Source organism: Capsicum annuum, chromosome 2, assembly GCF_002878395.1.
Source record: "Capsicum annuum cultivar UCD-10X-F1 chromosome 2, UCD10Xv1.1, whole genome shotgun sequence".
Lineage (NCBI taxonomy): Eukaryota > Viridiplantae > Streptophyta > Magnoliopsida > Solanales > Solanaceae > Capsicum > Capsicum annuum.
In genome coordinates, this window is record NC_061112.1 from 27,731,432 (window position 1) to 27,803,520 (window position 72,089).

General features: G+C 37.3%; 1 protein-coding gene across 2 annotated transcripts; it reads left to right on the forward strand.

Annotated features, from left to right (window-relative positions):
* The first annotated feature begins 25,479 nt into the window (after positions 1-25,479).
* On the forward strand, positions 25,480-47,618 carry LOC107858465 (ribosome biogenesis protein NOP53). Of its 2 annotated transcripts, XM_047405404.1 has the most exons (12): positions 25,480-25,756; positions 26,324-26,493; positions 26,654-26,702; positions 26,791-26,816; positions 28,348-28,428; positions 28,520-28,630; positions 28,750-28,832; positions 45,881-46,000; positions 46,081-46,203; positions 46,454-46,520; positions 46,614-46,693; positions 47,301-47,618. In XM_047405404.1, the coding sequence occupies exons 1-12, from the start codon at positions 25,588-25,590 to the stop codon at positions 47,305-47,307; spliced, it is 1,086 nt and encodes a 361-aa protein (XP_047261360.1). In that variant the 5' UTR covers positions 25,480-25,587; the 3' UTR covers positions 47,308-47,618. The 2 variants fall into 2 exon arrangements, with proteins under 2 accessions (XP_047261360.1, XP_016558616.2); XM_016703130.2 differs by lacking the exon at positions 47,301-47,618 and having other exon boundaries at positions 46,614-46,883.
* Positions 47,619-72,089: the final 24,471 nt, after the last annotated feature.

A 72,089-nucleotide genomic window follows, 5' to 3' on the forward strand; every position in this document is an offset into this window, starting at 1 on the left:
TGTGGTGAAATTGATAACCTTGTTGGTTAATGGCTATTGAAAGAGTAAAGTCCCCAGATATAAAAATAAACTTAAATTGTATATTGAATCCAAGAGTGGTGGGAATGTGGTATAAGATTGTTATTGAATATGAATTGTTGTGAAGGTATTGATGACCTTAACTTGAGTTGTATGTTGAATTAAGTGAAGGCATTGGCCTATTGAAATGGTTGAGCAATGAAGGCTCCCACAAGGACCATGTGGTCATGTATAGTGTTGAATTGGCTAAAATGGTTAAAGTCATTAAATATTGTATTGAATATATGTTGACACATGGACAAAAGGTTAAAGTCCCAAATGCCAACTAATGATAATGATGGCTTGAGATCAATGTCCCTTGCCTTATGTGATGGCCTGAGGTTGAAGTCCTTTGCCTTATGAATAGCTTGAGGTTGAATTCCTTTGCTTAATGATATTGCTCAAGGTTAAAGTATCATTCTTAGAGAGTTCTCTTGAGGTCAAAGTACCTCGCTGAAGGAAACGACTTATGGTTAAAGTCCAAGTGAGACATAAGGTTAAAGTACCTTGTTTAATGAACGGGCATGAGGTTGGAGTCCCTTGTCTAGATTATTGTGGGTGTGGTTAGAGTCCCTTGTTTGAATGAATGTGTAAGTGGTTAAAGTCCTTGGCTAATGAATAAGTGTGTATGTTTAAAGTCCCATGTCCAATGATAATGTGAATGTGGTTAGAGTCCTTTTCCTATTGAGAATGTTTGAAGCTATAAGTGTGGGAGATTGTAGTCCTCCACTTCATGAATAATGAATGAGTGTTTGAAGCATGTTGATAAGACTGGTTCCTTGTTTTGAATATGATATACCTATACGTATAGATAAATGTGTTAATGAGATAAATGGTGATATATTGACTTGTTATTAATTAATGATGTTATTTTATCACTTATCCTTGAGTTACATGCTAGAGTTCCAACTGCTAACCGTCTCCAAGCGCTATGTCCCCATGTGACATAGGGGTCGAAGCATCTTTTTCTCTTCCCATACAGTGATTAGGCGATTGAAATAGTTTGTGCATTGATTTGAAGTGGTGAGCTTCCTTACTTTGGAAGACATGCACCTCTTGGTCTTTTATCTTTAGACTTGGTTTTTTTAAGACTTGGTTTGGCTACTGTTGGGGGCTTGTCCTAACATATAGATTTATTGACTTCATTTTGCATAGAGGTATTGTGAACAACTGTGAACTTGGATATGAGTTAGTTATTATAAATCTAATGTTGGCTTATGTTATTATTTCCGCAACCTTAACTTGTGAGCTGGAGTCCCTTGGACTCCTATTGTATGATGAGATACTTGAGTCTAATTATTAAGGTAAGCTCCGATTCATGTGATCTTGGGTTGACCATATGACACGGCTTAGGGTTCGAGTCGTATCAGTCATGAATCATAAGGTATGGGTATGATTCAAAGGATTGACTCGTAACAAAAGACGGTTTTTTCCAGCTTTTAAGTTGAGGGTATTTTGGACATTTCCCCTCTTGTCCAACTTAAAACCCACATCTTATAACTTCTTTTGGGCATCTTTAGCTATCATAAACACATCAAATAACCTCTCAAAATACTCTCGAATCCTCAAACTCAAGAACACTTAGGGTTTTCAAAAGATTGATCAATTAGGGCTCTCAAGAGTGATTTCTCTCCGTACATCGTACTATTTAGGGCATGTTACTCTTAACTCGTAATTAATTTAGCAAAAGCTTGTAATTTAAAGTATTGTTCATAGGATTATTATTTTGGTTTTGAAAACAAAGGTTGGGGGTTTGGAATGTTATGAATTGAACAATGTTTCTATGGTTTATAAATAGGATTTTGAACTCGTGGGTGAATAAGTCTGGTGAATAAACTAGGGAATTGTGATTTTCCCAAACTTATGGCTTTTGAAATGGTTATAACCCTAACCCCATAATGTAAAATTGGTTTTGGTTATGAGAATTGTAAGAATTCGTAGAATTGAACTAGTCTGGAACTATTGCATGATAAAAAAAAGTATTTGAGATACAATGGTGTAATTTAATGAACATAGGGATTCAATGTTCCCCAATGTGTTTTAATGAACAAAAGGAGTTGTTCTTTCTAAGTTAATGGAAATTATTTTGGCATGATGTGTTACCTTGCAAGTGTAATTGGTATGATAATACGAATAATGTATGCCTAAAAGTGTATTGTGGTTCATTGAATAAGAATATGTGACAATTACTTTAATTGGGATCTAATAAGGGTTGTGTAGCTGAGTCATGAAAGTAAAGGTCTGAGTGATCGATACTGGAAATCACATTTGTCGACGCGGTGTCCAAAGTGACTAGGGAGGTTCGATTCTTCGCAAATCATTATATGATCGGGTGCTAAAGTCACTTTGGTATATATTGGAAGGTTCGAGTCCCCCATATTCATATATATGAGATTATTCTCTGATTCATGCGGCTACATACACTGGGGCTCGACCAGGGATTAAAAGTTGGGGCCCATATTGCCCGTGGTTACCATTATATGATGATTGAGCGACACAATCAAGGATAAAGTTTTGAAAAGCATATTAATCCTTGTTCCCTATCCCGCCATATGATATATATATATATATATATATATTTATTTATATATATGCATTTGATTATGTGTATTGGCTTTTTATTGATATTAAACAATTGAACATATCATTATGTTATCCTTATGCCCAAGTTATATGCTAGTGTTCACCCCACTAACCATCTCCGGACGTTATATCACCATGCGATGCAGGAAATTGTCATACTTTTGCTCCTTCTGCTAGTGACTTGGTGATTCCGGGACAACTTTTGAATCAAACAAAAATGGTGAGATTTCATACTTTAGGGGACTCCATTTCATGTTATGGATTTCTTTATGACTTCACTATTCTTTTGGTCTTGGTTTGTCTATGGTCGGAGGTTTGTCCTGACTGAATATTCTTTGGTTTTTTATTAGAGGCTTTGTCGGACTACTGTACACATGGCGATGTCAGTATTGGTACTGGTATTAACATTGATATTGGTATTGATACCGTCATGGCTAGGACCTAGTTCGGGTTATGACAAAGGTGGTATCAAAGCCTAAATTTGGTGTCATTGGGTGTCCAACAAAGTCGTGTCGAGTAAAGTCTCTTTTATGCGTTTGTAGTGTGCCACACTTATAAAGAAGAGGCTACGAGACTGTAATGCCCCAAATCTGGTACTCGAAATGCTACACGGTACTCATGACACCGAAGGACCACAAGCTAACCAATGACTGATATCTGTACCTGTATACTGGATAATATACTGTATAATGCAGAAACATGAACTGAAAGACCATAAGGTTCAACACTGAGATATTATATCTGATAAAAATATAACATCTGGGTGGGGTATGAAATATCCAAAACAACTGAAATAAATAGTCTGAACATACTGAAGTTTGAAAAGCCTCTAAATCATGACTGAATTGTCTAAATAAGGAGTTGATGGGACATGTCTCCAACAAACTCCAAATAATAAATAAATTAATGAGGTAATAAAGTAATGATCATGTCCTCAAAAGATAAGGACTCACTGCTAACTCTGACTGCTAAGATTGGAATCTACTGATGCTCTGGAGCTCGTGTCTCTGAACCTATGGTATAAGACACGATAGCGTAAATGTGTCAGTACTTTGAATATACTGGTATGCATGTGACGTAGGCTGAATACATGGGGTTCATATGCATGAACAAGACTGACTAACTGACTAATATGAATGTGAGAATGCATGTATGAATGCATAGTAACTATAACTAAGATCGTGATAACAGGAATTTACTAATAACTAACATGACTGGTAACTGAGTTTTGATGACTGATATAACTGATAACATGACTGTATCTAACAGTCTTGAATCTGATGGAACTAGTTGAGTTCTGTACTGTTCTGAGTTAATTATATCTGACAGTCCTGAATTTTGTAGAACTATCTGAGTTCTATTACTGAGACTGAATGACTGTATCTGACAGTTCTGATTTTTGTAGCTGATATTGTGGGAATTAGTTATTTAACCGATATGCCCCAAATAACGCATTATAGCTGAGTTGGGGTCCAATTTGTAACCCCAATTAGAAGGGTATCACTATCGAGCCACTGGTAAGGACAAGCTGTGAGTGGCCCTCATCTGACAGTGTCCCCAAAGGAGAATGGTGGGACCCTCATCGATATTGCTTATCCACCTCATCAACCCTCATCTGACAATATTGATGTCTCAACCTATGCTAGCTACATAGTTCTAGAATACAAGGATGACTTCTAAGAATCACACCCTCATCTAACAGTGTGTGTTCCCAACCTTGGGTTCACTTGGTGCTAATTTCTACTCCCATCTGAATAGACACTATACATAAATTACTGAACTAAACTGGACTAAGTTAACTGAGTTCCATTGACTGAAGGAATATTACTGAGATTTCTGTATTACTTAACTTTCTAAGATTACTAGGATTTTTGAGTTTTACTGAGTTTTCCTGAGTCACATGACTAACTAAATTCTACTGAACATGGCTTGACTAAGGATATCATGAAAACATGACAATGGATCAAGGCACACAGCTAAATTATTGGGTACAAGTACCCCAGGACTCAAAGGAAAGAAACTGACAAAGCATGACATTCTTGAATACATGACCAATATCACAATCCATAATTCATTTATTGAGGCATTTCATCAAACATGTGATATTCATAAACTTGTACATACATAAGGACTGCATAATATCATACTAGTTGGGCACTTTTCCTTCACATAGGCATTTAATCAAACACATGGTAAGTGTAGTATATATAGACAACATTATACAACAAATAATCATCATGATTCAACTCTAATTTCATCATCCAAGGGTTTAATCATAGGTTCACATGAATCTACACCTATACTAATCAATTCTACATAAAATTGATCACCCAACATGGATTAGAATTCAATTGGTCATTATCAACATGAACAAAAGCAAACCCAACATAAAATTCATAAAGAAATCCATACACTTGAACTTTGAAAGGAGATTCTTGGGATTTATGGACGACAGAAGTCATGAATGAACACTATACATACCTGATAGTGAGTTTCTTAAAGTTATTGAACTTGAAGAATAATTCTTGAACTTGAAGAATTTTAATCTCTTAGTTCTTAAAGAAGATTTGGATTTTGTTGCTTAAGGATTTCTCTTAGGGAGAAAACCTTAATTTTTGATGTTGTGGAAGAATAATAAATTTTTTGGAGCCTTGGTCGGATATTAATAGATATAAAAAAGGGTAATAAAAGACCAAAAAAGCCCCTTTAAAATGACTTAAAAATTCACTGAACGAAACCTGCGACGGTCCGTCGCTGGATCGATGGTCCGTCGTTTTGACTGTCGTAGGTGGACCAGGATAGGGACTCACTGCCTAAGTAGCGACGGTCCATCACAAGTTCAATGGTCCGTCAACCTATCCATCACACTTTATCTATAAGGTTGCCTCACTGCCTTGGCTGAAACGGTCAAGGCGACGGTCCGTCGCTAGGTCGATGGTCCGTCAACCTGGCCGTCGCACTTGGGCGATTCTGGTAGCTCTGAGTAAAACATCCATAACTTTTACTCCGATACTAGATTTGGATGAAATTGGTATCGTTGGAAAGCTTATTCAATTTACCACGTGATAAAAAGTGAAAATCTTAAATTCCACAGGTACAAAAGTAGATTCATCTTTCAAAGAAAGTTTCTAACATTCTTAGGATAATTTCTAACTAGAAAAAAGTACGAGGTATTACAATATCTCCCCCTTGAGAACATTCATTGTCAAATGAGGCTGAGAATGAGAGAAAAAGATAAACTGACATACATACTAGACATAAATAACTGAAATATAATTTCATGAGCGACATAAATGATAACTGAATATATCATACTGAGCATGCATATATGATGCTTGTGTAACTGATTCATGAATGCATGGCTGAGAGTTCTGATAAACCAAGGTTCTCACGATGAGAATGCATGTCTGGTGCATGATTTTATAACTAAACTGATACATGAATGTATGACTGAATATGCAAAGGTATTTAATACCAAGTTTTTGATAAAATTCTGAACATGAACTGTATACCAAGCTTGTAACTGAAGTCTGAACATGAAACTAAAAAGCTTAAGGAGAACTGTTACCTTGAGCTTGATCTGAGCTGGCGGAGAAGAGGAAAGGATACTTGGTTCGCATATTTGCTTCTGCTTCCTAAGTAGCTCCCTCAACGGACTGATTTCGCCAAAGAACTTTGACTAGAGGGACTTATTTGTTCCTCAGTCTATGAATAGTTTAGGATTTCAACTGGAATCTCTTCATAAGAGAGGCTGTTCTGAACATCTATGCTCTGAATAAGGACTACAATTACTGGATCATCTATGCACTTCTTGAGCAAAGAGACATGGAAGACTAGATGAACTGAGGCTAGATATATCGGTCCCTTCAAAATATCGAGGACTGAGATTTCCCTTTTTGTCGAACCTCTTCACTCCCTTCATGGGAGAGATCTTTAGATAGACATAGTTACCAATATCAAACTCGAGATCCTTTCCATGAATATCTGCATAAGACTTTTGTCGGCTCTGGGCAGCCCGGAGTCTTTCTCTGATCAACTGAACTTTTTCTAAGGCATCGAATACTAAGTCAGGCCCTAAAGTGAGGCCTCACTAACTTCAAATCCACCAACTGGAGATCTGCATCTCCTACCATAGAGAGCTTCGAATGGAGCCATACGAATACTGGAATGATAGTTATTGTTGTATGCAAACTCAATCAAAGGCAAGTGGTCATCCCAACTACCCTTAAAATCAATTGCACACGCCCTTACCATATCTTCTAGGGTCTGAATGGTCCTTTCTGCTTGACCATCTGTCTAAGGATAAAAGGCTGTACTGAGTTGAACTTAGGTACCAAGACATTTTTGGAACACTTTCCAGAAATGAGAGGCAAACTGGGTACCTTTGTCTAAGATAATAGATAACGAAACACCATGCAATCTGACCAACTCTTTGATGTAGAGTTTGGTGTAATCCTCGACTGAATAGGAGGTATGGACTAGAAGAAAATAAGCTGATTTGGTCATCTTATCTACAATGTCCCAAACTAAATCATGCTGGCGACGAGTATGAGGTAAACCCATCACAAAGTCCATGTTTACTTCTTCCTACTTCCAAGTATGAATATTGAACTCCTGCATGGACCTACTAGGCTTCTGATGTTCTATCTTAACCTGCTGACATGTAGATCACTTAACTACAAACTCTGTAATATCTCTCTTCATCTCACTCCACCAATAGATCTCCCGCGAGTTGCGGTACATCTTTGTGGTCCCTGGATGAATAGAGTAGCGTGCACCATGCGCTTCAGCAAGAATTCACTGCCTTAAGTCATCTACATCTGGAACACAGAAAAGACCCTAATAATGCAGGATACTATCACCCCCTTGAGAGAAAACCTCTACCTTCTGATCTTTGACTGACTCTTTTAACTTGACTAGTCTGGGATCTCTATCTTGCTTTTCTTCCACCTTGAAAAGTAGAGATGATTCTGAACTACTCTAAACCCATACATTACCCTCTTCTGTATCGACTAAGCGAACACCTAGTCTGGCAAGCTGATGGACTCCCTGAGCTAACTTCCTCTTACTGTCCTCAACATGAGAAACACTACCCATGGACAGTCTACTAAGAGCGTCGGCCACTACATTGGCCTTGCTCGAATGATAAAAGACACTCATGTCATAATCTTTCAAGAGCTCAAACCACCTTCTCTAACGAAGATTGAAATCTTTATAAGAAAAGACATACTGAAGGATCTTATGATCTGTGAACACATCTACATGAACACCGTATAGATAATGCCTCCAAATCTTTAAGGCAAAAACTACGCCTGCTAACTCAAGATCATGAGTAGGATAATAATTCTTCTTATGGGGTTTAAGCTGTCTGGAGGCATAGGCTCTGACCTTACCATGCTGTATGAGGACACAACCCACACCTACTCTGGATGCATCACAATACACTACAAAACCATCTGGAAGAGTTAAGACTGGAGCTGAGGTGAGTCGAGTTTTTAACTCCTAAAAACTCTTCTCACAAGGATCTGACCACTAAAACTTGACTTTCTTCTGAGTCAATCTGGACATAGGGGATGCAATAAAAGAAAATCCCTCAACAAACCATCTGTAATAGCCAGCCAAACCCAAGAATCTCCTGATGTCTAATGGAGAGATAGGTCTGGGACAGTTTTTTACCACTTCGATATTTTGAGGATCTACTCTAATTCCATCACCGAAAATGATATGACCAAGGAATGCTACTGACCTTAGCCAAAATTTGCACTTTCTGAATTTAGCGAATAGCTTATGATCTATGAGAGTCTGAAGTACGATTCTGAGATGGTTTGCATGATCACGCTCACTGTGGGAATAGACCAGAATATCATCTATGAAGACTATGATGAACATGTCCAAGTAATGCTTGAACACACTGTTCATCAGGTCCATGAAAGCTGCTGGGGCATTAGTAAAACCAAAGGACATAACCGAAAACTTAAAGTGACCATACCGAGTATGAAAAGTTGTTTTCGGAATGTCACATTCTTTGACTCTGAGCTGATGATTGCTGGATCTGAAATCTATCTTAAGGAAATAACTAGCACCTTAAAGTTGGTTAAATAAGTCATCGATTCTAGGAAGAGGATGCTTTTTCTTGATCGTGACTTTATTAAGTGACGGTAATTAATACACATTCTGAGAGAATCATCTTTCTTGCGTACGAATAAAACTGGTGCACCCTACAGAGATACGCTAGGCCTGATGAATCCCTTATCTAAGAGATCCTTCAACTGCTCTTTTAATTCTATGAGTTCTGCTGGTGCCATTCTGTATGGTAGAATAGATATAGGTTGAGTATCTGTAAGAAGATCAATGTCGAAGTTTATTTCTCTTTCGGGAGAAATTCCTAAAAGATCTTCAAAAAAGACATTTGAATATTCATTCACTACTAGGACTGATTCAAGACTGGAAGTTTCAAAACTAGTATCCTTAACGTGAATAGGATGATATACACATCCTTTACATATCATTTTCTATGCCCGAAGAAAGGAAAAAAGCTGACCTCTGAAAGCAGATAGACTACCCTTCCACTTTAGGACGGGTTCATTTGGAAACTAAAACTGAACTATTCTGTTTCTGCAGTCGACTATGGCATAGCAGGAATAAAGCCAATCCATGCCAAGAATGACATCAAAATTAATCATCTCTAATTCGACTAAGTCTACTGAAGTGACTTTCTAAAATATCATAATCGGGCAGTTCCTGTATACCCACCGAGCTATGATGGTTTTACCCACTAGAGTAGAAATTGAGAAGGGCACTGCTAGAACTTTTGGACTGACTTCGAAATCAACTGCTATATAGGGAGTAACAAAAGAAAAAGAAGCTCCTGGATCTAGCAAAGCGTAAACATAAATATGAAAGATTTGTAACGTACCAATAACCATATCAGGAGAATTTTCCTAATCTTGTCGGGACTAGAGAGCATAAAGTCTGTTTGGGCGTTGCCCACTAGTAGCTTTGGAGGTGATACCCTACTAGTCTGGGCGACCAGACTGAGTTGAGAAACGGTTCTACTGACCTTGATAACCTAACTAGGGATAATCATTGACTCTGTGACCTGGCTTTCCACATCCAAAATAGACATCGCTACCAGCTCTGTAAGCACCCTTGTGGTTCTTACCACAAGTCTGACAAAGGGTATTAGTTTGGGCATTGCTGACACTGCCCTGAGACTTTGAGCCTAGGACCCTATCTCTATTACCATCCCTGAACTTCAAAGCTGGAGCACTAGCTGAAGAAGGAGCTGGAACTGATGACTTAGGATGAAACTGAGAATGGTTTCCTCCTTCTGATTTGGGCTGAGCAAAGTTGAAACTACCTGTCCTTGCTCTCTTATTCTGCTTCTTCTTCGTCTTAATCTTTTGCACCTCTATCTGATGAGCATGAGTTATAAGCCTAGCTAGAGTCTTGTCACTATTCAACATCGTCGAACTACACTTGTTGACCACACTATCATTCACCCTAAATATAAACTTACTCATCTTAGCCCTACTGTCTGCAACTACATGAGGGGTATATCTGGATAATTGAGTAAACTTAAGAGAACACACTTTCACCGTCATGTTGCCCTGCCTGAGATTGATGAATTCTAACATCTTAGCTTCTCTCAGCTCTAGGGGAAAAAACCTCTCTAAGAATGTGGTGACAAACTCCTCCCACTCAATAGGCTCTGCATCATCTGGCCTTTCTAACTTCCACTGCTTGTACCATATATGAGCAACATCCTGCAACTGATATTTAGCTAGATTATTACTTTCAACAGTTGACACCCCCATAATGTTAGTAACCTTCTGAACTTGATCGATGAATTCCTGAGGGTCCTCATCTGACTTAGACCCGAAAAAGGATAGAGGATTCATTCGGGTGAAGTCCCGAATCTTAGATGCAGCTAAATTGGCCACTGGGTTGACCGAAATGATAGTTGGTCATTTATTTTGAGCAGCAACTGACTGGGCAAAAGTAGTGAATGCAGTTCTAAACTCTACATGAGAAACATATTTGCCCAAAGTTACTTCGGGCTGAAGGGCTGATAGATTCCCGTTTCTTTTTTTTGGAGGCATCTTCTGTAGAAGAAAGGGAGAAATAGATTAGACTGAGATATTGACTTGAGACTATGCTCACTGGTATGAGATGAATACTGAAAGAAGGAAAAATATTCCTAAAACATCTTATAGCCTCCTGCACATAAATATGGCACACAACACACCTATGTACAAAACTCTACTATATGCGGCTTTCAGACTTCCTGGGATACAATTGAACCTTAGGCTCTGATACCAAGTTTGTAACATTCCGAATCTGGTACCCGGAATGCTACACGATGCTCATGACCCTGAAGGACCACAAACTAACCCATGATTGATATCTGTACCTATATACTCCATAATATATTATATAATATGGAAACATGAACTAAAAGGCCATAAGGTTCAACACTGAGATATAATATCTGATAAAAATATAACATCTGGGTAGGTTATGAAATACCCAAAACAACTTAAATAAACTGTATGAACATAATGTAGTCTGAAAAGCCTCTAAATCATGACTGAACTGTCTGAATAAGGAGTTGATTGGACAGATCCCAAATTAACTCCAACTAATAAATAAATTAATGAGGTAGTAAAGTAATGATTATGTCCTCAAAAGATGAGGACTCACTGCTAACTCTGACTGCTGAGATTAGAATCTACTAATGCTCTGGAGCTCGTGTCTTTGAACCTATGGCATAAGACACCATAGCGCAAATGTGTCAGTACTTTGAATGTACTGGTATGCATATGACGTAGGCTAAATGCATGGGGTCCATATACATGAATAATACTAACTAACTAACTAATATGAATGTGAGAATGCATACATGAATACATAGTAACTATAACTGAGATCGTGTAACATGAATTTACTGATAACTAACATGACTGGTAACTGAGTTCTGATGACTGATATAACTGATAACATGAGTGACTGTATCTAACAGTCCTGAATCTGATGGAACTAGCTGAGTTATATACTGTTCTGAGTTGATTGTATCTGATAGTCCTGAATTCTATAAAACTATCTGAGTTCTATTACTGAGACTGAATGATTGTACTAACAGTCGTAATTTTTATAGCTGAAACTGTAGGAAGTAGTTATCTAATCGACATACCCCAAATAACGCATTATAGCTGAGTTGGGGTTCAATCTATAACCCTAATTAGAAGGGTGTCAATACTGCACCACCGATAAGGACAAGTTCTGAGTGACCCTCATTTGACAGTGTCCTCAAAAGAGAATGGTGGGGCCCTCATTTGATAGTGCTTATCCACCTCATCAACCCTCATCTGACACTGTTGTTGTCTCAACCTGTGCTGGCTACATAGTTCTGGAATGGAAGGATAACTTTTAAGAATCATACCCTTATCTGACAGAGTGTGTTCCTATCCTTGGTTTGCTTGGTGTTAATTTCTACTCCCATCTAAATAGACACTATACATGAATTACTAAACTAAACTGGACTGAGTTAACTGAGTTTCGTTTACTAACGGAATATTACTGAGATTTCTGTATTACTGAGCTTTCTGAGATTGCTGGGAAGTCTGAGTTTTACTGAGTTTTCCTGAGTCACATGACTAACTGAATTCTACTGAACATGGCTTGACTGAGGATATCGTAAAAACATAACACTGGCTCTAGTCACACAGCTAAATTGTCGGGTACAAGTACCCCAGGACTCGAGGAAAGAAATTGACAAAGCATGACTTTCTTGAATACATAACCAACATCACAATCCATAATTCATTTATTGAGGCATTTCATCAAACATATGATATGCATAAACTTGTACATACATGAGGATTGCATAATATCATACTAGTTGGGCACTTTTTCTTTACATTCGCATTTAATCAAACACATGGTAAGCAAAGTATATGTAGACAACATTATACAACAAATAAATCTCATTATTCAACTCTAATTTCATCATCCAAGGGTTTAATCATAGGTTTACATGAATCAATACCTATACTAATTAATTCCACATAAAATTGTTAACCCAACATGGATTAGAATTCAATTGGTCATTATCAACATGAACAAAAATAAACCCAACATGAAATTCATAAAGAAATCCATACACTTGAACTTTGAAAAGAGATTCTTGGGCTTCATGGACGAAAGGAGTCCATGAATGAACACTATGCATACCTGGTAGTGAGTTTCTTGAAGTTCTTGAACATGAAGAATTTGAATCTCTTAGTTCTTGAAAAAGATTTGGATTTTGTTACTTAAGGATTGCTCTTAGGGAGAAAACCCTAATTTTTTATGTTAAAGAAGAATAATAAATTTTTTGAAGCCTTGGTTGGATATTACTAGATATATAAACGGGTGGTAAAAGACCAAAAAGCCCCATTAAAATGACTTAACAATTTGCTAAATGGAACCTGCGATGGCTCATGCAACGGTCTGTCGTTGGATCGATGGTCCTTCATTTCGACCATCATAGGTGGACCAGGATAGGGACTCACTGCCTAAGTAGTGACGGTCCATCGCAAGTTAGACAATCCATCAACCTGTCCGTCGAACCTTATCCAAAAGGTTGCCTCACTATCTTGGGTACATTGGTCAAGGCGATAGTCCTTCGCTAGGTCGACAGTCTGTCAACCTGCCGTCGCACCTGGGCGATTCTGGTAGCTCTGAGTAAAACATCCATAACTTTTTACTTCGATACTAGATTTGGATGAAATTGGTATCATTGAAAAGCTTATTTAATTTTCCACATAATAAAAAGTAAAAATCTTAATAATTCCATGTGCACAAAAGTGAATTCATCTTTCAAAAAAAGCTTCTAACATTCTTGAGATAATTTTAAGCTAAGAAAAAGTATAGGGTATTACAGAGACATTTAAGAATATTTCTCTTTCTTGTTGTTCTATTTTAATCCATAGAGTTTTGAGTCTCTCTAATTTTCATTTGTTTACTTTTTAGATCATGCCTTCCAAACGAACTGAAGCTCATGGAAACTCTTATGTCTCACTTGAGGACAATGCTGATGGAACATGCCCTACTTATGGGATACAAACCCCGTCTAGGGGTCTAGTTCCTGATTGCCCTCCTGGAGTTCCACCGGTCCCCTTTAGCCCACCTCGAGCTCCTTAAGCTGATGTATCGAAAACAAAATTTTGTTAGTCCATTCATATATTGGCTCAGTTTGTAGCTTTTTAGTTTGAGCATGTAACTTTTATTACTCCACCTTTTAAGGCCACAAGGGTTGGCCGATTTATGAGGTTGAGCCCTCATGTGTTCACTGGTGTTAAGGTTGATAAGGATCCTTATAGTTTCATTGATGAGATAGAAAAGATCTTCTGCGTTATGCATTTTATTAATGTGGAGGGTGTAGAATTCGCTGCCTATCAACTAAAGGATGTAGAATACCAATGGTATGAGGAATGGAAATAGCCTAGGAGAGATGACGTTGAATACACACTGTGGGATGATTTCTTTAGTACTTTTCTTGATCGCTTCTTTTCTTAGGAATTGAGTAAGGCGAAGTGAAAGAGTTTAATGTAAAGTAAGGCAGGATGACGATCAAGGAGTATGCCTTGAAATTTCATTATTTATCCCATTATGGTCTCGAGTTAGAGTCTAGCATGAGGGCTAGAATAAGGAAATTTGCTTCTGGGTTATCCCGTGATTTGATTTTTAAGAGTGAGGCTACCTTTTTAAACAAGGATATGGATATCTCTAGATTAATAATGTATATATAGCAAGTTGAGGAAGAGAAGAAGAAGCAAACTAAAATTGGGGAGAGGCAGAATAAGAAGTTTAGATTTTCTGATCAGGGTGAAGGTCATAGTAGAGTGGTAGAGATGGTAGAAAGTGGTCTAAGAAGAAGTGAGGGAGTTTTGGTTCCTACTCTACGACTAGTGCTCCTTATCCAAAATTGTTGGGTGATCGTCTTTCTCAGCATGATAGTGGATTTAAGGCGTAGAGCACCCAATCTCAAGCTGGTGGAGCTCAATTCGCTCCATCGTATCCTCCTTATATATTTTATAGGTAGTTACATCATGGCTTTTGTGAAGATGAGAGGAACAATTTTTTTAAATGTGGTCAAATTAGTCACTTGCAAAGGGATTGTCCTTTTAAGGCTGCTTCAGAGGTAAATAAGATTCCTGTTGCCACTTCATCTTCTCCTACACCAAAGGGTGTTTTTCTACTTCTAGTACCTATACTGGTCAAAATCACTCGTATACTTTTGCTACCTGCCAGAACTCTAAGGCATCTCCTAATGTTATCACTGGTATATTACAACTCTTTTCTTGTGATATGCATTGTTTGCTTGATCTGGGGTCTTCTCTTTCTTATATGACCCCATTTGTGATTATGCATTTTGGTTTTGATCTCGAGTGTATCCCTAATCTCTTTTCTATTTCTACCCCAGTGGGTGACGTGGTGGTTGCTCAAAAAGTCTATGGGGGTTGTGTGGTATTAGTTGGTGGTAGAAAAACTCTAGTAGATCTGATAAAATTAGACATAGTTGATTTTGATGCCATATTAGGGATAAATTGGTTGCATTCATGTTATGTCTCCTTATATTATCAAACTCGTAAGGTCATGTTTAAATTTAATGAGCCGGTCATTAAGTGGGAAGGGGGTTCTCTAGTGCCTAAGGAAAGGTTCATATCATATCTTACATGAAAGTTGATTTTTAAGGGATGTCTTTATTATTTGGTCTGGGTTAAAGATTCAAATTCGAAGGGTCCTTCATTGAAATTCATTCCCAAGGTTAATGAATTTCCCAAGGTTTTTCCTGATTATGTCCAAGGTATCCCTCCCGATAGGGTGATTGATTTTGGGATTGACCTTGTTTCGGACACTCGTCCTATCTTTATCCCTCTTTATAGAATGGCTCCGGCTGAGTTGAAGAAACTTAAGGAGCAGTTGAGAGACCTCCTTGACAAGGGTTTTGTCCATCCTAGTGTGTCACCGTGGGTTGCTTCTGTTTTGTTCATGCATAAGAAAGATAGTTTCATTCGAATGTGCATCGATTACTATCAGTGGTGAAGAAAAAGTATCCTCTTTCTCGGATTGATGACTTGTTTGACCAGCTTCAGGGTGCTAGGTGTTTCTCTAAGATTGATCTTATGTGCGGTTATCATCAACTAAAGATTAGAGAAGTGGATATCCCTAAGACTACCTTCCAAATGCGATATGGTCATTATGAGTTCTTAGTCATGTCTTTTGATTTAACTAATATTACTGCGGTATTCATGGACTTGATGAATAGGGTCTTCCATCAGTTTTTAGATTTATTTGTTATTGTGTTTATAGATGATATTTTGGTGTATTCAAAGAGTGAAGTGGATCATGTCTATTACCTCTGTATCGTGTTGTATACCTTCAAATATCAGTATTGGTACGCTAAGTTTTCGAAGTGTAAGTTCCGGTTGAAAGCTGTTACTTTTCTGGGTCATGTCATTTCTAGTGAAGGTATCATGGTGAATCCGTAGAAAGTTGCAGTGGTTAGGAAGCGACCTAATCCCATGACTCTAATTGATATTCGGAGCTTCTTGGGTTTAGCTAGTTACTATAGGAGATTTGTGGAGATTTTCTCAACTATAACTATCCCACTGACTAAGTTAACCCAGAAGAAGGTGAAATTCGTGTGGTTTAATACTTGTGGGGGTAGTTTGAGAAGCTGAAAGGTAAGTTAACTTCAGTTCCAGTTTTGACTCTGCCTGAAGGCGTTGATGGTTTTGTTGTCTATTATGAAGCATCCTGTGTGGGACTTGGTTATGTGTTGATGCAACATGGTAGGGTGGTGGCCTATGCTTCTAGGCAGTTGAAAGTTCATGAGAAGAAGTATCTAACTCATGACTTTGGAGTTGTTGGATGTGGTATTTGTATTGAAGTTTCGCTATTTATATGGAGTCCATGTAGATATCTTTTCTAATCATAAGAGCTTGCAATATGTGTTCACCTAGAAGAAGTTGAATCTCATGCAGAGGAGGTGGCTTGAGTTGCTGAAAGCTTACAACATGAGTCTACACTATTACCCAGGTAAAGCTAATACAGTTGTTGATGCTCTTAGCAGGTTATCCATGGAGAGTCTAGCTTATATGGATGAGGATAAATGGGAGTTAGTGAAAGATATTCACCATTTGGCTAACCTTGGAGTTCGTCTATAGGACGCTGAGGTTGGTGTGTATTTGTGCAAGAGTTGGCGAAGTCATCTCTTGTTGCTGAGATAAAGGAGAAGCGGGTACTGGATCTTGTGTTAATGAAGATCAAGGGTTATGTTGGTCAGCAAAAGGTTGTACCTTTTGAGATTGGTGGCGACGGTATCTTGAGGTACTAAGGCAAATTATATGTTCCCGGTGTAGATGGGTTGATAGAGAGGATCTTAGCTGAGGCTCATTAGTCGCATTATGTCATTCATTCGATAAAGATGCATCATGATCTTAAGGAGATTTTCTGGTGGAACAATATAAAGCGAGATGTGGACAGTTTTGTGTCTAAATTCATGGTATGTCAACAACAATAAGTGAAGGTTAAACACTTAAGGCCCGGTGGGTTGACCAGGAGATTGAACTGCCGGTGTGGAAATATAAGATAATTAATATGGATTTTTTCACCAGTCTTCCTTAGTCTCAGAATCAATTTGATTCAATTTGGGTCATCGTGGATAGGATGACTAAGTCTGCTCACTTCTTGCCAGTGACGATGAATTATTCGACAGAGGATTATGCGAAATTGTTTCTCCAAGAGATTGTGAAGTTGCATAGGGCACCTATTTCTATTATTTCAGATTGTTGTATTCAGTTCTCATTGTATTTTGGCATTCGTTTCAGAGAGGTTTGGGAACTAAAGAGAGCCTTAGTACTGCTTTCCAGCCACAGTCGAATGAGCAAACTGAAAAGACTATTCAAACATTGGAAAATATATTTCAGGCTTGTGTAATTGACTATGGTGGTAGGTAGGTTGATTATTTGACACTTATAAAGTTTGCATATAATAACAACTACCACTCTAATATTGGGATGGCTCCGTTTGAAGCGTTGTATGGTAGAAGGTAGGTCTCTTATTGGGTGTTCAAGGTTGTAAGGCGAAGATGTTTGGCTCGAATTTTGGTCATCAAGCGATGGAGAAGGTGAAGGTGATTCAAGATAGACTTAAAACTTTCCAAAGTCACTAAAATTCCTATGTGGATGAGAGGCGTAGGGAGTTAAAGTTTGAGGTTATCGATTATGTGTTCTTGAATGTATCTCCCATGAAAGGAGTAATGCGGTTTGGGAAGAAGGGGAAGCTCAGTCCCCGGTATATTAGATCGTACTTGGTTTTGAAGAGGGTTGGTAAGGTTGTGTGTACGTTAGAGTTACCTCCTAGTTTGAACCCCATTAATTTGGTGTTTCTTATTTTGATGCTGAGAAAGTGTGTAGGTGATCCTTCAACGGTTATTTCTTTAGAGGAGGTGGGTATTTCAGACTCCTTATTACATGAGGAAATCCTGGTTGAGATCTTGGATCGGTCAGTTTATCGGTTGCAGATGAAGGACATAACTTCGGTAAGGTTCTATAGAGGAACCGAAAAGTTGAAGAGGCTACTACGGAAGCTGAAGAGGAAATGAAGTCCAAGTACCCATTTTTGTTTTCCGCTCTGAATAATCGTGCATAAGGTATGTGTTATTCTTAACATCTTTGTTTTCTAACTTTGTTAAAGAAAAGAGTGATTTGCTTGGTATCTTTATTTTCTGAGTTTGTTAAAGGTAAGAGTAGGGGAATATAGACTCAAATCGTGCTAACAATTGTCTTGTCCAATCATTTGAGGACGAATGATCCAAGTGGGAGAGAATTGAAACACCTCGGATTTTGGCCCTTGAAAATTTCTTGAGCTTTGGGCTCATTGCCTTGGTTACGATTGGACAGCCAGAGTTGTAGGATATTTTGACGACTTGTTGGGATAAGTTATAACCAAACCAGTAAGTTTGTGGCTTGGTTCTGCTCTAGTATAAGTGGCACACTATGATCCATGAGGGTGTGTTACGAGTCGTAGGTTTAAATTGTAGGATGTTCAGTGTTTAATGCATTTGGGTTCTGTGTTGCTCATCACTAGGCCTTACAAGTCATAAGATCTCATTACGAGTTGGTTGGTGGAGTAGTAAGGTGGGCAGCGTATGGGGGCCATAGTCACTATCTTGGTTACGACTCGTGGTCACGAGTCGTAAGGTGTGGGTACGAGTCAAGGGGTTGACTCGTAACCAAAAGCAGCTTTTTCCAGCTTTTAAGTTGAGGGCATTTTGGACATTTTCCCTCTTGTCCTGCTTAAAAACCACATCTTATAACTTCCTTAGGGCATCATTAGCTACCATAAACACATCAAATAACCTCTCAGAACACTCCCAAATCCTCAAGGTCAAGAACACTTAGGGATTTCAAAAAGTTGATCAATTAGGGCTCTCAAAAGTGGTTTCTCTCTGTACATCTTACTATTTCAGGCATGTTACTCTTCCCAAATTGTTAATTTTGCAAAAGCATATGATATAAAGTATTGCTCATAAGATTATTGTTTTGGTTTTGAAAATAAAGGTTGGGAGTTTTGAATGTTATGAATTGAACAATGTTTCTCACGATTTATATGTATGATTTTCCATGATTTAAATATGGTTTTAAACTCGTGGGTGCATCATCATGTATGGGTATTGTGAATGAACTAGGGAATTGTGATTTTCCCAAATTTGTGGCTTTTGAAGTAGTTATAATCCCAACCCCATAATGTGAAATTAGTTTTAGTTATGAGAAATGTAGGAATTTGTAAAATTGGACTAGTCTTGAAGTATTACATAATATAAAAAGGTATTTGAGATACAATGGCGTAATTTAATGAACAAAGGGAATCGGCATTCCCCAATGTGTATTTATGAACAAAGGGAGTTGTTCTCCCTAAGTTAACGAAAATTATTTCGGCATGATATGTTACCTTGAAAGTGTAGTTGGTATGACGATACCAACAATGTATACCTAAAAGTGTATTGTGGTTCATTGAATGAGAATGTGTGACAATTATTTTAATTAATCTCTAATAAGGGATGTTGTAACGTCTCGAAATCGGGTCCCGAGACATCACACGTGCTTAGGATCACAAGTGACCCCAAGATAACCCTTCTACTGGCATAACTCATAAGCAACTAAATAAAAAGTATAAATCTACACAAATCTGGGGAAAATAACTCTTTTCTGAATATGATAGATACAAAACTAAATTTACAAGATTACAACTCTGCTTTTACAACCAAAACTGAAACGGAATACATCAACTTCTATTGACTGTCTATGAAGCCTCTACTACTACTGACTGCAGGTAGCTGGGTCATGACTCCCGACTATCCCAACTCAATACGGATGGATAAAGAAAATACAACACTTCTCGAAATGCTTAACTAACTCAAGCCCTTGAATCAAAAGGACTTATCACTTGCTGATTGGATGCCGCGAACTGACTAGATCTGAAGATGTACACTATACCTTGTACCTACATTCCGAGAAAATGTAACCCACATACGAATATGACTGTCTATGAAGCCTCTACTACTACTGACTGCAGGTAGCTGGGTCATGACTCCCGACTATCCCAACTCAATACGGATGGATAAAGAAAATACAACACTTCTCGAAATGCTTAACTAACTCAAGCCCTTGAATCAAAAGGACTTATCACTTGCTGATTGGATGCCGCGAACTGACTAGATCTGAAGATGTACACTATACCTTGTACCTACATTCCGAGAAAATGTAACCCACATACGAATATGTGGGTCAGTACCATGGAAACGTACCGATCATATAGAGGTGCAATGCATATATAAAATAATATCTTAATATCATCACAGTTTATAAAATTATGCATGCTGATATAAATGACTCACTTAGCTCGAATTAAAATTATCATAATCATAAGAGAGTAAAATATATCAGGTGAAACATGTGAGTCATCATAATAAATCTCAATTCACTTCCATCTCGATTCCAAATCATCAAAGCAATCAAATCTCATAACAATTCTCTTTGGAATATATGTTCATTAAATCTTTCAAAAATAATGATTTTCTCAAACTCAGTCTTTCAAACAAATATGTTTTCATCTCAGATAGAAGAATAAGACTTTTCATATTAGATAGGAGAATACACACACACACATTGGGAGTCTCTTACAACCGACATAAACCATGTGAGCTACATGGAGTCCAACGTCCAACCCACGTTGGGGAGAGCTGTCTTATCCTTGCCATTGTAGTAGGACCTTAATCATTCTTTTCACTAGTGATCACTATATCAATTAGCCTTGGGCTCACATCCTACGGGGGTACGTAGTTCTATGGAAGTACCAATCACAACTATACCTCCCACTCGATGCTAAAGACTACTCCCGGACTTAGCTCAGATTTTTTCAAAAGAAAATCCACAACAACACAATTCAACAATTCATAACGGGAGCCATCATGCTACCCCTTTATCATAATCAATCAAAATGTGGATTTATTTTCTCATTCAAGTTCAACAATAACTCCTTCAAGACCAAAAGGTCAAATCAATCCAATCTCAAAGTGTATATAACACATTACTTCAACAAAATATAAATTCAAATCGGGTTCAACAACCCATATATCAATACTTGATCAAAACATTTCAAGATTCACACTTTATATATCAAACATGTATGATACATACGAAAATCTGGAAATTTATCTTTAATCATGAAAATTCACATCAACGCTCATGAAATTCATCTTCAAAACATCAAAAATATTATAACTTCTTCAGCAAGAATATAGATTTCAAATTTCCATCTCAAATTCGTAAGTAGAGCATGTAAAATCATATATTTTTGTAAAATAATACAAATTTTGGGCACAAGAACGAAAGGGTGTTCTTATTGAAAAACCTACATACCTTAAACTTGAAGCTTTGAATGAAATCTTGACCTTGGGACTTTATTCGTGAAAATAATGAGTGTTTCTTGTAGCCCTCGGAATGGGGATTTCGAATCTCAAAGAATTATTGAAAACTCATGGTTGAATCTTGAGATATTTGAATATTAGGTTGAAACCCTAATGAATGTTCTTGGTGATTTTGAGAGAAAGTAAACTTATTTTGGTGTTATGGAAGTTTAATCCCGTGTTATAGACATATATAGGGGTGTTTTTGGCACTTGGAAGTGAGGTATGCGGCGCATTGCTTATCGCACACATTTAAGTATGCGGCGCATTGCTTATCGCACGCATTTAAGTATGCGCCGCATTGCTTATCGCACACATTTAAGTATGCACCGCATTGCTTATCGCACACCTATTCCAGTAGCTATGTGTGATTGGTTAGGCGACGCACTCTACTTCGCAAAGCCATAACTCCTTGCTTGGGTGTTGGATTTTGATGAAATTGGTATCGTTGGAAAGCTAATTCAATTATCTACAATTTGATAGGTCTTGGGATGAAAAATTTCATGTATATTAAGAGATATTCACGTTTAAAGTTGAACCTTATAGAATCGAATATCAAACTTTGGATGAATCAATTGGTCTTAGCTCAACCTTGTTCTAGGTCATTGCTATAAACATTTTCCACCTCTAAACTACTTTATAGACTAGGATAATGATCATGCAACTTGTATTCACGTGAGAATCACTTGGATTAGAGCTTAGATGTGCAGGAACGATAGTTAGAATTCTAGCACGACAATACAAGGTATTACAATTGTGTAGCTGAGTCGTAAAAGTGGAGGTCTTAGTGACCGACACTAAAAATTGCGTTTGCCGATACGGGGGCCAAAGTGACCAGGGAGGTTCGATCCTCCCTTATTATTATTTCATAATTAGGAGGTTCGAATTCCCCATAAATCATTATATGATCGGGTGCTTAAGTCACCTTGGTATATGTTGGAAGGTTTAAGTCCCCAATGTGCATATATATGAGATTATTCTCTGATTCGTGCGGCTACACGCACTGGCCCAACTAGGGGATAAGAGTTGGGTCCCATAGAGCCCGTGGGTACTATTATATAACCAGTGAGCTACACAATCCAGGCTAAATTTTTTAAAAACATGTTAAGCCATGTTCCCTATCTCGGCATATGATCTATAATTTATGTATATACATTTGATTTTGTGTGTTAGCTTTTGAATGTTTTTAAACTGTTGAACATATCATTATGTTATCCTTATTCCCGAGTTACATGATAGCGTTCACCCCGCTAACCGTCTTCGAACGCTGTATCCTCATGCGATACAGTGATTGCTCATACTTCTGCTCTTTCTAGTCAGCGACTAGGTGATTCGAGGATAACTTTTGAGTCAGATTAAAGTGCTGAGCTTCCATACTTTCGAGGACTCCATTTCATGTTATAGATTTCTTTATGACTTTACTATTCCTTTGGTCTTGGTTTTGGCTATGGTCGAAGGCATGTCCCGATTGAATATTCTTTGATTTTTTATTAGAGGATTTTTCGATCTACTATGAATATGGGTGGTGTCGGTATTGATTTTGGTATTGGCATTGACACTAGTATCAATTGGTTTTGGTTAAAGATTTATTTTAATATCTTTTAATTGATATTTTCTTATCTTGTTATATGTTCGAAATTCAGCCAACTTTGGCATGTGGTGTGTTTGGTTTGGTTAGGCACAGGGGGTGATCTCTGATCTACGTGGAACTTGAAATACCCGTCACGGCCAGGCCCCGATTCGGGTCGTGACAAGATAGTATGATTTTTTTGACATTATGTTAACAAAATCGTCTCTACTCTCATATTTGATTAGCATATTTCTATTACAAAAGTATCCTACTTGACATTCACTTTTTGTATCACAATGCAGGGGGATTAATTTTCTAATTTTATTCAGTGATGGCCAGCCATGAAAGAACTTCCCAATGATGGCATAATTCAACTTTTTGATTATCTCCATGTGAGTCACTTCGACTTCAGTCCACCTCAACACATTTTGACCATTTACTATTATGTTTTTTTAACTAGATTAAAGATTTTTCATCAACCAAGTCTATAATACTTGATTCTGCAACTTGAACAAAATTATGCAATTTCTCATTATCTGCTCTAGAAAAATGTTAGGACTCAAATCCTTCGTGGTCAATTTTAGAGGCTAAGAGGGTTTTTTTTGGATGGCAGGGGAAGTATGTGTGTTTGTGAGAGAAAGACATTTTACTAATTTCCTAAACTCCATAAAAAATTAAATCAGGCAAATAAATTGAAATGAAGGAAGTATGTATCTATGCATGCCAACAAATTTGCATTTTTGCGAAAGAATAACAACTAAGTTTCAAATTGTATTTTTTCTGAGTAATTATTACACAAACAGAAACACATTTTATATTATGAGATATGTCAAACAAAAAGAACCAACTCTATGATAATATTTTTAGAAAAAATAACAATTAAAACAAAATGGTCAAGAATATTGAATTTTTGTCTTTTTGTCATTCTTTCCCATCTAAGTGAGAAATTGTTGTTTTAATTTTTTTTTTTCGGTAAGTGTTGTTCTAATTTTTTAGATATGATGATTAAGATAGATTTTTTTTTTCTTCGAAGCAACACATTCGTTCGTATCCAAATGTGGATTTAGGCAAATTTTGCGCACATTTTTCTAATAAATAAAATAAATAGTTTTCTATAAAAACTAAAATTTTTGAAGTTTGAGTTGGAATTGGAGTTGCGTTTGTCTATGAATATAATTGAGTTGTACTTAAAATTCTCATGTTTAGACATCAATTTGGAGTTGTATTTAGCATAAAGTGAATTTTTTTCAAAAAAAAATTCATGGTCAAATGGATCCTACATTTTTTTAGAAGGATATTTCGGTAATTTCACTTAAAAAGCAAGTATTACTAATATATATATATATATATAAGAGAATCTCAAATTTTGATAGTCCTCACAAAGACATTTTAGGTATTTCACTTTTTAAGTTAAGTGAATTAAGTTATCACACATGACAATTAATGGTGTCTTTTGTTAATTATTTTCAACTTTGTCCTTATTATTTTTGTTAGAATTATTCCCACTCATGCTTGTAATTGGTCTCTTCTTTCTACCTAATAGATGACTTTTTAATTAAAACTCTATTTTAAATTAATAACCACTTTAGCTCCAAAAAAAAATTATTTTTAAAATAACATTAATACAAAATTAAAATTTGCAATAATTTTCAACTAAAACCCTTATAGTTCTTTTAATACTGTTCAATTCTTAAAAATCATATAATAAATAGGGTAGCTTAATAAATAATATATTATTTTTATTATCTTTCTTAGTGGGCATGAATAAGGATAAATCTATAGTTACGAGAGGTTGAACAAAATGTTCTTTACTGTGAGTGTAAAAGATAAACATAGTAAATAAATGGACCAAATAAAATAATTTATTAATTTAATATTTTTATAGATTATCATTAAGTTAATTTGTGTAAAGGCTCTAAATTAAGATCGTAACTATTCTTATATATACTTGAAGTCATTAAAATATTTTTTTGAATAAGATAAGAAAAAATTAATTTTTTCAAAAAGTCTTATCACATGAAATTATGAATGAAATTAAAACTCAATAAATATTAAAATAAATTTATTTCTATTTATAATTAAGAAATTCCATATCCATGAATTCATACAAATATTTCTTCCTCCATTTAAAAAAGAATAATTTACTTTGACTTGACATAAAATTTAAGAAAATAAAGAAAATTTTTGAATGAAAAGATAATGTTGTTGAAATGGATTAAAAGGAGCATGTTATTTTTTTTTTCAACGGAGGGCAGTAATATTTACATTTACCCGAGCTTAGCATCGGCCTAGTGGAAGTAGTACTATAAATTTATAGACTAGGGTTTAAGATGGACGGCCGGAAGTGAAGATTAGAGAGATGGGGAAGAAAGCGAAGAGCTCAAGGAAAGGGAAGAAGGCATGGAGAGCCAACATTAGTACCGAGGATATTGAAGATTTCTTAGACAACTATACCAAGGATGCTCTTTCCGGCGGTTCTCTTGCTCAAGTTCCCAGTGATTCTCTCTTTTACGTCGACAAATCCACAGGTATTCTATTTTTCAGTATTTCTTTTCCGAACATCTTTTTTTCAAGTACATAACAGGTGGAGTTCACACATATGTTCTAGCAGCTGATATAGTCTTTAGATGGATTGGCATGTTCCAATAGATGTACTGCACTAGTTTTTGCTGAATTGGATAACTGGATTGCTCCGCATGTCAAAAATGGTTGTTTCTTTAGCAGTAATTCTTAGGTACGCTGGGAAATAACTGAGTGCACTTATAATTTCCTCCAGAATTTTGTTTTGGTGGAATCATTTGAGAATATTGTGTACTAAGACAAGTAGACTAAACAATTCGGAATTCTGTAGAGTTATAACTTTGGAAGAAAGTCAATCTTGAGAGCAGATTGAAAGTTAATGTCAGTATTAGAAGCCTGATGAAATTTGGGAGATAGTAACTGACATTTTAGGATTTGAAGAGGGAAGTTTAGAAATACCTTAAGTACTATATCACTGTAATATTTAGCAGTTGATGTTCATCATGGGCACATCTTCCTCATTCCTTTACTGCAGTCTTTAATGATTAAGTGACAAGTTTATGTCTATAATCCAGATCTTTCTGTCAAACGGAAAATTGAAAAACACCGGGAGAAAGTACTTCGATGTGATAGCATGCTACAAAGCAATGCCTTTGTTGAACCTGTACCTTCGTCAACTGGGAAAAAGTCCAAGAAGAAAAGTAAAGTTCAGAAAGCCAAAGATACTGCTCAACAGGGTGAAAAGGTTGTCCACTGTTTCACTTTAAATGTTCAATTCACCAATTGCAACATGTTATGGCTGCTGCTTCCTTGCCATAATGCCCTTCCCTCAATAGGGGGAAAATCTATACATTTGAGTGCACATGCCTAATGAATCCTCATTGTTTATTTCTTCTTAATTTTAGGATATGGCTGGTGGAGACTTTGGCATGGTTGACATTTGGGATGCTAAAGGTGTCCTTGTGATTATAGCCATCTTGTTCCCCTGTCACTTCTGTAGTAAAATGACTTTACTAATACAGTTTTTATTGCGTTGTTGCAGGTGAACTGGTCCTCAAAACCAATAAGGTACACTGTTTTCTCTATCCCGTATATGGAATTTTATAAAGTCTTTTCTCCTCCCCCTTTATATTTTTTGGGCCACTTGTCAGCAACTTCCTTTTCAATCTTGGTGTCCTTATACATGAAATGCATATTTAAATCACCTAAATTTTGTTGTTAAAGCTGTGATGCATTACCTGCTATATGTTCTATCAATGCAGCTGGCCTTTTTTTATGAGAACTACTATTAAAGGGACGAACCGGTTCATACCTACTCTGTAGGTGTTGGGGAGGGGGGGACCACTCCGGGCCTGACCTACGCGCCCTCACCACAGCTTCGCTAGAGGGGCGTTTCGAACCCCCGACCCTGGCACACCACGGTAAGCAAGCTTACCGCTGAGCCAAGGCCATCCCTCAGAACTACTATTATTGCTTTAAAATGATTACTTCAAAGTCCACTTAAAAACAACTAGTCTTACGTCAATCAAATCTCTTATTTTTCAATAAAGCATCACATGTAAAAAACATCTTTGCTATGAACCTTTTCCTTGCACATCTGCTGCATGCGTAAGCTCTCAGAGGATAGATGTGTAAAAAAAGGAAAAAGAGGCGTGGGACTGGATATAAAAGATCCTTTATTGTGGAAGGTAATGGACCTAAATAAAGCAAAATGGATGTAGAGACACATTATAGCTGACCCTAACTATGTTTGTGATTATGCATAGTTGGTTGATTGATTCAGTTAGTTTCCCATTCACTAGACACATTTTGACCACTTCATTCGACAAATTAGATTATGCAGATACAATGATCTGTAACAGATACAAGATTTCATCAGAAAAGATCACACGCACATCCAAAAAGAAAATCTAACGTGGATTGTTTTCCATTTTGCTTATTCCTAACTTTGTCAGTTTGAAATCCTTCCTTTTAGCGTCATTGATGCTCTAGGCTGTCTAAAGGTCTTGATCAAAATATGTGATGCATGTTTAGATTGGGATTGCATTTTAGGCTTTGGTTTTCTGTACTTCCCTGTTGTTGCGGGCTGAATTCTTTTCATAATTTTCCCTTTTCAGCGGCTTGGGTGGGTTGGCTGGAGACACAAGCTCGTTTGGTTGCATTACTCTAAGATGTTACAAAATCAGGATTAAACAACTGAAATGACCAAATAAACCGCCATGTATTAAACTCTCTTCTCAAGTTAAACAAAACATGGATTTGATATTAATCCTACAATATAATTCATGCATTACAATCCTTGTATTACTGTAATCCCCAAGATACAATTCCTACATTATAGTCCTTGCATAACTTGTCTTTAAACAAAATGACCTCTTGGTGGAAGATATTGTTTGTACCTCCCGCTCTTTTTCTTCCTCGATTCATTTCTTCTCTATCTTGACTCTGTATGTTTATTTGTGGTCCTGAAGCTCGAGTATTTGAATTGTGAACTTATGACTTTTCTAGAACAACTTCGAATCAGTTTTCTTTCGAAAAGGGAAAAGACAAATCTACTTTAGTATATCTTTATCAATTTCATATGCATTGCCTGTGGCAGAAGCCCAAGACTTCTGTTATTCCTGCTGTGGAAGTTGAGCCTCCAGGTTGCTCATTCAATCCGCCATCTGAAAGTCATCAGGTAAAATTTCTCTCTGTATATCATATATTGCTAATTCCGAGCTCTCCTAGTCCATGCAATTAATAATTTACTCTGTATCTTCTCAATTCAGGATGCATTAGCTTGTGCTGTTGCAGATGAAATGCAGAAAATTTATAGAAATGAATTGGGGCCAGAGCCTATTCCATTGATTGTTCCCGGAGAAGCAGTTAATGAAGAAGATGTAAGTTTAAGCCGTTACTGTCTTGTTAGTGTCTTTGACCATGGCCCTTGCAGATGCATTATGGGCAATGTTTTCTATACTCCGTATGAATATGCATTAAAGACTCATTTGCCTCTCAGATGTATTTCCTCGAAGCGGACAGTGGGAGTGACACAGAGAATGAAAATCGAGTGGAAGATGGATACACAAATCTTGAGAAAAGGTAAGCTTCTTTATTGTTCGTCTGTCATGATACTTTTAGCTATTGTAACATGATCTACTCATTGCTAGCTTTAATATTCAGGAGTATTTATAATTATACTATTACTTATCCAGCCATCAAACTTTGAACTATGTAATTTACTCACCTGCTTCTATTCATATTCATGGACTCCCCTAAAATAGTGAATATGGGCTTCTTGACAATCTTTAGGCTTTAGGCTTTTCAGAGAAATAAAATGTGTGACAGTTCGATGTGTTTAATCTACATGAGAAATCATGCTGATGCTGACAATATTTTTTTTTTCCAACCTCTGGACACTGGTTGCACCCAAGTAGCTTTAAGTCCTATTTATTTTTTTACTGCAACTTTACAAGGCTAACATGAGTTATCTTGTCCTTGTTCTAATAGTGGCTCACAATTGTCGCTTTCTACTTTCAATTCCCTGTAGTATTCATGATCCCTAGAAACACAATTTCATTTTATTTATGTGGCTTTAAATGTTTGATAGTTTTCACAAAGCTCTAAGTCGATGGATGTTTATGAGGTCAAAGGCAATATATCCACCACTATCACAGATGGTCTTAGACAGCATTCTCCCCTTCATCCTTATTATTTGAACCCACTTTTGCTCTATTCTGTTTGGTTTAATTTTTTATGCTAGTGGAGAAGCTTTTATTTCCACTCCCTCCATTTCAAACTTTTCTGGAAATTGTCCACTCTGAAAAAGATTCCATCTTTCCAAAGAGGCAGTGATGATATTGCTAATTTTTGGCTGAAAATTGGGACGTTGAGAAGACCCGACTTGTATCTTGGCAGTGCAAACCCGGATTATGTAACCGGTTCAATTCCACTGCTAAAGTTCATGGCTTCCATTGTTTTTCTGTTCTTTTATTAATTGAAAATTGTTAATTGTATTAATAAATTGTTAAGAGTTTAAAGAAAAAAATAGAGATTAAGAAGATGGCTGGGGGCTGGTGGGGCGGGGGCGATGGAGGGCTGGGGTGGGGATGGGGTGCAGTGAATATGATAATGCGGGGGAGGGGCTGTGAAGACGATGAATGGAGGGGATTGTTCTTTTCTTCGTTTTTTTTAAATTAAAAAATTATAATAATTAATAATTTTATTAATAAAATAATTAAAATATAAGTTTTTAATTAAAAAATGTAAAATATTATTTTTTGTTCAACTCACGCTCTCAAGGAGAGTGTAACACACTCTCCTTGTCAAGTCAGCATTTTGTGCTTGATAGGTATCAATTTAAGCAGTTGAGGTGCCTGATAGGTACAAGTCTTAATGTAGGGGTCTAAGTGAATTTTCGGGACAAGTTTGAGGGGCTATCGATGGGTTTAGCTTATATTTTAACATGCGGTGGTTGGCTCAGTGGTGCTAACCAGGCGTGCGACGTCTCTGTTACCGTGAGGTGTGGGTTTGAGTCTTGCAGGCGATAGATTTTTTTTTTCCATGCTTTTTTTCCCATTTTCTGCTATGTGCTCTCAACACTCACTTTTTAATTTTAAAAGTACTATAAAGTAGATTGCGTTAGTGAAAAAGCATCACGATTTACTTGGAAAAAGAAAAGCTTTTATGCTTTAAAGATAACATATTGTTCTTAAACTTTTATTCAGAAAACAAAATAAATAAAGACTGCATATTAACAAAATAAAAACTAATAACTTAAAAAGAGAAGAGCCAGATGTGCCTTCTAGTACTCTAGACCCCCGCGCCCGAAAAAAAAAAAAGGAGAGAGAGAAATAAAACAAAAAAATTGGCTATTCGTTTCTTCAAATCACAAACCTCATAGTCCCCAAAAAATAGTTAGGGTTCTAATCACAATTGTAGTTGCCCATCACCCCATGATTTTTAAGCAAGGGTCAATATGATCACAAATTTTTTCAAGCCTCAAACTCCTTCATATACCGCTCCTAGGTCTCCTTTGCCAAGTTCTCCATCACCCATCAATATCTTTGAGCATCAAACGATGATAGGTTTGCATCTTCAATCTGATCCTACGGAAGGAATATTGAACTTCTATACCTGTTTGTTCGTTTGGCAGTTATTATGTATTAGTTTGAGATCGTTGTCTTGTCTTAATATTCAGAATAACCTTAAATCCTGGTTCCGCCTCTATTTGTTATGATTTTCCCATAGCATTCTCCTAATTTTTCTGTTACAATTTGCATAGACTGCACTAAGATGCCAACAAAGTTCATCATTGACTCCTGTGGATCTCCCACTGATTCCCAACCTCCACCAATTCCCATTCCAAACTCTTTTATCCAACAAGATTAGAATTCCCCTGCTTCTACCCTGATCCTCCTTTTGTGTATCTCCCAACCATCTATTGCTCCATATACTTTGCAGTAGACCAACGAGTGATTCATCCAACTTGGTTTCTACCAGAACATATACATTAACCCCTCGTTGGCCATTGATGTAACAACTTTGTGGCCACATCCCTTTTGCTCCCCCAATTAAGTCCCCTAACATTCTGGGAGAAAATTCTTACTCTCATTGATATGTTAGTGCTAACATCCTCCCACTAGACGTAGGTTCTCCATCATTGAAATTCATATAAAAAAAGAGGTCCCTTACCTTCTTTGGTACCGAGTTGTTTGAGATGGGTCTTTCCTTTTCGCCTTCTCCTCCTCCTCCTTTGTCAATAGAATAAGAGTTTCTTTTTGCACCCTTTGAAGTCTACTCCAAATTGTTGGCCAAGCTTAATCATGTTTGCTTGGATCCAAGCAGTAGCTGAAGTAGTTAAATCCTCCTCCTGCTCACCGTTATCTACTTGTAATGGAACAGGATCCACCTCTACCTCCTCTTCGTTGTGAATAGAAGTGTTTTGAACTGTTGTTACCATCTCCCTTCGATTCTGAAAGGATTGATCTCCCCTTCTGTCTTCTCTAGAATCATTCTCCCCTTTCCACATGAGTAGCCTCAATACCTTCCATCAGCCAGTTGCATGCCTTTTGCCACTTCTCTTTTACTTCTCATCGTCACCCTTGAGTCGCCTTCAAATTGATCGAGTTGCAGGGGTTCTGGAATACTTCTATCTTCACTAAAAGTAGGGTGGCTACCTTGCTTGGAAAGTTAGGAGGGCCAGCACTATCACTCCAGTGGCAGATAGGTTGCTGTGGAAACATAGCAAGGATGGGGCCTTCACAGTAAGTAGTGTGCATATAAAAGAGGTTTAGAAGTATCTAGGGGGGGTATCAATATCACTGGAATTACTTCTGGAAAAGTGTTATCCCCACCAAGGTAAAGTGTTTTTTCTTGGTTAGTGATTAAGAAGGCATGCTTAACTCAGGAAGTGTTACAGAAGAAAGGAAGACAGCTAGTTCCCAGATGTTTCATGTGTAATCTGACAGGGAAAGCAAACAAACATCTCTTCCTACATTGCAGTTTCACTATAAAACTAAAACTATGGAGCCTCTTCCTTAACATAACAGGCTACACCTGGAGATTGAGCCTCCAGATCTATTGAGCTGCTTGATTAGGAGGGGAGGTAAGAAATGCTGGAGATTAGTGCCATCATGCATCTGGTGGTCCGTGTGGTTATAGAGAAATGGTAGATGTTTCAAAGATAGATCTAATTCTATTCACAAAGTTAAATGGAACTGCGTCGTATCTTTACTTTTTCTGTGTAAACAACTATGTATAGTGGATACAGAGCAAATAGTGGAATTGCTTATCTTTTTTGGTGGTGGCCAGCATACCCTTAATGCGGAAGAATACAAATCTTACCAGTTATCAAAAAAAAAAAAAAAGGAAAGAAAATTGAGTCCACTAAAGGTTCAGAGGAAATAAAAGTTTAGGGTTGAGGCACTTTGGGCTCAAAATTAAAAGCCAAAGTCCCGGGAGGTTTATTAAGAAAAGGCCCAATTCGTTAGAGAGTTATTCTAGCAATACTTTTAAGACCCTTGAGTTTTCCACGTGTTTCTTAGGTGGACCCATATCACCTTTTGCATTGAAAGTATGAACCCTTGGATAAACACTTTCCTCCTCTCTTCTCTGTAACTCTCTTTGACTCGGTACAACATTCCCAGGAGATGAACAAGGCATGTCGCCATCATTGCCTGCCCTAGTGCTGATACATTGATTCTCGAGCACTGATGGGGTTGTGTGTGTGTGTCTTGCTGGTGCCTCACACCAAATCAGAAGGAAGAAAATTAGGGTTCTGTCTGAGATTTCCACCTCAGACAGAATATTTTCAGCTGGTCCTTTTACTCTGATTCATGCCCACCTCAAATGATTTTTCAGACAGGTTTTCTCCTCCGTCCATCCATCTGCACATTTATCGTCGGATCTCCTTCATAACTCTCAGATTCAAGAGTTGGAGAGGTAAACCAAGGACCCTAATCTAGAACCATTTGATACTGAACTGGGAGGGGAAAGGACCTGCTTTGGGAGTCCACCACTCAAGCTTCAAGCGACTTCCTTTCCTCCATTCTCCTTGCATGATGTGTTCCGCATCTTTCTTGTCTTGGAATTTGAATAGGCATTCAGTTCCGTTCATATCAAAGACCTGAATGTTGAAAATGCCCTTCAAATTTTGGTGAACCCAGTTTCCGACGTCACTTCTCATTGGAATCCTGTTACTTTCCAGGAAGCTACCTACCTGGCATCTCTTAAGAAGATCATTCATTTGTGAGGCAGAGGAGTTAGTGTCCTGGTCAGCGTTACTGTCTTGAGTCCACCGACTTTTGTTGATCGCTTCTAGATATTTACCTTTAAATCTGTTATGCTGGGGATTATCTTCCCCATCCTTTAATGCCACAACATTTATGAGTTTTGTACAATTTTCTCCCTTAATAATGAAGCTTTCAATGAATCTACTACCTCCACCACCCTTCATTATATTTGTTCCCAGGAATTATTATGACTGCTCTGGCCTGTCCTTTTGATAGTGATGATAGAGATGATTCTCCCGTATTCATTGAACTTGAGGGAACAGTAAATATTAGTTGAGAGGTCACTGCCACACTATGACTTAAAAGTATTTCCCCTGATTTCTGATTTCTGATTCTGGTGGCCGGAGCATTTTTAGATGAACTTTTTCTTCTATGGTCCAACACCTCTGACAGTGCCTCCTATTTTCTTCCAACATTTGTAGCTAATGCAAAAGCTTGCATTATTTTGATAACTGAGCACTGAGCAGTACTGCAATTAGGATATGATTTTTTTGGCTTTCGTGGGGTGGAACTTTAGTTGGTGGAGAAGTTCTTATTTCCAACTAAAGTGACATATAGTAAACTGTCAATGCTTAATTGTAGCTAATTCTGAAGTTCACACCAGTTTTGTCTGGAGGTGACATATAGTAAACTGTCAATGATTAAATGGGACTGGAGTTGTGGAACTAGAAAATCATAGATTCAGTTTTTGTGGGTATTTACGAATTTGAGCATCCAATCTGATAGCCTAAAAGCTGAAAAATGGACACGAACAAAAACCAGCAACTTCACTAAAGAGAAAATCACACACATAGAAGAAAAGAGATGAAGAAGAGATGCATAAAGTAAAGATAGTAGAGAAACCCTCACTTCCACCAATGAATAGCACTAGAAGGTGTATCAAACCTTCAAACACATATCACCAATGTAAGATCAAACCTCACTCTTAGGTGAAACAAATGACTCACTTCCTCAAGTTCACCTTTCTTGCCAAATTACCCAATACAAGTGAACTAATTCAATTGCATTCAAGGTTCAAAGTTTCGGATTTAGGGCTACAACTAGAAGACTAAAACTACAAACTATGAGTAATATTCAATGTTATTCAAAAGCTATTGAAAAGAGTGAAGAAATTGTCCGTTTATACTATTACATGCCAATTAACAAAACTACCCTTAATGAGCTAAAGAGAAGGGGCTCCCCTTGAGTGTTGGAATATAAAGTGGAAAGTTCGTTCCTAGCCCCTTGTAGAATATAGACTCTTTAAGTCCCTTCTTCACAAATCAATGCATTCCCTCCCTTGGCCGAATTTACACCACCTTCACAAACTTTCAAGTGCATGAATAAAGCTTGAAGTTGTTGAAGTTCCCTGGCTTGACTCCTTGTAAAAGGTCTTGATGGCATGACACGTGCATCATCCTCTCCATCTTGAGGAGAGTTTGTCCTCAAACTTGCGGGTTCATCCACCTCAATCAAGGCTACGGGGAAAGGTCACAAACATTGAATGTATTGTGGACTTGGTAATTCGAAGGTAGGTCAACTTGGTAAGCATTATCATTGATCCTTTTGATCACTTGGAATGGTCCATCACCTTGGGGCATGAGTTTAGCCTTCGTTTGATTTGGAAATCGATCCTTTCTTAGGTGTACCCACACCCAATCTCCGGGTTCAAGAACCAACTTTCTTCTTTCTTTGTTTGCCCTTTGAGCAACCTCTTGGTTCTTCTTTTCAAGTGTGATCCGCACCTTCTCATGGAGTTTTTTCATTGCCTCGGCTCTTTTAGATCCATCAAATCTAATCACAAGTTCACTAGGCAAAGGAGTTAAATCCAAAGGGGTAAGGGGGTTCATGCCATAGACACTCAAAGGGAGTCATTCCCGTACTTTGAGTGTACTACCCTATTGTATGCAAATTCCACCAAAGGTAGGTGGTCCTCCCATGAAGTCAATTTACCCTTAACCATAGTCCGTAGCATAGAACCCAAGTTCCTATTTACTACTTTCGTTTGGCTATCGATTTGTGGGTGTCAAGAGGTTGAGAAAAGCAACTTTGTACCAAGTCTACCCCACATGGACTTCCCAAAGAGACTTAGGAACTTTGAGTCCCTACCACTCACTATAGTCTTTGGGATCCCGTGAAGCTTTACATGTTCAACAAATAAAGAAGCTACACTAGGGGCATCCTCGGTTTTGGCGCAAGGAAAAGTGAGCCATTTTGGAGAATCTATCAACAACAACAACAACAACAAACCCAGTGTATTCCCACCTAGTGGGGTCTGGGGGAGGGTAAGATGTACGCAGTCCATACCTCTACCTCTGATGAAGTAGAAAGGCTGTTTCCGATAGACCCCCGGCTCAAGGCACGAGATACCACACAAACACATAGTGCAGCACAGAAGCAGATTACATAACATAAATACGGCACCCATAAGTAATATAAAGCAGAGGAAAGCAGGGGAAAGCACACAGATTCGTAATACAACATGGAACACGGAACACGGAATCATGACAAGAATAAAACCCCCACCAAGTAATTCCCTACACTAGCGACCCGAACTGGCCCTAATCCTCTGCCGTAATTCGCGTCCTCCAGACCTTCCTATCTAGGGTCATGTCCTCGGTGAGCTGTAACTGTTCCATGTCCCGCCTAACCACCTCACCCCAGTACTTCTTCGGCCTACCCCTACCCCGCCTAAAACCATCCAACGCTAGCCTCTCACACCTACGGACCGGGGCATCCATGCCCCTCCTCTTCACGTGTCCGAACCATCTCAATCGTGCTTCCCGCATCTTGCACTCCACTGAAGTCACACCAACCTTCTCCCGGATAGTCTCATTCCGAACTCTATCCCCTCTAGTCAGTCCACACATTCAGCGCAACATCCGCATTTCTGCCACCTTCATTTTTTGGATGTGGGAGTTCTTAACTGGCCAACACTCCGCTCCATACAACAAGGCCGGACGGACTACCACCCTGTAGAATTTGCCTTTAAGCTTGGGCGACACCTTCTTATCACACAGCACCCCCGACGCGAGTTTCCACTTCATCCATCCCGCCCCAATACGGTGCGAGACATCCTCGTCAATCTCACCGTTCCTCTGGATCACGGACCCAAGATACTTGAACTTGTCCCTCTTACATACCTCCTGAGCTTCCAGCTTCACTACTACCTCATTCTCCCGCCTCACGTCATTAAACTTGCATTCCACATACTCTGTCTTGCTTCTGCTCACCCTGAACCCTTTAGACTCAAGAGTTCGCCTCCACACCTCTAATTTGTCATTCACACCCCCTCGAGTCTCATCTATCAGAACTACATCGTCTGCAAAAAGCATACACCACGGCACCTCCCCTTGAATACGCCGCGTCAACACATCCATCACCAACGCAAACAAAAAGGGACTAAGAGTAGATCCCTGATGCAATCCTGTCAGGACAGTGAAATGCTCCGAGTCTCCTCCCGCCGTCCTCACCTGGTTTTTCGCTCCATCATACATATCCTTAATTACTCTGATATATGCCAGCGGTACCCCACTCGCCTCCAAGCATCTCCAAAGCACCTCCCTGGGGACTTTGTCGTAAGCCTTCTCCAGGTCGATAAACACCATGTGCAGATCCTTCTTCCTCTCCCTATACTGCTCCACCAACCTCCGTACCAGGTGGATTGCCTCCGTCGTCGAGCGGCCGGGCATAAATCCGAACTGGTTCTCCGAAATAGACACTATCCGTCTCAGCCTCACCTCGACCACTCTCTCCCAGATCTTCATCGAGTGACTCAATAACTTAATCCCCCTATAGTTATCGCAACTCTGAATGTCCCCTTTATTCTTATAGAGAGGGGTCATGGTACTCCACCTCCACGCCTCGGGCATCTTTGCCGTCCTGAAAATTTCATTAAACAATCCAGTCAACCACCTTACACCAGCCTCTCCAACGAACTTCCAAAACTCCACCGGTATCTCATTCGGCCCCGTCGCCCTACCCCTTCGCATCCTGCGGACAGCCTGTCTAACCTCTTCTACCTTAAAACATCTACAATAGCTAAAATCCCGACACTCCTCTGAGTGCTCCAGTTCCCCTAACTACAATAGCTCTATCCCCTTCGTCATTCAAGAGCCCATGAAAATACGACTGCCATCTCTTCTTGATGTGGCCGTCCTCCACCAACACTCTACCGTCCTCCCCCTTAATGCACCTCACCTGATCGAGGTCACGACCCTTCTTGATGTTGGAGAATCTATCAACAACAAAAAAAATGCTATCTCGACCCTTCCTAGTCCCTGGCAGCCCTAAAACAAAGTTCATGGAGATATCTAACCAAAGCCTAAGGGGAGTGGGAAGTGGGGTGTTCAACCCATGTGGAAGGAGGCGGGATTTTGCACTCCTACAATTCGTACATTAGCCACAAACTCTAGCAAATGGCCAATAGAATTGTTCCTCCAAGATGCCAAGAGTCTTATCAATACCAAAATGCCCTATGACGCCACCATTATGTGCCTCTCTAACAAATAATTCCCTCCAAGAGCTAGAGGGAACACATAACCGCCTCCCTTTGAACAAATAACCATCAAACCGAGAGTAGGAGGAGTTAGCATTTCCCTTGAGCCATCGGTCCCTTCCCCACTCTTCATATTCCCTATAAATAGGAGCAAAGGTAGGATCCTCGGGATACAACATCCGCAAGCTCTCAAATCCCATCAACTTCGAAGACAAAGTAGCAACAAGCACATGCTTTCTAGACAGCGCATCGACTACCACATTTTCCTTCCCTTTTTTATAATGGATTACATAAGGGAAAGTCTTGATGAATTCAATCCACTTAGCATGACGCCTATTCAACTTGTCTTGGCTCTTAAGGTGTTTCAACGATTCATGATCCGTTCGTATCACAAACTCCTTAGGCCATAAATAATGTTGCCAATTACCCAAGGCTCTAATAAGGGCATACAACTCCAAATCATAAGTCGAATAATTAAGAGTTGCCCCTTTGAGCTTTTCACTAAAATAAGCAACGGGCTTGCCTTCTTGCATCAAAACAACCCCAATGCCAACCTTACTAGCATCACACTCTACTTCGAACATCTTATCAAAATTGGGCAATTACAACAAAGGTGCCGAGATGAGCGTAGCTTTCAAGGCCTCAAAAGCCTTGGCTTGCTCATCACCCCACTTAAAGGGTTGGTCCTTTCTAATAACCTCGATCAAGGGGGTTGCTATGGAGCTAAAACCTTTGACAAACCTCCTATAAAAGCTTGCCAACCCATGAAAACTTCGAATTTCTCCAATAGTTTTAGGGGTTGGCCAACTTTGTATAGAGTCTATCTTGGATTCGTCCACTTCCACACCCCTTGAGCTCACAACAAAACCCAAAAAGACTTATCAACTCCAAAAGAACACTTCTCCATGTTGGCATACAACTTCTCCCTTCGGAGAACATCAAACACATATCTCAAATGATTCACATATTCATCAATAGACTTACTATACACCAACACATCATCAAAGTAAACAACCACAAACTTCCCAATATAAGGCTTCATCACATGATTCATTAGCCTCATAAAGATGCTAGGAGCATTGGTAAGGCCAAAGTGCATGACCAACCACTCATAGACCAAATTTGGTCTTGAGTGCGGTCTTCCACTCATCACCGGGTTGCATATGAATCTTGTGGTACCCACTCCTAAGATCGACTTTAGAAAACACACAAGAATCATGGAGCTTATCTAACATATCATCTAGCCTAGGGATAGGATGACGATACCTTATAGTGTGATTTTGTTGATGGCTCTACAATCAACGCACATGCGCCAAGTTCCGTCTTTCTTTGGTACCAAAAGCACCGGGACAACACAGACTCGATACTTTCTTTGATGTAACCTTTGTTGAGAAGCTCCTCAACTTGTCTCTCAAGCTTCTTAGTGTCCGTGGGATTGCTCCTATAAGCCGGCTTGTTTGGAAGTTGTGAACCCGGCACCAAATCAATTTGGTGCTCAATTCCCCGGATTAGGGGCAAACCTTGCGGCAATTCTTGTGGGAAAACATGATCAAACTCCTGCAAAACAAGTGAAATAGAAGGGGGAAGAGAAGAAGAAAAAGAAGAAGAAGTGTTAGTGTGAAAAACATGAGCTAGGAGGAGCATAAGAGTGTCCATGTCTTGTTCCTTGAACAAATCCTTCCTCCTAGTTAACATAACCATGGGTCCTTTACCATATGACCCCTTAGAATCCGCAAGATCCCCCTTAGAAGTGGTAGAACCCGAAGCCTCTCCTTTTTGCTTCTTTTCGGGTTATTGGAAAAGGCGTATGACAAGGTCCCTAGGGAGGTTCTTTGGAGATGCTTGGAGGCGAGAGGGGTTTCGATGACGTACATCAGAGCGATTAAGGACATGTATGAGGGGGCGAAGACTCGGGTAAGGACAGTGGGAGGAGATTTTGAGCATTTCCCGGTCTTGACAGGGTTGCACCAGGGATCGACTCTAAGTCCGTTTTTATTTGCTTTGGTGATGGATGTGTTGACGCGGAATATTCAAGGTGAGGTGCCTTGGTGTATGCTTTTCGCGGATGATATTGTTTTGATTGAGGAGTCGCGACAAGGGGTTAATGATAAGCTGGAGGTTTGGAGACAAACCTTGGAGTCTAAAGGTTTTCGGTTGAATAGGACCAAGACAGTGTACTTGGAGGGCAAGTTTAGTGAATCGAGGCAAGAAGAGGTGATAGTGAAGTTGGATTCTCAGGCGGTTTGCAAGAGGGATAGTTTTAAGTATCTCGGGTCTACGATTCAGGGGAATGGAGAGATAGATGAGGATGTCTGTCACCGTATTGGGGCAGGTTGGATGAAATAAAGGCTCGCTTCGGAAATTTTATGCGATAAGAAGGTGCCCCCAAAGTTGAAAGGCAAATTCTATAGAATTGCAGTCCTGCCTGCTATGTTGTATAGAGTGGAGTGTTGGCCGGTTAAGAATTCTCATATCCAACTGTGGCGGAAATGAGGATGTTGCGTTGGATGTGTGGATTCTCGAGGGCTGACAGGGTTAGGAATGAAATTATTCGCAAAAAGGTGGTAGTAGTGTTAGTGGAGGATAAAATGCTGGAAGTGAGGTTGAGGTGGTTTGGTCATGTGATGAGGAAGGGCGCCGATGCCCCAGTTCGTAGATGTGAGAGGTTGGCCTTGGAAGGTTTCAAGCGGGGTAGGGGTAGACCGAAGAAATGCTGGAGAGAAGTGATTAAGCGCGACTTGGAGCAGCTACAACTGACTGAGGACATAACCCTGGATAGGAAGTTATGGAGGAATAGCATTAGGATAGAGGGCTAAGGGTGTGCATGAGTCACAGTCAGTATTTAGGTTGAACTTGGTGTCCTGTGTTTGGCAATGTACAATATGTTTGTGGATGTCATACATATGTTATTTTATCCTGTTCTATGCTTTTGTTGCTCTTTCATACTGTTTTTTGTCTTGAGCCGAGTGTCTATCGGAAATAGCCTCTCGACCTCTTTAGAGGTAGTGGTATGGATTGTGTACACTCTACCCTCCCCAGACCCCACTATGTGGGAATATACTGGGTTTGTTGTTGTCTAAGCCTTCCCTTCTCTTTCAACTCTCTTAACCTTTGATGCAATTCATTCACTTGGGATGGTGAAAGTGGGTGTAATGCGAACTTTCCACCATGCACAAGTGAATGTGTTCAACCTCCCATCATGCTTGGTGGACTTGTCATATTGCCATGGCCTTCCAAGTAACAAATGCCATGCTTGCATTGGAATGACATTACAACAAACTTCGTCGTGGTAGTTACCCACTTTGAATTTGATCATGCATTTCCTTATCACCTTTAGTTCTCCACATTCATTAAGCCATTGCAACTTGTAGGGACTAGTATGAGGGGTAGTTGGAAGCTTCAAGAAATCCACCATTGTAGAACTAGCAACGTTTGTACAACTTTCACTATCAATCACTAAAGTGCACACCCCTCCCTTAATCAAGCACTTAGTATGGAACAAATTCTCTATTTGGCTCGGATCCTCAAGTGCTTTGCTCACCATAGTCCTCCTCACTACATAATTAGGAATTTGACACACTCCGTCTTGTGGCCAAGTGTTTTCTTCCTCACAATCATCATTTGTGGCCTCGGGTTCACCATCATAAGGCTCTTCATCTTGAAAGCCAACCTCATCAACCTCAGGTTCAAGCTCAACTTCTTCACCAAGGTAATACAACCTACCTTCCCTTAGGATCACATTTCTACGAGTTGCACACTCACTTGCCCGATGACCCCATCCTTGACACTTGAAACATTGAAGACCTTTCAGATTGGGAGTAGGAAGTTTGTTACCTTCGGTTCTTGTGGGATATCTTTGCACTTGCTTGACCTCGGATTGCTTGACAAAATTAGATGGCTCTTTTCCTTTACCCAAACTCGAGACCCCTTGAAGTGTACCCTTGGAATTGACCCAACCCGAAGTGGGGGCATGGGGCCTTGGCTTGTACCTTTCTTTGTTCTCTTTCTCAATTTCCATGGCCGCTTGAAAGACTTCAACCACGGTTTCAAACTTAATAAGAGTCATTCGAGAAGAGAGGTCTTTGTACAACCCTACCTTGAAGCGAATGATGTAATGCATGACTTCTTCACCTCTATGTTCAAGTTTCAAGATGAGTTGTTGAGTTGTTGGAATTTGTCATAGTATGCCATGACACTCTTGCTTCCTTGCCTCAAGTTGTAGAGATTGGCAAGGAGCTCATGTCTATATTGTTCCGGGACAATACCTCTCTCTTTTCAAGTCTTCCCAAGGGGGTGGTTGGCCACCAATCAAGACATTCTCGAACCTCTTGGTGTAATCCCACCAAGTATTAGCATAACCTTCAAAATGAGCAATGGCGTCGCAACTCTTTTTCTCTTCTGATAAGTCATTGACTTGAAACAATTTCTCACAAGATGATTCCTAAGCAAGATACAACTCGGGGTCACTCTCTCCCTTGAATGTTGGAATGCCTACCTTAATAGAATTTATACCAATATCTCGGTTTCTTTGATGATCAACATGGCCTTGTCTTGCCTCATGCCCTAGGAATCTACCACCATAACATATCTTCCCCTCTCTTCTTCATCAAACCAATCATTACCATGAGGAACTTCATAGCCTTCTTGCTCTCCTCTACCCTAATCCTTAACTTGGATAGGATAGTTTCGGTTTTGAGGTCTAAATAGAGGGTTATGAGGTCTTTGATTATTTGGGCCTTGGACTTGTGGCATTGGATGCTATGGGGGGATTGGTCTTTGGTTCATGTATTTGGTAGTTGGGGTTTTGTGGAGGGTTTGGTCTTTGGTCAAAGCGATTGGTCATGTGGACATTCGGATTTTGGGTTCCAAGCCCTTCTTGTTGACTTGGTTCATTTGGGGAAGTTAGAGGTCTTGGCAAATTTCAGTTAGGAGGTGTTTGGGCTTGGTCTTGTGGAGGTTCAAGAGGGTTAAGCATTTGGTGGAGGGTTTTGGGTGTTATAGTCATGGAAGAGTTATTGTCTTGGACGCTAGAGGATGCATGGTAGGGATTAGGAGTAGAAGGTCATGAGTTCCTCCTACTCTCAACACAATTGAGCCTCCCACTAAGGCCTCTATTTCACTCCTCATAGCATCCATAGCATCCTTCATATCTCGGGCAAGGGCCTCAATCCGAGCCATCAAGGTTTTCCCAAAACATCATTACCCAAGGGTTGAGATGTGGTACCCTTGGATTCCATCTCAAATGTACCTAACAAAAGCCAAAAAATAGCAAGATAATAACCCCTACAAAACGAACAAAGAAATTAGTTCAAAAGCCTCACCATGCTCTCACTTAACCTCACCTCACACTTGGCTTCACAAGTGATGGATAATTGGCAACACTTGGCAAGTTACTTGAGTGGTGAGAAGCTTAGGTCCGGAATCGATCTTTGTTTGAAATGACTCAAATAAAGTGATGTGCGAACTTGAACCAACAAAACACTACGACTTTAAAACGAGATAAGCACACAAGAAATCGAAGACACGAATTAAACGAACTCTAGACTGATTACCAATCTAGTAGGAACTTACTAGCTTTGCTAATTAGTGTTTGAATTAGCTTAAAAGAAACTAGAATCAAAAGGTGAAATTAAGAAATCTAATTTTAGAGATTAATTTGGTTGATCACTAGTGATGACGTGGCTCAACGTGGTTGGTTGTCACTTTTTCAAATTTTCAATTTCCCAAATCTTGTTTCGGCCAAGTAACTTTTGGGGAAGAAGAGTTTTGGATTTGAGGGGTTAAGAAGGCAATTTGGAGTCCTTTCAAGCCTCCAATTGAAATTGAAATGAAATGGTCCCCCTTTGTACTTGCAAGTGTACTTGATTTTGTTCTTTGGTCCCCCTTTCTTTTGGATGACTTAGGAATATACTAGGAAATATTCTTGTACAAACAAGCACTCTCTCTTTCCTCCCTTCTTTTGGATCAAACAAACACTTTGAATATTCTTCTTCACTAAGATATGGAGATGATGGATGAACAAGATGAATATTCAAGTGTTGACCAAGTTTGACCAACAAGCAAATGAACCCTAATGTTAATTTTTCTTTTAGATCTAGGGTCCTTAGGCCAAAACAAACTCAACCAACTAAAAACCAGCCACAAAACACGTCCAAATCACAAGGTCAATTTCAGATCTAGCTCAAAAAGCTTCAAAAACACCATGGCCATGGTGGATCTTAGCTCAAACTCAACCAAACTTCACTCTAAAAGTAGATCTAGACTCCCTAGGTACTAGAGAGCAAGGATCTAGTACAAGAAACTTCAAAGACAAGGTAAAAACGTGTAGATCTAAGATTTTAAGTTCGGAGCTACAACAACACAAGACTAGACACCATTTTTTTGTGATTTTTCTTTGGATTTGACTCTTTTTTGTTGAGATTTTCTTAACAAGGACACTAAAATCAAGGATTAGAGTTGTGGGAACAACCCTAAGCAAGGCTTTGATACCAAATGATAGCCTAAAAGCTGAAAAATGGACACACAAGAACAAAAACCAGCAACTACACTAAAGAGAAAATCACACACGGAGAAGAAAAGAGATGAAGAAGAGATGCATAAAGTAAAGATAGTAGAGAGACCCTCACTTCCACCAATGAATAGCACTAGAAGGTGTATCAAACCTTCAAACACATATCAACAATGTAAGATCAAACCTCACTCTTATGTGAAACAAATGACTCACACTTCCTCAAGTTCACCTTTCTTGCCAAATTACCCAATACAAGTGAAAACCAATTCAATTGCATTCAAGGTTCAAAGTTTCGGAGTTAGGGCTACAACTAGAAGACTAAGACTACAAACTATGAGTAATATTCAATGTCATTCAAAAGCTATTGAAAGGAGTGAAGAAATTGTCTATTTATACTATTACATGCCAATTGACAAAACTACCCTTAATGAGCTAAAGAGAAGGGGCGCCCCTTGAGTGTTGGAATATAAAGTGGAAAGTCCATTCTAGCCCCTTGTAGAATATAGACTCTTTAAGTCCCTTCTTCACAAATCAATGCATTCCCTCCCTTGGCCGAATCTACAACACCTTCACAACCTTTCAAGTGCATGAATAAAGGTTGAAGTTGTTGAAGTTCCTTGGCTTGGCTCCTTGTAAAGGGTCTTGATGGCATGACACTTGCATCACAATCCAAGAATTCCAAGTCAATAACTAACTAGGCGAAGACCTTTATAAAAACTTTGGAAAGCCTTTGAGCTTATGATAATGAGACAGTGTATATCTCTAATATTGTCCAACTCATTTAATTTTGTTAGAGGTTTCACAGGTGACAGAATATCAGACTTTTGGGTGAAAAGTTGGATTTACCAAAAGCTTATGATAAGATGTAAATGAATTTGCATTGAACTCAATAGTTTAAGGCAAAGGGTAGAGTTACTCATTTGGGAAGTCTTTCCTTTTTATTTAATTTTTGAGGAAACCCTGTGATGAGCTCTAATATGCTTGAATTGGATATCCTTTTTTGTTTTTCGGTTAAAGATGCTGAACGAGTACATTGAAGTCATATTTCTAATATGAAGAGGTTTGATCCATCCTTAATTTAGCTGAACTAGATTGTCAGTTAAGTTCCCAGAAAGTGTGATAGATAATATGGAAGTTGTTGCCATCCGACTACTTATCTGCTCCCTTTGGTGGTAATGATCCCAATGACCTAATGATGACCAATGTTCAAGCTTTTCATTTTTGTAAGTCAGGTTTTCTGAAAATTTGCAGTGCACTAGGTTTAGCTTCCTTGATAATCCATGTTATGTTGAGTGCATTATTGGAAATCGTCAGATCTTCATTTAACACTAAATGAAATTATACATCATTAACTTTTAACTTTATTCAGGACTCAAAGGCCCAAAATGCTGACACAAGTTGAGAAGAATCGACGGGCTAGACGCAAAGAACAGTTGAAAGCAGAAGCTGAAGCAATAAAAGCAACACAGCTCTTCAAAGAGATTGATAGGTTTGCTATTACTAATCATATCAGGCAAATCATATTCCAGTGAAATCCTTATAGATTCTGATATGTTCTTGTGCATGCAGCTTACCGGATATAATTCAAGAAATAGAGAGAGAGGAAGGAGAAAAACAGAAAAGACATCTACGTTGTGTTACTGCTAAAAAAGAGAAACTAAAATCTTGTCCACCACGCTTGGGAAAGCGCAAGTATGTGCTGTTTTATTTTGAAGTAAAAAAATTCCAATGGTTGAATTGCTAAGTGGGAAAAAATGGTTTCCTAGAACATCAGATTTCAAAGGGATCTCTATGGTTATAACTCTTAAAAATGTCTCAACTTCCAACTTGGTTGTTGAAAGAATTATTGCACGATTTGCTTGAGTCATTTTCTTCTGCTTTTGCTTTTTTTTCCTGCAATGACTTTCAACATTGACAAAAAGACTAATGGCCGTCATTTCAGATTCGAGCCTGCTCCTGCTCAGGTTTTACTGTCTGAAGAGATTACTGGTTCCCTCCGTAAATTGAAGGTTGCATTCCTGATTTCGGTTTTCCCCAAATTAGTTGTCACTTTTTTTATTTTCAAGGTTTCTCTTATGTGATTTTCTTTTTGTTTTGAACAGGGATGTTGCACCCTTGCAAGAGATCGGTTTAAAAGCTTGGAGAAAAGGGGACTAGTTGTTCCATCAAAAAAGAGTAGCAGGTTAATAGATATCGTTTTTGTTTGAATTTTAAGCCATAATTTGTGGTTGCGGTTTGCTTATTATTTGAAATTAAAAATATTTTCATCCCACATCGTATGTCTTCTTGAAGTGAGTAAACCATGTGACACTCAAAGAATTGCGGATTAATCTCTTTTTCTCTTTTAAGTTTTTGACAGTGTGCTTTGTGCATGTTCCTTGTGGCATAGTAGTTGATCATAAAATTCGATAATCTATCTGCCTTGGGGCTAACGGAAGGTGATATTGGGAGGAAAATCACTAAGAATTGTTACAAATTGTGGGGGAGCAAAAACTAGTATTTTGTTAGTGAGAGTTGTGCATGTTCCTGGTTTCGTATCCTTGGTGATGTTGGCCGGTTGCATATTCTGTCATTTCAATGTAAATTTAAAACTGCTTCTTTTTTGGTTTGTATAAAAAAGATAATAATGATGACTATGCATCATCTTCCCCTGATTTAGGTCTTAAGTAACGGAACTCCTCTGCATATATTGACCAACTTGTCGGATGCGATTATGTATACTGTTTCAAAAGGTACATGCAGCAGCATTACATTTCTTGCTAATTGTTTCTGGGATGGGATGTCTGCAGGAAATAGCATTCATTAGAGTTAATTGCGAAACATGGATAAAATGTTTTCATCACTGCGCTCCGACATCACCCCTGAGCACTCGGATGAGTGATGCTTAAGGTCTTGGTTTATGTCAAGCCGATCAAGATCTCTTCCTGTAATGCAAATTTGGAGTGGCAGAGTAGATGTGAATCTGTTTATTTTACTGACGCATGGTTCATTACACCAAATAATTTGCGAGCGAAAAATAGTATTTTGAAGGTGATTGCTGTTTTAATTGATTGGCAATGAGCAAACACTAATACTGATATATCTGGAGGTAGAAGATTGGTGTTTCATGATTGCTCTTACTATTTTCCTCTTGACGAACCAAAATTGATTCTCAGTCAGCATTTTCAACTTTTAACGGGGAATTCTAACAATTGAGATGAAATGAAACGCGTTCACCGCTTAAGATCAGTCTTTTGTGATAACTGCGCGTGTTTCTTTGAGTGAAGAAAAGGGGCCTGTTGTAACGGAGAAAGGGCAATAAATAGCTCGTAAATCTTCAAACTTGTGCTGCCCAACAAAATAATAGGGACAAGGAAAAAATACCGTCCGGGTGCAACAGTGAACATGGCCAAAGAAGCTTAGAAACAATTTTTTAGGCTTTTTAAAATAACTCTAGGAAACTTAACGACGTTTCGTGCATCATTGAAGTAATATTTAAGGAATCAATTTTTTTTCGATCAATTATACTCTTTTATCGTCTAATCTTAGTATTAGCACTTGTTTCTTTAATTATATTATGAAGATTTTTCTTGAAAGGATGATTGAAAATGAAGCTAAAATTTTTTTTGACATATGTTAAATGGTTAAGCATCAAAGTATATTTTCTAACAATATATCAAAAATAAAAATTGAATTATTTAAGAATTGATATGAAATTATATTAAATAGCAGTGAGACAAGGATAATAGAATATGTATGACTAGTAGTATGTAAATAAAACGTTTTTCTTGTATTCCTTGAACTCTTCTTAAAGGGCCTATAGGATAATGTCTATTCAAAATTAAAGGTTCGTTATGACTTGGTGCTTGATTTTTATATGAAGAATACACATGGCATCCATAATGACACCTAAATATGTAGGTGTCTTTACAAATACTCCCCTTGGATGTTCATGAGAAAAAAAAATTTATTGAATACGCTTTGAATGTTATCTCATTAAAAACCTTATTAGAAAAGATCCAGTGGGATAAAAATCTTGGTTAAGGAAAAAAGAGTGCAGTGTGTATCCTTACTTCCCCTGATGAAGATCCTAATTCAACTTATTTAGTCTTTGCAGTTCAATTTTATGTACCATTTTTTCAAAGGTTGAAGTTGGTAAAGATTTGGTGAACAAATCTGTTGGATTGTCATTGGAGCGGATTTGCTGCACATCAATATCATCATTCTTCTGAAGATCGTGCGTGAAAAATAATTTCGGCGAAATGTGCTTTGTTCTATCTCTCTTTATAAAACCTCCTTTTAACTGAGCTATGCATGCTGCATTGTCTTCAAATATGACTGTGGGTACCTTGATATCGAGCTTCAAGCCACATCTCTCTCTGATGAAGTGTACCACTGATCTCAGCCATATGCATTCTCTACTTGCTTCGTGGATTGCTATTATCTCAGCATGATTAGAAGAAGTAGCAACGATGGACTGCTTTGTCAAATGCCATGATATTGCAGTACCGTCGTATGTAAACACATAGCCTGTTTGAGATCGTGCTTTATGCGGGTCAGATAAATAACCTGCATCTGCATGACCAACAAGATCTGGATTAGCTTTGTTAACAAACCCATTACAATAGTCCCTTTTAGGTACCTCAATATGTGCTTAACTCCGTTCCAGTGTCTTCGCGTGGGGGAAGAACTATACCTCGCTAGCAAATTAACAGAAAATGCTATATCCGGCTTAGTCCATTTCGATCTTCTTTCAGAGGTCGAAATGGATCTTTATTTACATCAAGTGATCGAACAATCATTGGAGTACTTAATGGATATGCTTTGTCCATGTAAAATCATTTCAAAACCTTCTGGGTATAGGCAGTTTGATGAAAAAGACCCCGTTTGCAAAAAATTCAATTTGCAAACTAAGACAAAGTTTTGTTTTTCCAAGATCTTTCATTTCGAATACTTTCTTTAGGTATTCAATTGCCTTTAGGACCTCTTTAGGAGTCCCAATAAGATTTATATCATCCACATAAACGGCGAGTATAACAAACCCCGACACCGTTTTCTTAATGAAAATACAAGAACAAGTAACATCATTTATGTATCCTTCATTTTTCAAGTACTCACTTAGGCGATTATACCACATATGCCCTAATTTTTTTAGACCGTACAATGATCTTTGTAATTTGATTGAATATAATTTTCGAGACTTTAAACTATATGCTTCAGAAATTTTTAATCCTTCTGGGATTTTCATGTAAATATCATTATCAAATGAACCATAGAGATAAGCTATAACCATATCCATTAGATGAATTTCAAGATTTTCATGTACAGCTGATCAATGAGGTATCGAAATATTATTGCATCTATAATTGGTGAATATGTTTCTTCATAGTCGACACCGGGTCTTTGAGAGAATCCTTGTGCAATAAGGCGTGCCTTGTATCTTACAACTTCATTTCTCTCATTTCTTTTACGTACGAAGACCCATTTATAGCCGACTGATTTTACACTATTTGGGATTCGGACTACAGATCCAAAAACCTCCCGTTTAGTAAGTGAGTTCAATTCAGATTGAATCGCCTCTTGCCATGTCGGCCAATTTTTTCTTCGTCGACATTCTTCGACAGATAGAGGTTCAATGTCCTCATTGTCTTGCATGATATTTAGAGCAACATTATATGCAAAAACATTATCCACCGTAATTTTCTATCGATCTAAATTTACCGCATTATTAGAACTTATTGAAAGTTCTTCATTCACTTGAGTCTCGGGTTCACTGATTTCTTCAGGAATATCAGGATTAATCAGATTTTGAGTCTCTTCAGGAAAATCTTTTATAATATCATCTTTATCATTTTTCGCGCTTCTCTTTCTAGGATTTTTATTTTTTAAACCCAATGGTCTGCCACACTTTAGGCATGCTTGGGATTTAGATGCTATGATATTAGAAGATGGTTCTTTTGGAACCTCAATTCGGATAAGCATATTCGCTGCAAGGATATGTGACTTGGTTACCCTTTTCAAATCAGTAAATGCATCTGGTATTTGATTTGCTAATTTTTGTAAGTGAATGATCTTTTGGACGTCACTTTCACATATGGGGGTACATGGATCAAAATGAGATAATGATGAAACTTTTCACGCAATTTCTCTTTTAAGTTCACGCTTTTCTCTCCCTAATTGCGGAAAATTTGTTTCATCAAATCGACAATCTGCAAATCGAACAGTAAATAAATCTCCCGTCAATGGTTCAAGATAGCGAATTTAGAGGGTGACTCAAACCCCACATATATTCCTAACCTTCTCTGGGGGCCCATCTTAGTACGCTGAGGTGGTACAATTGGCACATATGTAGCACATCCAAAAATTCATAGATAGGAAATATTTGGCTCATGGCCCAGAACCAATTGAAACGGGAAGTATTTATTATAATGAGTTGGCTTGAGACGAACAAGTGATACTGCATGTAAGATAGCATGACCCTAAACAGTAGTAGGCAATTTTGTTTTCATAAGTGGTGGTCTTGCTATCAATTGTAGGCGCTTAATAAATGACTCAACAATGCCATTTTGAGTATGAACATAAGCTACTGGATGTTCAACTCGTATCCCAACTGACATACAATAATCATCAAAAGCTTGTGATATAAATTCTCCAGCATTATCGAGACGAATAACCTTAATAGGATAATCTGGGAATTGCGCCCTTAATCGTATTATTTGTGCCAATAATTTCGCAAACGTCAGGTTGCGAGATGACAAGAGGTACACGTGCGACCATCTTAAAGATGCGTCTATTAGGACCATAAAATATCTAAATGTTCCACTAGGTGGGTGGATAGGCCCACATATATCCCCATGTATACGTTCTAGAAACTGAAGGGATTCGACGCTAACTTTTAGTGGCAATGGCCTAGTTATTAGTTTGCCTTGATAGCAAGCAACACATGAAAATTCATTCGGTGTAAGAATCTTCAGGTTCTTTAACGGATGTCCATTTGAATTTTCAATGATTCGTCTCATCATTATTGAGCCAGGATGGCCTATCCGATCATGCCAGAGCACAAATGTAGTTATGTCAGTAAACTTCTGGTTTACGATAGAGTGTGCTTCAATTGTACTAATTTCAGCATAATATAAGCCGGAAGATAAAGTTGGTAATTTCTCCAACACTTGTTTTGACCTGAGACATTTTTTGTAATGCCAAGATACTTGACATTCATTTCATTTATTGTCTCGACATGATATCCATTTCGACGGATATCTTTAAAACTTAATAAGTTTCTGGGGGATTTAGAAGAGAACAATGCATCTTCTATAACTAATTTTGTCCCCTTAGGCATAAATATAATAGCTTTTCCAGAGCCTTCAATTAATTTTGCATTACCAGAGATTGTTGTAACATTTGCTCTTCTTCTATGTAAGTGAGAAAAATATTTTTCATCTTTAAGAATTGCGTGTGTTGTCCAGCTATCAATTACACAAATATTATCACAATCAATTAGTGATCCAAATAAAATTTGAGGAGTATCCACATTCTTCAAAAAAGAAAATTTAAACAAAATAAATATTATAACATTACTAGTACATAACATATTATGTAAACTTTATTTATATATAAGATTAGTAAATGCCAGAAAAGTAAACTAATACAACTTTAAAAGAAAATTAACATAATCAGATTATATCATTATTATCACCTACAGGTTGATTTACTTGTTCTTCAGGAACTATAACAAAATTCGAAATGTCCAAGTCCATGGGCTCAATGTTGTCTTCTAGGAGGAAGTTTGTTTCAACATCATTTTCTGGCTTTTTGAGGGACGCTTGATATAGTTTGACTAGATGTTTTGGCGTACGACAGGTACGCGACCAGTGCCCCTTTCCTCCATATCGATAATATTTACTTGTAGGGTTCGTTCTTGGTTCTGCTTCAGGAGCTCCCCCTCTCCTTTTGCACTGCTGGTGCTGAGAGTTATTATTTATTGCAAGACGATCACCCTGATTAAAATACCTTTCACGACCACGACCACGACCATGACCTCGACCTCGACTACGACTGGGGTCAGGATTTCTTTCATGCCAAGTTGGGTGAAAATTTGCAGCATTCACTTCTGGAAATGGAGCAGTACCAGGAGGCCGAGTTTCATTATTTTTTATTAAAAGGTCATTATGTTGTTTAGCAACAAGAAGATGACAAATTAATTCAGAATATTTTTTGAAACTCATTTTTCGGTACTGCTGCTGCAGGACCATACTCGAGGAGTGAAAATTAGAAAGTATTTTTTCTATCATGTCGTGATTTGTGATCTTTTCCGTGCATAAGATACTGTGATTTAATTCTAAACATCGGAGAATTATATTCAGTTACATTTTTAAAGTCCTAGAACCTTAGATAGGTCCATTCATTACGAGCTTGTGGCAGTATGACCATCTTTAGGTGGTCATATCTTTCCTTTAAATTATTCCACAATGTAAGTGGGTCTTTGATAGTAAGGTATTCCATTTTTATCCCTTCGTCAAGATGATGACGAAGAAACATCATGGCCTTGACTTTATCTTGATCTAATGCCTTATTATTATTTTTTATGGTTTCTGCCAGACCCATAGCATTTAAATATATTTCTGCGTCTAGTGCCCATGACATATAAGATTTGTCTGATATATCAAGGGTACTAAATTCATGTCTAGAAATATTAGACATTATTTAAGAAATTAAATACTAACCTTTAAATACCTGTTGAGAGAATTTTGCGGAAAGTCGTGCTGATAACGTGATATGAAATTATATTAAATAGCCGTGAGACAAGGATAATAAAATATGTATGACTAGTAGTATGTAAATAAAACGTTTTTCTTGTATTCCTTGAATCCTTCTTAAAGGGCCGATTTATAGGCAAGAGATACATTGGATAATGTCTATCCAATATTAAAGGTTCATTATGACTTGGCACTTGATTCTTATATGAAGAATACACATGGCATCCATAATGACACCTAAATATGTAGGTGTCTTTACAACAAGAATTACTTTTTGAGGCTAAGTTTTTTGCATACAAATAATATTGGGTCTATGTTTCAACTTTATATATACATATATCTACATCTATATATATAGAGAGAGAGTTTACAATCAAGTTAAAAGGGATTCATGTGATCTTTAATTTTTTCTTGTATCATCACAAGATGCAGAAGAAAACTAATGAATGTAAAATTGATGTCATATCAACTTTTCACAAATAGTTTGTAGAAACTTGGCCATAGTTGCAACATTGAATGCATAATTTTTATCAGGATGAGAATACGATAGAAATGACCATCCTAATTGATATAGAAAAACTTTACACACTTTTTATCGAAGGTAAAAATAAATTTTCTCAAAAAATTTCAGTGTTTTCTTTAGAGTTGTATTGTTAGACCTTTGGATCTTTTTCCTTTGTTGTACAATAACTCACTCCAACATAATCAATTGAATCATTTTGCCAAAGCATATTATGTGCCATCTAATTCTGCGAAAAAACTAATGTTACTTAGGCTCTTTCTTTGAAGAAGGATATACCTCACTATAGACAAAGACTTTCATCAGTATAAGGGCGGTTCATGCCTTTGTTTGGTCCTTCATAGGTAGCTGCAGAAGATGCAAAGTTTGCCTTTGGGTTCTCTCCCGCCATCTTCATAATATTTTGAATCTCTTTCATCACTTTACTCATTGTAAGTCGATTGACTCGTTCTTCGACACACTTGAGTGCTAAATCCACAAACTTCTCTAAGCTTCTAGGAGTTGCACCCGTAAGAACTGTATGATCCAAAATTTCGTGAAGTTAATAAAATAGATGGTTTTTTCATCTGCTTGAAACATCCTAAGAATTTAAATCAACGATTAAGACAACCTACTTTTACACCAACTGTCTCCTTATAAATATGAAATTTCTCCAGAAATAATTTGGTGACTTAGTTATGTTAAATATGAAAATCAAGTAGTTGCAGTAACCTGCATCCTAGTAGGTTATTCAGCTTTTAACTTCGTTACCATTTCCGCGGTCTAGTTGATATGTTAGTGGGTTTCCATATAGGCATACTGTTGATAATAGAGAATTCAAAATTTTCATTAATAGTCTTGAAGGATACTTTCAAGGTTGTAGTTAGGGGTGTACATAGGTCGGGTTGGTTCGGTTTTTATTAAAAAAAGAAAACCAAACCAATCATGTCGGTTTATTAAAACTATAAACTAAATCAAACCAACATAAAATTGGTTTTTTCGGTTTAGGTTTTAGTCGGTTTTTTCAGTTTTTTTTCATTTTTTTTATAATCTTTAGTTTTACAATTATATTGTGATTGAAGATTAGATCAAATATGTTTTCTCTCATGTGCTAATGAAAAACCATAATTATGAAAAAATGAGCGGAAAACTCTCTTGAAACTAAAAAGTGAGATGAAGAGTGAAAAGTTAAGGTTTTAAGTTTATATTGAGTTTTGAATCATTTAATTAGCAATTAATGGATAAATATTACAATTTAAAAGCCCAAATTTAAATATATATCTACATCTACTTTCAAATTATTGAAAATTACTAAAATTAGTTGAAAAATTATTTAAAAAGTAGATTATAATTAATATTTTATGTATAATTTTTTTTGAATATTATAGAGATAATACTCACGAAAATACCTGAACTTTGACCGGATTTTCAGTTGAGCATACTAAACTTTGCGGGGGTCCTATTACCCCCCTTAGACTTTTTTTCGTATTTTAATGGTATATATCAGTCCCCTTGGACCATTGCATGTAATTCACGCGCATTGAGCGCGTGAAAGTGTTAAAAAATCGTTAAAAAAACTTTTTTTTGGTCAAAACAACCCTCAATTTTCTTATTTTTATAAATTGAATGGTTTTTTATTTATTTTTCATTTATCTCTCTCTCTCTCTTCTTTCTTCTTCTCTTCAATGGTGTTTCATTTCATTGTTGACTTGGAATTAAATTGAACATAATTTTATCACTACTCCCCTCCTCCCCCAGATAAGTTATCTTCAACACACCCAATTCAATTACATCAATTTGACCTAATTTCAATACACACACCAAATGAGTCTTTTTCAATTCTATCAAAATAGCAAAATTAACCTATCATTGTCATCATCAACCAACCCACTATTGGCGCCAGAAGGGAATTTGTCGGCACAATATTGATAGTAATTGAAATTTCAAATTTTCAAGAAATCAGTGAAGTTGATTTTCTCAAATTATGAATTTTTTATTCTTTTTTTAAAATGATGCATTTTGAAGTTTCTTTCCAGATTGGTGATTTGAATTCTCTGAAGCAAATTCTTCCTTTTTTTTTTCATTAAATTGAACTTGGGGAGTATAAAGATTGAAACTTTCTGAGTTTTGGGTTGTTGGATGCCAATGTTTTGGTTGTAATGGTGTTGGTCTGCAGCTACTGCTAATTTTTTGTGAATTTTGATCATTGTTTTGGTCTGCTGCTACTGCTAATTTTGGAGAAGAACAACACCATTGTTGGATACCAATTTTTCGGTCTACTGCTACTGCTAATTTTTTGTGAATTTTGATCATTATTTTAGTCTGCTGCTACTGCTAATTTTGGAGAAGAACAATGGTGGTCTGCTGCTACTACTAATTTTTTGTGGATTTTGATGAATAATAAAGGAGAAGAAAATAAGAATGAAAAATGGAGAAGAAATTAAGTGAAAATTAATTTTAAATAAAAAATACACGTGTCAGTATGTCATTGGCGCGTATATTACACTTTCCACTTTAAAATTGGGTATAGCATTTTGGGTGGGCGGAGGAGTTAATTCTACTTTAAAAAAGTCCAGGGGAGTAATAGGACTTCCGCAAAGTTCAGTATATATATATATATTATGATTCAGGTTCGATTTGACTTTTTTTTGGTCAACACCAAACCAAACCAAGAATGGTCGGGTTTTTTTTCTAACGCCAAACCAATCAAACCAAACCATAAGTCGGTTTTTTTTCTTGGTTTGGTTTTGTTCATCGGTTTGGTTTGACTTAACGGTTCGGTCTGTACACCCTTAATTATAGTATATATTTAAGAAAAGTAACATTTAACCTATATACATTATTATTTTTCAGACGAAGCTGCTCAACTTACAACCCTTCAATATACAAAGTTGTGCCCCAAATTATTGAACGACTCATAAACAAAACAAGTGAATATGATTTTATTTGAGGAATTAAGAATATCACATTTATGTATAGCTAGCCAATGAAGTAAACAGTACCTGCGCCTTTGGCAATTGTGCTAGATATTCTTTTCTTGAAACTTTCTTTTAGAAGACCCCAGAAAACAACAAATGATAAGAGTAATGTAGTAGAATGCAAACAATCATCGACTTTTAAAGTTCATACATGACATAAAGTAAGTACAAATTGTATGATACATCTATAAGATTCAATGACACTTAACCTTAAGTTGACTACTTAGGTTTCCAAGATTGTAATCAACTTATAATATGTCATTTTATTTTTTCAGAAAGAAGCAGCGTAGATGAGAACTAAGCAAACTACTAATGATGATGTGTTTATTAGACCACAGATTGATAGGAGCACAAATAGGTATTTTGCGATTTTGATCTGTATCAAATAATCCTCCAGATTATACCTCTCAAAAATCAACTATGAGAATAAAATTAACAGTGTTCCATCTCAAACATATTACCGACCTCCTTTTATAAAAATATTAAAAGAGCATCCCGGTATATTAAAGCTCCCGCTATGCTCAAAGTCCGAAAAAAAGCTCCATCACAAGGATGTATTGTATGCAACCTTACCTTATATTTCTCCCAAAGGCTATTTTCAACACTTGAACTCGTAGTCTCCTGGTCACATGACAACAATTTTTAAAAATATTATGTGGTCCAAAAAAATAACATTAATTAAATTTGAACTCAAATTAGAGTTTCACTGAAGATCAAGAAATGATCTACTTATCCCTCCATAAAAACAGAAATCAAGCTATGATCTTCAGCCACAGAAAGTTTCTACAATTGTATAGAAAAAACTTGAGTAGCTATCGGGCAAAATAAATATTGAGAAAGTCAAACTCTTTTCATTTTCAGCATGTTTTACAACATTTTATTGTAGTTTACTGCTAGGAGAGACGTGAAAAATCAATAGTATCCTTAATTTAGATAATTGAATAGTTGTTATATATTAAATATGATCATAACTTCACATGCAATTCTTAACCATTCAATCTGCCATAGTACACCAATCCAATAAAATAAAGGCACATTTTGTTTCAGTTCCTTTCCTCTATATTAATATATGGTGTTTAAGTACGTGTGGAATGATAGTAACTGTAAGTTGTCTCTTCTAACAATTTGTTTTACCACCAAGACCAACACTAACATAGAGAACATCTGTCATTGCACTAATAGGAAATAAGCGTCCCACACTTGGACATCTAGTAATTCCTACAATATCTTCACGCTTCACACTAAAAAATTTAACGAAGTCATCTTCATTCAACAGAGAATATCTGCACATGCATCAGAACATAATACTTCTCAGTTATAAGAAGTAACTTAATCACTCAAGATATTCAAAAAAACATAAGTCTATATGAAATTTTTCATACAAAATCTTGTAACAAAAACTAATTTATATGCATTTATGTTGTGTCTGTTATACTGCTTTCGGTTCTAAGACTGGGGTCTATCGAAAACAACCTCTGTACTTCATATGATGTAGTGGTATGGTCTGCGTACACTCTAGCCTCCCCAGACCACACTATGTGGGAATACATTGGGTATGTTGTTGTTGTAAAAACTTGTAACAACTGGGAACTTAAAGACTCGTCTATATGAAGCCTTTTGGTCATTTCATAAACCATATCCATGGCACAAGTTTCAAACTCAGAAATCAATAGATGATAAGAGTAATATAACCACCCCACACTTGCCATAACTTGAACTTTGGCACCTTAGGAACACAAATCACTATTACAGAAATAATGTTACCTTCATGACTGTAGCAATGAGACCTGGTAAACTCTATCTCATTTTCCGGAAATTGGAACTAGCAATAAACCTTATACACTCTTCTAAACCAACAAATATTATTTTCACCACCAAACAAATTATTTCAAAATAAAATTTGAACCTGAAAATAATAACCAATCAGTTACAATAATCCGTGTAATTAGCAAACAATAAGGCTTAACCACACGATTAAATGATCGAAATAAGAACAATATTGAGTACTTACCTGGCTTGTTCATTGTGTTTACCTTCTTTCCGATAAGCATAAGCCATAGTAAACTTAATAGGGATCTATTAAAAGAGGTGTAACAATAAGATTATTCGGTCCATCAATATTCACATTATTAGGAAAACAATAACGTATATTTTCAGTCATAATTCTTCCCCTTTTCATGATTAGTGCAGTTGAAACTCGCCTTGTTACAAACAAAGTTGAGAAAGACAAATTACACATTATTGAATACAGAAAGGTAGAAGTATATGTTATATACACATGCAAACAAACATCAAAAGAACATGAAATTTCATATCTTCTTATATTGCTCAAAGAAAATAAACTTCTTCTCCGCTACTGATTTCTTCATAAGCATATGCTACCATTATAGTAGAAAATCCTAAACGACATATCAAAACAAAACAAAAAAAAGAATTAGTTACTTAACTAAAATAATGAAAAAAGAAAAGATAAATGACCATTCACCATAAATATTTACCTAATCTTCTCCTCTCCCACTCCCTTAAAATGCAGCAACAACAACGAAAAATAAAAAATTCTTAGCCCTTCAAATGACGCAGCCTCTTTATTACTCTTCAATTTCTCGTACAAATTCGTTAGACTTGAGCAAGTGTTGATGTCTTTTTGTCTCTATTTATTATGTCGTTATTCCCTAAAGTAGATTATACAAATTTTTAGTGGTATAATTTGATTATAGTTCTTTTAGAAGAAGGTTAAGTAATTGGTGAAGGAAAAGGCAAAGCCAGATGGTTTGTTTCAACCGAGCGATTTAATATTTTCTTTGCTACGTTGGTGGGATAATTAATTGAATGATTAAAATAAAAAAAATAATTAAAATGAGAAAAAAAGCTTAAAAGAACCACAAAAAATATAAATAAAAATGGTGGCTTTAGAAGTATGCCATATCAACAAACTTTTCACGTGCCTCACACGTGTAATTATTTAAAACTAAATGATTTTATTTATTGCAAAATTTTTTAATGAAGTGTAAAAGTTTAAATCACTTTTCAAAGATACTTCACAATTTGATATAATAATGTAAACATAAACATATATTTTAGTGTAAACACATATATTTTACCATCAAAAGTTTCGGATGATTGACGGATCATCACTTTTGCATTTGTCATGCAATACCTCTTTCCCATGCTGCTAGAGGCTAAGAGAGACACATCAATTTAAATCATATTTGTGGTACAATTTTTTTTCTATATTTAAAATCCTTCCTTGTTTTTAAAGTCAAATCTTTACAAAATGATTACATTCTTATTACGTGCTTAAAACTTTTAAAAATTTGGTACTTCTTGAATAAATCTTATTCTAACTTTTTTATATTTATTTCTAAATTTTTCAAATCTTCTTAAAATCAAATTTAGTTGATTTAGAATCATTAAACTAGGAAAAAAGTATTAGTTGTCTTTAATTCCGATGACTTCTAATAAGAAAAAGTTTTATCATAAATATATTTAGTTAATTTTTAACTCTTAAATATTAGAAAAAAATAGTGAAAAGAAGATTTTGTTTAAAGCAAAGACTTTTAATGAAGGGCAAAAAGTTCAAACAATATTTGTAAGGCCTTTCACACTTTTATATATATATATATATATATATATTCATATCATAGCCGTTGTTCAACTACTTTATATGTATAGAAATTACTAGATATTTAGGAGTCCGTGCTAGCATAGATCCAATATATATTGCTTTCTTGTCTAAATTATGTGACACAAATAGAATTTAGATAGCTAATTATATTTTTTTTTATATGTTTTAGATATTTTAAGTTATTAACTGTTGTAATTTAGAATACTTTTTACATAAATTTTAATTCATATATGTTACTTTCATTGTCTCAACTTTTGTGGCATTGATACAATTTCAATAATCAATTAAATTTTTTAAATATTTTAAATTTTAATTTCTTGTAATTTATAATATTTTTTCTTCTATCCCAATTTAAGTGATGCTGATATAATTTTGAGAGTTAATCAAAGTTTTTATGTATTTTAAAATAGTTTAAGGTGTTAATTATTGTGACTTGTAGTATCTTTTATGTCTTTCTTCCAAATATATAACAAATTAAAAAGAAAAGTAAGATAAATAAATTAAAACGAAGAATAATAAAAGGGAGGTGCACCCAAGGGTGTGGCCTAGTGGTTCAATAAAGTTGTATTGAACACCCTAAGGTCTCAGGTTCTATTCTCAATTGAGATAAATACTAGGTGATTTCTTCCCATCTGCTTTAGCCTTGATGGACAGAATTACATGGTATCTATTGCTGGTAAGAGGTGATAGATATCTTGGTGTAACACTTTGAATTTTGGTCCTCAAAATTTTTTAAAATTTTATCCTCACTGTCCTGACTACGAATTACCCTATGAGTCGTAGGGTGTCTAGAGGGTCATATGACCCTAGTCATAAGGTGTCTAGTGAATGGTGCTTGAGTTGCTATCCTGAGTACGACTTGGGGACATAAGCCATAAAGACCCACGACGAGTTGTTGGACTCAAATTGTAGCCTAAATAGTATGTGCGTGTGGCTAAGTTCTATTCTGAGTATGAGTGTCTCATTACGAGTTGTAAGGACTCGTTATGAGTTTTAAGGACTCGTTACGTCCCGTAAGGAATCGTTATGAGTTGTAAGGACTCGTTACGAGTTGTTTTGTGAAAATCGTAGGATGTCCAGTGATTACCCCAATTGATTTTTGTGTTAACTACGACTAGATACTACGAGCCGTAAGGTCCCATTACGAGCCATGGTATACGAGTCGTAAGGCCAATAGTGTGTGTGCCTGGTGAAACTATTTTGACAATGACTCGTGGAGATGAGTTGTGACGAGTCATTATAAGACTCGTAACGACTGACAGTTATTTTTTTAGCTTTTTAAATAGGGGTATTTTAGATATTTTTCTCTTATCTCCTTAATAATCCACGACCCATAAACATACTTGGGGCCCTATTTTCATCGGTAACCTACTTCAAATATTTTTCGTCTCTCTTAAGTGTCTCAAACATCAATACTTAAGGTTTCTAATAAGTAGGTCATCTAAGGGCTCAAGGGTTGGATTCTCTCCATAATCTTGGGAATTTCAGGCATGTTACTCTTCCCTAATTGCTAATTTGTTAAAAGCAAATATTTTAAAGTGTTGTTCATATGGTATTGATGATGGTTTTGAAACATGGGTTGAGGGTTTTGAATGTTTGTTGTTGAACAATGTTTCCCATGGTTTGCCTATGACTATTCATGCTTTAATTATGGCTTTGAACTTGTGAGATACATAGGTATGGTGAATAAACTAGGGGATTGTGATTTCCCCAAACTTGTGACTTTTAAAGTGGTAATGACCTCAAACCCATACTGTGAAATTTGTTTTAAATATGAAAAGTATGCATATCGAACTACTCTTAAACTATTGCATAATGTAAAGAGTCAATGAAGTACAATGGTTATGATTTGAACATTAAGGGGTTGTGTAATTCCCCAAGTTAATACCTAATTAAACCAAGAAGGTTGTGAATTTCCTCATGTGATGATAATTGGTATGTCATGTTGATGTTACGTTGCAATCATACCAAGAATGTAGGCCTGAATTTGTATCGTAACTCAATGAATATGAGTATAATAATTGTTTTAATTGTGCTTTAATGAGGGTTATGTAGCCTAGTCATGAAAGTTGAGGTCCCAAGGGGCCAATACTGGAAACCGCAGTTGCCAAAGTGGGGGTCAATATGACCGAGTGGTTTGAGTCCCCCTTATTATTATCATATAACTGGGCATTTTGAGTTCCTTATATTATATTACATGATTGGGTGCTTGAGACTATGTCGGGAGATTCGAGTTCCCCATAGTGTATATGTATACCCTCCGGTTCACACGACCACACGTATTGGGGCCCTACCAGCTGGGGGAGAGCTAGGCTAATATAGACCGTGGGTGCTTTCTTATATTTGACGGTTGAGCTATGTAATCCAAACTAAGATTTTGAAAATTTATGTTAAGCCTTGTTCCCCACCCCATCATGTGATATTATGAAATATGTAATTGCATTGGATTTTTGGCTTGATTTTAAATTTGTTATCCACGATATTATTTTATCCCTTATCCCTGAGTTACTTGCTAGCGTTCACCCCGCTAACCGTATTCGAATGTTGTATCCCCATGCAATGCAGAAATTGGCTATATTTTTACTTCTCTTTCTCGGTGATTAGGATTGAGGATCAGTTCGTAAATTGACATTGAAGTGCTAAGCTTCCATACATCGGAAGTCTACATTTCATGTTTTGGTCTCTTATTCTCAAACTTATTTTTGGCTATAGTCGAGGGAATGTCCCAACACTCTATTGATATTCAATTTTGGTAGAGGCTTTGTTGGATTACTATGGACTTGGGTGATGTCGATTAGTTGTCTTGATCGGTTACTAATTATCGGTTGTAGGCATGCCTTTTATTCTTTAAACTTAACTTGTGCTATCTTGTTATATGTTCAGAATTCATCCATTATTTCACTGTGTGTGGTATTTGGTGAGGTTCAGAGGGTGGTCTCCGATCCACGACAGATTGGAGATGCCCGTCATAGCCAGGCCCTGGTTTGAGTCGTGACAAAGTTGGTATCAGAGCCAAGGTTTAGTGTCATTGGGTGTCCATAAAGCCATGTCATGAAGAGTCTCTTTTATGGGTGTGTAGTGCTTCACACTTATAATGGAGAGGCTACGAGGCATTTAGGAATATTTTTCTTTCTTGTTGTTATGTTTCGAGCTATAGAGTTTGAGGTCTTGAATCTCTTCTAATTCTTGTATGTTCTCTTTTCAGATTATGCCTCCCAGAAGATTTGATGTTTGTGGAAACTCTTCTATCCCGTCTGAGGATAATATAGATGAATCTTATCCTGCTCAAGTAGTTCAGACCCGGTCTAGGGTCGCTGCTTCTAATTGCCCTAGTAGAGTTCCACCGGTTTCACCTATTCCTCATCGAACACCTTAAGATGATGTGTCTAATGCTGAGTTTTGCTTATCGATCCATTTTCTTACCCAGTTGGTGGCCTCTCAGATTGAGCATATTGCTTCTGTTGCTCCAGCCTTCGAGGCTACTAGAGTTGGCCAATTTATGTGGTTGAGTCCTTCGACTTTCACCGGTTCCAAAGTTGAGGAATATCCTTAAAATTTTATTGATGAGAAGGAAAAGATTTTCTGTGTGATGCATGCTATTGATGTGGAGGCTGTGGAGTTCGCTGTCTACTAGTTGAAGGATGTGGCTTATTAGTGGTATGAGGAATGGGACCAGTCTAGGGGCGTGATGCTAAGTCCGCTTTATGGGATGACTTCTCTAGTACTTTTCTTGATTGCTTCTTTCCTCAGGAGTTGAGTGAGGCAAAGGTCGAGAAATTCATGAATTTGAAGTAAGGTAGGATGTCAGTAAAGGACTATGCCTTGAAGTTTCATCAGCTGTTGCGATATGATCTGAAATTGGTGTCTAGCATGAGGGATAGAATGAGAAAGTTTACTTTTGGGTTGTCCCATGATTTGATCTTGAAAAGCAAGGCTGCCTTGTTAAATAAGGACATGGACATCTCTAGACTTGTTGTGTATATGCAAAAAGTGAAAGATGAAAACAAGAAGAAAACAGAGATGAGTGAATAGAAAATAAAATATTTTGGTATATGGATCAGGGTGGAGGTCAGCAGCAAAGTAGAAGAGATGGTGGAAAATGGTCTAAAAAGAAGTGGGGCAGTTCTGGTTCCTACTCTACGGCTAGTGCTCCTTATTCGGAGCCATTGGGTGATCGTTGTTTTCAGAATAGTATTGGTTCCAGGGCGTAGGGTGCCCAGTCTCAAGCTAGTGGGGTTCAGTCCTCTCCATCATATCCCCTTTGTTAATTTTATGGTCAATTGCATCGTGGTGTTTGTGAAGAGGGAAGGAACAAGTGTTTCAAATGTGGTCAGATTGGTCATATGCAGAGGGATTTTCCTTCTAGGGTTGCTTCTAGGGCAGATAAGATTCCTGTTTCCACTTCCTTAGCTCCTACACCAAAGGGTTCCACTTCTGCTTCTGGCTCTAACACTGGTCAGAACCATCTATTCACTCTTGCCACCCGCCAGGATTTTGAGGCATCCCCCGATGTTATTACTGGTATGCTCAAACTTTTCTCTCGTAATGTATATGGTTTGTTTTTGATCTTGGGTCTATCCTCTCTTATATGACCCCTTATGTGGCTATCTATTTTGGTTTTGATCCCGTGTAGTTCGAAGCCCATCTTTGTGTCCACTCCATCGGGTGACGTCATTGTGGCTAGAAGGGTCTATTGGGGTTGTGTGATGGTGGTTTGTGGTAGAGAGACCTTGGTGGATTTGATAGAGTTGGACATGTTAGACTTTGATATAATTTTGGGGATGGATTAGTTGTATTCATGCTATGCATCTCTTGATTTTCGAACCCGAAGGGTCATTTTCACTTTCCTAGTGAGCCGTTGATCGAGTGGGAAGGTAGTTCCCTAGTGCCTAAGGGAAGGTTATTTTCGCATCTTAGATCCCTAAAATTGGTTTCCAAGGGATGCCTCTATCACTTAGTGCATGCTAAGGATTTTAGATTCGAAGGTCCTTTTTTGTAATCTGTCCCTGTTGTCTGTGAATTTCTTAAGGTGTTCCCTGATGATCTTCCTAGTGTTCCTCCTGTAGCTGCACGAATAGGGAATAAAACCTTGGGATGACTAGTGCATCCCCCAAATATAGTGTGACATCATGCATAGGGTCACTAAGACCAACCTTATATCGGCAAATATGAGTTTCTAGTTTTGGTCCCCTCGGGAACTCCACCTTTCATGGATTAGCTATACCTCCATCTATTATTGCCCAATTAAAATCAATTTCTAAATAGCCAAACCAAGGGAAGTTTATTTTAAGATTGACTTTCTTTCGGATACTCATCCTATCTCTATCCTTCTTTATCGAACGACTCTGGCTGAGTTGAAAGAACTCAAGGAATAGTTGAAAGATCTTCTAGATAAGGGTTTTATCCACCCTAATGTTTTTCCTTAGGGTGCTCTAGTTCTCTTCGTGCGTAAGAAGGATGGGTCCCTTCAGATGTGTATTAATTATCGCCAATCGAATAAGGTGATCGTGAAGAATAAGTATCTGCTTTCGAGGATTGATGATCTCTTTGATCAACTTCAATTTGCTAAGTATTTTTCCAAGATTGATCTTTGGTCTGGGTACCATCAGTTGAAGATTAGGGAGGTGGATATCCCTAAGACTACCTTTCGAACCCGATATGGTCATTTTGAGTTTTTGGTAATGTATTTTGGTTTGACTAATGCCCCGACGACATTTATGGATCTTATAAAATGGGTTTTTTGTCAGTTTGTGGACTTGTTTGTCATTGTCTTTATTGATGATAATTGGTTCATTCAATGAGTGAGGAGAATCATGCTGATCACCTCTGCCTTGTGTTGTAGACCTTGAAAGATTAGTGGTTACATGAAAAATTCTCTAAGTGTGAGTTTTGGTTAAATATTATGACCTATCTGGGTCATGTTATTTCTAGTGAAGAGAACATGACGGATCCACAGAAAGTTGTGGTGGTTAAGAAGTGGCCTAGACCCATGACTCTAACCGACATTTGAAGCTTCTTGGGTTTAGCTGGTTATTATAGAAGGTTCGTGGAATGTTTCTCTTCTATTGCTTCCCCTTTGACTAAGTTGACCCAGAAGAAGGTGAAGTTCTTATGGTCTGATGCGTGTGAGGGTAGTTTTGAAAAGTTGAAGGATAAGTTGACTTCGACTCTGGTCTTGACTCTACTTGAGGATAATGATGGTTTTATTGTCTATTATGATAAGCCCTGGGTAGGAATGGATTATGTCTCGATGCAGCATAACAAGGTGGTTGCATATGCTTCTAGGCAGTTAAAGGTTCCTGAGAAGAACTATCTAACTCATGATTTAGAATTGTTAGCTATGGTATTTGTGTTAAAGATCTAGCGACATTATTTGTATGGGGTCCATGTAGATATTTATTCTGATCATAAGAACCTGCAATACGTGTTCACTCAGAAAGAGCTAAATCTTAGGTAAAGAAGGTGGCTTGAGTTGCTAAAGGGCTATGGCATGATTCTCTACTATCACCCAAGTAAAGCTAATGTGGTTGTTAATGCTCTTAGCAGGTTGTCCATGGGGAGCTTTTTCATATGGACGGGGAGAAGCGGGATTTTGTGAAGGATATTCACTATTTGGCTAATCATGGAGTCCTTTTTAAGATTTCAAAAATGGTGGTGTAATTGTTCAAGAGGTGGCGAAGTCATCTCTTGGTACAAAAGTAAAGGATAAACAGGGTTTGGATCCTATCTTGATGAAAATCAAAGAAGATATCAGTAGGCAGAAAGTGATGGATTTCGAGATTGGTAGTGATGGCATCTTGAGGTACCAGGGTAGATTGTGTGTTCTTGATATTGACGAGTTCCGCGGAAGAATTTTGGCCGAAGCTTATAAGTTGTATTATACTATTCATCCTAGTTTGACGAAAATGTATCATGATCTTAAGGAGATTTATTGGTGGAATAATATGACGTAGGATGTGGCTAATTTTGTGGCTATGTGCATGATGTATTAGCAAGTGAAGGTAGAACACTTAAGGCCCGATGGGTTGACTCAAGAGATTGAGCTGCCAATGTGGAAATAGGAAATAATTAATATGAATTTGTTACCGGCCTTCCACTGTCTCTCTAGTGTTTGGATTTGATTTGGATCATCGTGGATAGGATGACCAAGTCTGCAAATTTCTTGCTAGTAAGGACTAATTTTTCTTCTGTGGATTATGCCAAGTTGTTCATTAAGGAGATTGTAAAGTTACATAGTTCTCAAGTTTCTATCATTTTCGATCGTGGAACTCAGTTCTTATCTCACTTTTGGAGGTCATTCCAATGAGGTTTAGGGACTAAGGTAGCCCTTAGTACTGCTTTTTAGCCGCAAAAAGATGGGCAAGAGAAAAGGGCAATTCAGTCTTTGGAAGATGTGCTTCGGGCTTTTGTATTTGATTTTAGTGGTAGTTGGGTTGATCACTCGCCTCTTATAGAATTTCCCTACAATAATAGTTATCACTAGCATTAGTATGGATCCATTTAAGTCATTGTATGGTAGGAGATGTAGGTCTCCTATTGGGTGGTTGAGGTTGGGAAAATAAGTTATTTGGCCCTGATTTGGTTCACCAAGCCATGGAGAAGGTGAAGTTAATTTGGGATAGAATTAAGACCGCCTAAAGTTGCCAAAAGTCCCACACGAATATGAGGCGAAGGGAGTTAGAGTTTAATGTTGGTGATTGAGTGTTCTTAAAGGTGTCTCAATAAAGGGAGTGATGCAGTTTAGAAAGAAGGGGAAGCTTATTCCTTGTTATGTTGGTCCGTATTTAGTTTTGAAGAGGGTCGATAATATTGCATATGAATTAGATTTTCCTTCTAGCTTGAGCACCATTCATCCAGTGTTTCATGTTTCGATGTTGAGAAAGTGTGTGAGTGATCCTTTGATGCTTGTTCCTTTGGAAAAGGAGGGCATTTTGGTTTCCTTGTCCTATGAGGAAGTCCCAATTGAGATTTTGGATCAGCAAGTCCGTTGGTTGTGGACTAAGGATGTGGATTCAGTAAAGGTTATTTGGAGGAACAAAAAGATTAAGGAAGCTACTTGGAAAGCCGAGGAGGACATGAAATTCAAGTATCCATTCTTGTTCTGTACCCCAGATAATCGTGCTTAAGGTATATGTACACCTTAGCATCTTTATTTTCTAACTTTATTAAAGGAAATTATGAATTCCTTGGTTTTTTTTTGATTTCTATCTTTATTAAAGGTAATTGTGGTTGTGTTTGGGGTGAAGTCATTCTAATAAATGCCTTAACCCATTATTCGAGGATGAATGATCCTGGGGGAGGGGGAATGTAACACCCCAGATTTCGGTCCATGAAATTTTTTGAAATTTTATCCTCATTGTCCTAATTATGACTCACCCTACGAGTCGTAGGATGACTTGATGGGTCATATGACCTTTGTCGTAAGGTGTCCAATGAATGGTGCTTGAGTTGCCATCGTAAGTACAACTTAGAGACACGAGCCGTAAAGACCCATGATGGGCTGTTAGACTCAAATTGTAGCCTAAATACTGTGTGTGGCTAATTTTTGTTCTGAGTATGAGTGTCTTACTATGATTCATAAGGACTTGTTAAGAGTCATTTTGTTCAAACCGTAGGATGTCCAGTGATTATCTTAATTGGTTTCTGTGTTGACTACGACTGGACCCCACGAGTCATAGGGTCCCATTATGAGCCATGGTATTAGAGTAATAAGGCTAACAACGTGTGTGCCTAGTGACAATATTTTTTCAACGACTCATACAAATGAGTCGTAATAAGTCGTGACGAGTTGTTATGAGACCAGAACGACTGACGATTTATTTTTTCATCTTTTTAAATGAGGGTATTTTAGACATTTCCCTCTTATTCCCATGATAACCCAAGACCTGTAAACATACTTGGGGCCCTATTTTCATCGATAACCCACTCCAAATATTCTTTATTCTCTCTCAAGTCTCTCAAGCATCCATACTTAGGTTTCCAAGATGTAGGTCATCCAAGGGCTCAAGGGTTGGATTCTCACCATTATCTTGGGAATTTCTGGCATGTCACTCTTCCCTAATTTCTAATTTGTTAAAAACATATGTTTTAAAGTGTTGTTCATTTGGTATTGATGATGGGTTTGAAACATGGGTTGAGGGTTTTGAATGTTTGTTGTTGAACAATGATTTCCATGGTTTACCTATGACTATTCATGCTTTAATTATGATTTTGAACTTGTGGGATACATGAGTATGGTGAATAAACTAGGGGATTGTGATTTTCCCAAAATTGTGACTTTTGAAGTGGTAATGACCTCAACCCTATACTGTGAAATTGGTTTTGAATATGAAAGTATGCATATTGAACTACTCTTGAACTATTGCATAATGTGAAGAATCAATGAAGTACAATGATTTTGAATTAAATTCTAAGGGGTTGTGTAATTCCCCAAGTTAATGTCTAATTAAACCAAGAAGGTTGTAAATTTTCCCATGTGATGATAATTGGTATGACATGTTGATGTTACCTTGCAAGTATAGTTGGTATAACGATACCAACAATATATGCCTAAATGAGTATCGTGGTCCAATGAATAAGAATGTGAGATAATTATTTTAATTGGGCTTTAGTGAGGGTTGTGTAGCTGAATCATGAAAGTTGAGGTCCCAAGGGACCAATACTGGAAATTACGGTTGCCGACGTGGGGGTAAATATGATCGAATGGTTCAAGTTTCCCTTATTATTATCATATGATTGAGAGGTTCGAGTCCCTCATATTATATTACATGATTGGGTGCTTGTGGCACTATGATATGCCGGGAGGTTTGAATCCCCCATAGGGCATATGTATACCCTCTGGTTCGTACGGCCATACGCACTAGGGCCCTTCCAACTGGGGGAAAGCTTGGCCCATATTGCCCATGGGTGCCTTCTTATGTTACGATGGTTGAGCTACACAATCCAGACTAAGATTTTCAAAGTTCATGTTAAGCTTTTTTCCCTACCCCAGCATGTGATATTATGAATATATGTAATTGCCTATGATGTTGTGCATTGGATTTTTTGGCCTGATTTTAAATTTATTATCCATGGCATTATCTTATCCCTGAGTTACGTACTATCGTTCACCCTGCTAACTGTCTTCAGATGCTGTATCCCTATGCGACGCATGAACTGGACATACTTCTACTTTTCATGCTCAGCGATTAGGATTCAAAATTAGTTTCTAAGTTGATATAGAAGTGGTGAGCTTCCATACATCGAAAGTCTATATTTCATGTTTTGGTCTCTTATGTTTCAAACTTGTTTTTTGCTATAGCTGGGGGCATATCTTGATACTCTGTTGATATTCAGTTTTGGTGGAGGGTTTGTTGGATTACTTTGGACTTGTGTGATATCGATCGGTTGTTTTGATCAGTTACCGATTATCGATTATATACATGTCTTTTATTCTTTAAACTTACTTTGTGCTATCTAGTTATACGTTCGGAATTCGGCCATTGTTGGGATGTGTATGGTGTTTGGTAAGGTTTAGGGGGTGGTCTCCATTCCACGGTGGATTGGAGATGCCCTTCACGGCCAGGCTCTGGTTCGGATTGTGACACTTGGTTGCCTGCTTTGACACAATTTCATTGGCCCTTTTTCCTTTTATAAGTAGAATATCCTTCTTGTATATTATATCCTTGTATTGTGTGTATATGGAAAATGCATCATACGTAGTCAAGTTGTATTATTGTTGTATTACTACTGTATACAACTATTTTAAGCGTATGTATAGAGATTGTATCACTATTGTATTGTATAAAAACTATATCACTGTTATATAAAATATGTATTTTTGTGAGTATAGAAAATGTATTATATAATTATGTAAAATAATTATATAATAAATATATAAATTTTCCCTAATTTACACATATTATATGATGATTATACACATATACTATATTTTTAGGGATATATATTGAAGGCAACGACCGCAGAACGAAATCTTCATAGTCCATGAAACTGCCACCCACATCACCATGAAAGATTCACTACTTTTTTGTCATCTTCATCATTTTCACTTCCCCATAAATACCATTTAAAGTTATATAAAAGCCAAACACCATTAACATTAGCTGGCTCCGTCGCCAGGAAATTACATAAGATGACCCCAGTAGTGGATGACTTTGACTTTTTGACCTCCATAAGAAAAGTCATTAAAGACTAGCCTTCCTTCTTTTTTATGTATAGTATAAATACATTTTTGTCTCTCTACACCTCAAATATTTTTAAACTTTTCATTTTTATTTGTCTCTCAACTTCTATTTTTATTTTTATTACATTAACTTTTATTTTTTTTCTTGTTTTAATTTATTTGTCTCAACTTTTATTTTTCTTTTACTTTTTTTTTTCTCTTTATTCTTTTTTTTTCTCAATCATTATTTATTTATTTATTTATTTCCCCCTCTTCTTTTAATTCGTTGGTCTCAATTTTTATTTTTTATTTTTTAATCATTTCTCTTTTTTTTTTTCTATTTTTCTCAAACTTTATTTTTTTTTATATTCTTATGTTTGTTTTTCTCAATCTTTTTTTTCCTTCTTTTTTTGTTATTTATTCTTCTCTTTTTTCTTAATCTTTATTTTTTTCTTTCCTTTTTCTCTTTTTTTTTCTCAATCTCCTTTTTTTATTTCTCTATTTTGTTTATTCCCTTTTTCTCAACTTCTATTATATTTTGCTAATAAAAAAAACGTTAGATAATCCACAAAGAGATCTT

Bases quoted from the DNA above. Each gene is read 5' to 3' on its own strand.
- LOC107858465 (XM_016703130.2), top strand. From the start codon at position 25,588: ATGGGGAAGAAAGCGAAGAGCTCAAGGAAAGGGAAGAAGGCATGGAGA. The intron at 26,817-28,347 runs GTACACTGTTTT...TGCCTGTGGCAG, and splicing joins TGGTCCTCAAAACCAATAAG to AAGCCCAAGACTTCTGTTAT. The intron at 28,429-28,519 runs GTAAAATTTCTC...TTCTCAATTCAG, and splicing joins CGCCATCTGAAAGTCATCAG to GATGCATTAGCTTGTGCTGT.